This window comes from Vicia villosa, linkage group LG5, assembly GCF_029867415.1.
Source record: "Vicia villosa cultivar HV-30 ecotype Madison, WI linkage group LG5, Vvil1.0, whole genome shotgun sequence".
Classification (NCBI taxonomy): Eukaryota; Viridiplantae; Streptophyta; class Magnoliopsida; order Fabales; family Fabaceae; genus Vicia; species Vicia villosa.
The window spans coordinates 60,107,503-60,179,087 of NC_081184.1; the positions used below are offsets into that span (position 1 = coordinate 60,107,503).

General features: G+C 37.4%; 5 protein-coding genes across 17 annotated transcripts; 1 reads left to right on the forward strand and 4 right to left on the reverse strand.

The window, feature by feature from the left end:
- Window positions 1–31,488: 31,488 nt before the first annotated feature.
- LOC131604718 (uncharacterized) lies at window positions 31,489–34,250 on the reverse strand. Its single transcript, XM_058877141.1, has 4 exons — window positions 34,156–34,250; window positions 33,701–33,851; window positions 33,182–33,592; window positions 31,489–31,857 (listed from the first exon to the last, which is right to left on the reverse strand). Exons 1-4 carry the CDS (start codon window positions 34,248–34,250, stop codon window positions 31,489–31,491), a joined length of 1,026 nt encoding a protein of 341 aa, XP_058733124.1.
- Window positions 34,251–37,943: 3,693 nt separating this feature from the next.
- On the reverse strand, window positions 37,944–41,788 carry LOC131606664 (DNA repair protein RAD5A-like). 13 transcript variants are annotated; one of them, XR_009284952.1, is made up of 10 exons: window positions 41,193–41,788; window positions 41,001–41,085; window positions 40,815–40,935; window positions 40,701–40,731; window positions 40,452–40,542; window positions 39,756–40,374; window positions 39,469–39,639; window positions 39,012–39,070; window positions 38,832–38,931; window positions 37,944–38,412 (listed from the first exon to the last, which is right to left on the reverse strand). XR_009284952.1 is itself a non-coding variant. In XM_058878840.1 (3 exons), exons 1-3 carry the CDS (start codon window positions 39,050–39,052, stop codon window positions 38,314–38,316), a joined length of 240 nt encoding a protein of 79 aa, XP_058734823.1. In that variant the 5' UTR covers window positions 39,053–39,459; the 3' UTR covers window positions 37,944–38,313. The 13 variants fall into 13 exon arrangements, 1 of the variants encoding a protein (XP_058734823.1); XR_009284947.1 differs by having other exon boundaries at window positions 39,756–39,893; window positions 40,173–40,374; window positions 40,452–40,731; XR_009284946.1 differs by having other exon boundaries at window positions 39,756–39,893; window positions 40,002–40,374; window positions 40,452–40,731.
- A 12,616-nt stretch (window positions 41,789–54,404) lies between these two features.
- Window positions 54,405–57,300, forward strand: LOC131601691 (lanC-like protein GCL2). The gene is made up of 6 exons (XM_058873557.1): window positions 54,405–54,685; window positions 54,772–54,950; window positions 55,048–55,159; window positions 55,707–55,823; window positions 55,940–56,254; window positions 56,650–57,300. The coding sequence occupies exons 1-6, from the start codon at window positions 54,500–54,502 to the stop codon at window positions 56,986–56,988; spliced, it is 1,248 nt and encodes a 415-aa protein (XP_058729540.1). The 5' UTR covers window positions 54,405–54,499; the 3' UTR covers window positions 56,989–57,300.
- A 5,462-nt stretch (window positions 57,301–62,762) lies between these two features.
- On the reverse strand, window positions 62,763–63,592 carry LOC131604719 (uncharacterized). The gene is made up of 2 exons (XM_058877142.1): window positions 63,305–63,592; window positions 62,763–63,200 (listed from the first exon to the last, which is right to left on the reverse strand). The coding sequence occupies exons 1-2, from the start codon at window positions 63,590–63,592 to the stop codon at window positions 62,763–62,765; spliced, it is 726 nt and encodes a 241-aa protein (XP_058733125.1).
- Window positions 63,593–65,135: 1,543 nt separating this feature from the next.
- On the reverse strand, window positions 65,136–67,529 carry LOC131601692 (probable polyol transporter 4). The gene is made up of 2 exons (XM_058873558.1): window positions 67,008–67,529; window positions 65,136–66,865 (listed from the first exon to the last, which is right to left on the reverse strand). The coding sequence occupies exons 1-2, from the start codon at window positions 67,219–67,221 to the stop codon at window positions 65,487–65,489; spliced, it is 1,593 nt and encodes a 530-aa protein (XP_058729541.1). The 5' UTR covers window positions 67,222–67,529; the 3' UTR covers window positions 65,136–65,486.
- Window positions 67,530–71,585: the final 4,056 nt, after the last annotated feature.

The following is a 71,585-nucleotide window of genomic DNA, read 5'->3' on the forward strand; positions in this document are numbered from 1 at the left end:
CCCAGACGTGGGCCCTCTATCCATCCACGGAAGCCAATAGAGAAGAGAGAGAGAGAGTCAAAATTAAAAGATGGAGATGAGAGTTAATTGGAGAGAGAGAGAGAGCAAAACGTAATCTGCTCAGCAACAAAACCGTGTTCTCCCTTTAACCACACATCATCTTCTCAAACTCAAACAACTCTCTCCCCTCTTATTCGGTACTGTTCCTAATTCCGGAATCAAGAAACGGCGGTGTCAAAGATGCTTGTGGTCTTGACGAATAGACGCGATATCGGCCGGTGATTCGCGGTGGTGGTCACGTGGAGGACCGGCGATTCGGAGGGAAGGGGCTGCAGCGTCTGTGTGTGAAATCGACGGCGGATGTGGCCGTGTAAGTTCGATGCGGCAGCCGGCGCCGGCTGGTCGGAGGAGGTGTTATTCACGTCTAGCTGTAACTCTTGCTGCTCCTGTCGGTGATTCTTGCTGCTCCTGTCGGTGATTCGGATGGTAACAGCTTCAGCGGTTGCAATTTCAGATCTAAAGCTTCTTCTCCTCTCTTTTCCCTTTTTTTTAATCCAAGAACTTTTCTTTGAATCTGTTATTAGAACCTGCATCATAAGTTTACGATTGATTATTAGTGTAAGCAAGCGTACTATGGACTTATTCCTGGAATGTTGTTGTTGCCTCTAATTGTGAATCGGCGATGCGCGTTACAGCGGCACTACGCGTTTGGGAGAAGGTTCTGATTCCGTATTCAACTTTCCTATTCTTTTTGTACTTTTAATCAAGGAATTTCTAACTGAAATTCTTCACCATGGTTAGTCTGGTTTTATTCCACTGTTACCGTAACAAAACAAACAACAAAAGAGGATCTAAAATATATGTAATGCAATGAATGTTGTGATCGCAGGAATACACTAGATTTTCCCGTGACTGCCTTTTTCCGAGTGTGTGATCTTAATATGGTAGTGAAATTACTGAAAACAAAGGCGAGTGTGTTAGTGGCAGAGTATAGTGTCGGTGGTAATGGATTTGTATGTACAAAAGTGTGTATGTAGTTTTTCACGTGAAGAGTAAATAAGATTATGGGTGAAAAATTGTTGGTTTTGTACGTGGAGAAAGAAATAAGGGTTAGAATTAGTATTACAGTGGATAGCAAAATCCGCCCCCTTTTGCTATCAAGAACGAGATACTTATCTACAGTCTAAAAAGTGGCAAAAGTTAGTGAAAATATGTACATGAGAGATGTGAAAAATCAGGGTTAGTTGTCAGCAGTAAAATATGTACGTGAGGGTTAGTGTATGAAATTGTATTGGCCTCCTCCTCCTGACAAAAAAAAAAAGCACCCTATTTATCTTAGTCAAATTAGGGTTTTCTAATCTAATGGGCCTATTGCCCAACTAATTAACTTAATAAAAATAATAAAAGGATAAAAATCCTAATAATACTAATATTAAAATTAATAGTAATGATTCTAATTATATTAATATTAAATAATAATATTAGTTAGTTAATAGAATTGTAATGGATAATAACAGTCAATAAAATTACCATAATAACCCAAAAACAAAAAATGTTAGTAAAGCAATTATATTCAAAAACAATAGAACCCTTGTGGTAATTGGGCCCAATTGTTTAGATCCCAAAACACTTGTTAATTACGCCCTTGTTTTAACTCAACCTGATTTATAAGAGAGCGAGTTTGACAATAGAAATGTCAAACCCTATGGCTCTTAATTCTGAACCTTGATGGGTTAACGGACGTAGATTCGATCGGGCAAATTTTGGGGTATGACAGCTGCCCCTGTTCAATCTTCTTAAACCTGAAGAGTTAGATAGGCACGTCTGCCTATCGTGATCTAAAAGGTGGAAGATGATTGAACACTGAAATGCCCTGAAATTTGCCTTTGTTGGGAAAGAATTCCGCAGGAAATGGGCTTAAAGATGCCATCCAAGGTAAATGTCGTTTTCCAGAGTGTGGAGCAAACGCTTTTGAAAGGAATCACTGTGTCTTGGTTGTAGCACGGCCTATAAAGGCAACCTGAATTTTATGCAATGATATGATGCATGCAATGTATGATGCGGTGAGCTTCTCAAAATAAATGAGAGCGATGTATGTATATGCATTATGTATGAATGAGATATGTTAGTTATATGATGCATGATTGTTAGTTATGTTAGTTGAAAAATGTTAGAAATTCTGAAAAGAATATGTGTGTTATTGCTGATGTTTTGGAGAAGATCACTGCCGAGGGACTAACGTGATAAACCCAGTTGAGGAATCATTTGAAAAACCTTGTGTGCCTGAAAAAGCTCCTAGAAAGGATGGAATACGTCTTGAAGAAGACTTCCTAGAAAGTTCCTGAAAAGGAATAGCGAGGACCTTCTGTTGGTTGTGTAATTGGCTTGCTATGGCCAGCAAGCCTCCGCAGTTTGTGAACCCCTACTTACTATAGTTCTAGTAAGTCTTCGTAGTTTGTGAACCCCTTACTTACTATAGTTCTAGTAAGTTTTTCGCAGTTTGTGGACCCCTACTTACCATAGTTCTGGTAAGTTTTCGCAGTTTGTGAACCCCTACTTACTATAGTGCTAGTAAGCTTTCGCAGTTTGTGGACCCCTACTTACTATAGTTTTAGTAAGTTTTTTCGCAGTTTGTGGACCCCTATAGGATTGCTTGCTATAGTTCTAGCAAGTTCACCTGCACCAACAGGGTTATCTGCAAGTGTTGTTGCAGAATTTACCTGTGTAGAATTTTATTTCTGTAAATGCGTATGCATCATGTTTATGCGTTATGCACATGCCCCTGTCGTTTGTATAATGCGTATGTGTGAATGCTTACACGTGTAGATGTTGTATGTATACTGATGAATGTATGCAATGATGATGCAATCCCATGATTTTATCTCCTCAAACCCATTGAACTTGTTTATTCCATGCTTGCACTTATACTCTGACTATGCTTATGCTGGCTTTGTAATGTTTATGTATGCTTATACTTATGCGTATGTTTGGTTGACGTAATGAGTAAGAAAGGTCTTTTTGGAATGGAAGTGAATGTTTGTCTTAAAGAAGACTATCTGAAATGATTTATCGAAATGGTAGCAATTTGTCTTAGAGAAAACCAACTGTAAAGGCTCTTAGAGTAGATAGGAATTTGTCTTAAAGAAGATCACCTGAAAAAGTTCTTAGCAAGGAATGAAGAATGTCTTTAAAGACGACTACCTAAAAAGGTTGAAAGATGTCTTGAAGAAGACTACCTGAAGAGGTTCCTGAGAGGGATGATGGATTGTTTTTGAAAAAGACTACTTGAAAAGGTACTTAGGACAAGAATGTCTCGAAGAAGACTACCTAAACAGGTGCTTAGAAGAAAAATGTCTTGAAGAAGACTACCTCAAAAGGTACTTGGAAAAAGAAATGTCTAAAAAAGACTACCTGAAAAGGTGCTTAGAAACAGAATGTCTTGAAGAAGACTACCTCAAAAGGTACTTGGAAAAAGAAATGTCTTAAAAAGACTACCTGAAAAGGTGCTTAGGAAAAGAATGTCTTGAAGAAGACTACCTCAAGAGGTACTTAGAAAGGTAATGTCCTGATAATTTGTCTTGCATAAGACAGCTTGAGGAAAACTCCTAGAAAGGATCGTGAGATTCGTCTTAAAGAAGACCACATAAAGAGTTACGGTGTAATGTATCAACCAATGTATGTAATGCGTGATTTCCCAATACCTGTTTTGTTTGAGCTCGGAAGATCGTAGTTAGGAGAAAGATTTGTTCGATGTTGTAAAGTGCGAGAACGCCTTTTTCCTTTTGTTGTGTGTCTTGCGGATTTGATATCCATTGCCCCAGTATTTTCATGGAGAAAGATGCTTATGAAGGAAGTGCCCCAGGGAATAGCCTTGTCATATGCTTCAATGTTTAGATTGAAGGGTGTGCCCCTGATCTCCAGGTCATGGAAGGTTATTCATAGTGTTCTATCCTTTGAATTTGAATTCTTCCCATGTCTGACATGCCCCTGTTTGAGATTGCTTTGAGATGTGCCCCAAGTCGATTGAACCTTAGGAAGACTGCCCCTAGTTAATAGGATGTTCGATTGTATGCCCCTGTGCTCCTTGAAATTTTTGCCCCTGCTTAGGAGAACCCCCTAGATGTGGTTCCCCCGACTCCAGGGTCTTTATTAGAAATGATCACCTTTGATTAACCCATTTCGAGATTTCCTCGATGCTAAGTGTATACTCGTAGATGGTGTTGTACTTTTTGAGAAGTAGCTCCAATGGAATGCGTATGCAAGTTTTGAAATCGAAGTCCGTTATGAATTAGGACTGGATGGTTTTGAAAAGAATGCTTGAAGAAGCATAGTGATTAGAAGTAGTTTTAACAAACATAGGAGTCAGTATAACAAATTCCTGCTTAATATGCTTTCGTAGTTAACCTTGCCTCAATTAGGACTTTTAAATGTTGTAACTTGGCCTGGTTCATGTTTTAAGAAACAATGGATATAAGGCTCAAAATTTTATTTATCCCACCCCTTTCTCCTTGATGTTCTCCAGATCCTAAAAATTCGCCTAATCCAATGGATGTGCTTTGTTTGCAAGAGAATCGTTTCAGTTTCGATGTTGAGCAGAAGCCTTAGTAGAGATCCAAACTTTGATGACATATGTTGTAAAGATCCAAGCATTGATGTGAAGCTTTGATGGTTTAGCAGTCACAAGATTATCCTTTGTATTTCGCCTTTGTTTTTATCCCTTATTTTTGCATGGGCTAATTCTTTTGAATTTAACCCATCGGGATGCCCTAAATTTTGCCTAAGTCATTTTTTCTCTTTCGTGGAATTTTTCATTTTGACTTAGCGGGCGCTTTTCTCCTTTTTGCTTTTGAATACTCTTTTTGAGATTAATCTTTGGATATTGAATGTTGTGACTGCTATGTTGATTTTGATTTGCAAGCTTCACCTGTGATACTTCCTCGATCTTGAATGGTGTAATGAGGAAGAGGATTGTTGTAAATGTTACCTCCATTGCTTCCTCAATCTTGGATGAATGCGAGGAAGAAGATAGGCTTGAACCTTATGCTTGGATTGACTGATTCTCTTGGCAACCAAAATACATCATTGAATTAGTTGACATCTACCCTGCCCCTGGTTAAAATCAAGAATCTTTTGAAAAGTAGAAACAAACTCCAACTCCTGGCTCGAGGGGGTAACGAGGGATTAACATCCTTATATCTCCACTGTTTGGGAATGGAAACAATGCCTGTACATCCTCGGCTTGGTTTTACCTTGAAAGCATACGTTTAGCTGGACTTAGTCATTTGTATTCGTCATTCTCCCTCAAGTTTGTTAATAACCCTAAAAATAGGAGTGTGTGACTGGAAAGTCATAGTAGTGAGTGAATGAAATGAATGAATTGATTCCAAAACCTGCATGGTCATCCCATTAGAATTGCTAATCCGAAGGTACAGCTTTTATCCTGAGCGACACTTAGCGATTGTAGAGTTGAAATTGTGAGCACGGTAAACACCTATTGATCCTAGGGATAATCTCCTTTGTAGATCCACTGATCTTGTTTTACTCCTTAGCTCTTTAGAATTGTAGAAGTAAAAGGGTAACCTCGAATTCTTCTTTGGACATGTCAAACCTGTAGAGAGTAAACCGTCAGCGGTGGGTTTTCGTCGTATCGGAACTTCATGAGCTTCCTTTGACTGAACCTCTTTTGCTTTTCCCAAGGATAGTATCACCTATAACCCTTTTTCCTTTGGTATGGGGTTGACATATGTCGCATTCCCTCCATCGGAGTCATGCACCTTTGCTCAGGGTATTGCCCCAATTGGACTGACCCTTACCCCAGGTTATCGTAGAGCGTCCTTGAAAGTTTGATATGTTCTAAGATGAACCCCTTTATAACTAGATACATCTTGAGTGTATCTATGAGGGAACTCTTTGTTGAACTAATCCTTGCTCGATGACAACCTTCATTGTATTCATAATCTTGTTATGACAAGGCATGGACATGCCGCTGGCATGGCGAAAGGCATCTTTTTTTCTTTAGCAAGACTAAGATCTTTTATTCTCCTTGCTCCGTAGTCTACGATCCTTTGATTTTTTGGGAGTTTCGGGAAACCGGCTAGCACGGTTGGTATGGATGCGGGCGAAGATAGAAATGCAAATGAGAATGTATGAATGCATGAAAATGCCAATGCACGCGTAAGCGAGAGACTCCTTGTATTGTAACTCCGTGTATGCAGACGTGTAACATATGATCCTAGGGATGGCCTTAGAGGCGACATTAGACCCTCTTGGAATCTTTGCAGGATAAATGTTATGATACGCTAAAGGAAATCCCTTGGATTCGAGAGTATGCAGCAGATAGCGGCTAGTGACCGTTCAAGATGGTCACTAAATCTCATGGCCATCGAGAAGCCAATTGACGTGTACCAATGAATTTGTCCCTCGTGGGAAGGTTCTCTATGCGGAACACAACCTATCTAAGGACGATATGGACGAAGAGAAATCCCTACAGGCTAGGGATGTGATGTGTAAATGGAGATCCAAACCCTACAAGTTAGAGGGTGCGCGGGAATAAGCATGGAGTGACCGTTCAGGACAGTCACTAGATTTCATAGCCATCGAGAGGCCAATCGAACGCATGCTAATGAAGTTGTCCTTCGGGGAAGGACGCGTCGTCGTGAAAACGCACGAGTGTGAAAGAAAATCCCTATAGGCTAGGGAGTACGTAGGAGTAAGCACGGGGTGACCGTTCAAGACAGTCACTGAATCGCATGGCCATCGAGAGGCCAATTGACGTGCGTTAATGGAAATGTCCTTCGTGGGAAGGACGCGTAGTTGTAAGAATACAAGGATATAAAAATAAAATCCCCACAGGCTAGGGGATACATAGATGGTGATGTCCTTCGTGGGAAAGACATGGTCTTTAGAAATTAGAGTCCCTACAGGCTAGGGACTACGTAGAGATACCTGCAAAATTGAAACGCATAGATATTTGCAAACATATAATGAGCACAGAAGCACAAAAGTCCTAAGTTCATAGGTCCGACGTAGCGGCTCTTGGGAGCCAACCTTTTTATAGGGGGTTCTAGAAGGTCTCATGGGGTCGTTCGTAGCCTCCGAGACTTTTTGTCTCTTCGGATTTTAGAACAACTCATTTTATCCATGAGGTTCGAATTTTTGGGGTAGGTTCTCGGAGAGATCAGCCAAGTATCAAGTCCTGCCCTCAACAAAGTCAAGCCTCGTTTTGGACATTTCCGAATACTCAACCCACTCCGAGTGGAGTTATCAATGAGACTCGTAGGCGATTCATACTCCCCTATTGATCTCAAAGTTAACTCTCACACTTAGGGTTTAACACAACATAAAAAAAACACCAGCAAATATAATAGAAATAAATATTCATTTAAATAAATATTTAATTAAATTGCAGTAATGAAATTGAAAAGGAAAATAAATAAATAAATAAAATTTAAATATTTGAAACTAACCTTGAATCCGGCCGCTTGCAATTTAAAAAAAAATACAATACGTAGCAAATATTTAAATAAACAGATTTTTTTTTTATAAACAGGTATTTATTCAATTGATGTAAAAGATGAAATTATGAATAAATAAATAAAGTAAAAACATTAAATATTTAAATATAAATAAACCCTAATTTTTGGCAAATTAGCCAAACCCTAAAAAGTTGTCAAACCTAAACCCTGCCAAAACCTAAAACTATAGGAGCATAGTATTCACCATTTAAGATATCCCCAGCAGAGTCGCCAGCTGTAGCAACCTGCCTAAAAAATTTCAGCTTTCGAGTCGCCACCTATTCTGAAGGGAGAATAGGAAACCCTACGCAGATAAGAGATTGAGGGTAAGTTATTATAATCAGGTTGAGGGAAGGTGTTAGGCACCCTCAGCCCTTTCCTAAAGGCTAATGTTCAAAGATTAGGGTTGCATGGCAGGATTTGTAAAGAAATGTGGCAAATAGAATTTTAATGACATGATTGAGATTTTGAAGAGGGGGACTCGCCTTGTTGCCAAGTGCCTACGTACCTCCTTAGGGAGGATCAGAGTCTACGTAGTTCGGGCACAGGACTGTACGCCTTAGAATTTGATTTGAATGTGTCATACCCCAAAATTTGCCCATGTTATTTTTCACACATAAAATCAGAACAAAAGACAAAGCTCCAAAACACACTCTCCTATACAAAAGCTCTGAACTAGGGTTTGATTAATTCGATGGAAAATCATTGAATCAATGGCTCAAGGTGGTTCCATAGGGTCACTAACATCCCAAAGTATCTCCATATAAAGTTTCAAGTCAAACAGAGCAAATTTAGTCCCTCAAATCCCGATTAGGTCAACAGTCGACTCTCAAGGGCAAAACAGTCATTTCAAGTCAATATATAGTCAAAACTCAAGATATTTGGTCAACAACATCCTCATAACCCTAAAATCATCATTTGATCAAGGGTTGATCATGATGATGCAAGGAAAAATCAGAGAAGTCAAAAGTCAAAAGTTACTATTTTGGGCATGAACTGAAAAAGTCAACCAAACTTTGAAAATTCACCAAATATTCATACTTCATCAGAAAAATTCCCACCAAAGCTCATTTTGAAGAGAATTCATTCCTCTATCCAATGGTCCAAGAATCAGAGCCCATAGGTTAATGGTTTAAGAGGTGTGGCTTCATACATTATAAGTCCTTTTCAAAAGTCAACAAAAAGACTTTTTTTTCAAAAGGTCATAAAATGAGAATGGAAAATGATTTTGATATAGGACCAAAGATATTGGTTAGAGAACTCTCTAAGGTTTCCAAAAAGTCCAAGAACACTTCCATACCTCAAGAATTGAGAGAAATACACCTCGTCAAAGTTGGACTATTTTTGAAAAAAAATGTGAAAAGGAAAGGTTCAAAATCCAAAATTTTCCAAATGGGCCTATGATTTCTTCACTCAATCTCCATTACAAGCCCATGCACGCCCCCCAAATCATACTTTCATATTTTATATTATTTTTTATTAATTATTTTGTGATTTTAATCCTCTAAAATCATGAATTAATTATGAAAAATAAAAAAAATACAAAAGATATGATTTATGCCTATGCTTCAATCATCATCAATCACACAAATATCCAATAATCAATACCAAATTCGTGCAAATCAAATTAGTGAGGGAAATATTGGATTTAGACCAAATTTGGAAACTAGAAAAATCAAATTCCAATCAAAATTCCAATCAAAGATTCATTGAGATTTCATCCAATTTTATAACCCTAATTCAGTCTCCTATATATATACAAACAAGTCAGATGCAAAGGGCACGCAGTTGCAGCCTCTAAGAACCCTAAATTTCTCTTAAAAATTCAAAGGAAACTCAAACTCGGATTTCAAGTTGCAGGCCAATTCAGGTGTTGAAATTGATCGAGACTTGTTCCTTGATCATCACTGAAGGATTCCCAATCGTTTTCGAGTCACAAAGCACCCAGAATCGACTCCAATTACTCACGGTTTGCACCATTTAAAAATTGTTCGATTAGCATGTTGCATGCATCATTTGCAGTTTTAATTCATATATTTGCGCTTTATGTTGTGTGATGATCGATTCTGGATATTTATACATGTTATTATGCTGTTTGGAACGATATGCCATTGTTAGGGTTTCTTGGTTTCGTTTAGGGTTTCTGTAAACAGGTACTTTCAAGGAAAATTAAGGGTGCAGTTGAATTCACGAGGCTTGGACGAATTCAATGGTGGCCTCGCGAAGAATTTCCATGTTTGTTTGCTCGTACTCGTAAAAACGCAGGTGTAGAAGACGAGGCTTTTTACAGCTATCATGAAAAAAACGCTGTAAAAGGATGATTGCAGGAATTTAGTGAAGAAGACGACTACGTGTCGTCACCTGGTTGGCCGGTTCGAACGTTTTTTGGCGCGCGCGTATGGGATAGTGCAGGCGGATCACATGTTTCTCACTCTCACACGTATGATGCTGCCTTGTTTTATCAACCATCAGATCCGGCTGGCAAAAGATCTAACGCTTCTGGACATGAGGGTGCATCATGGACTTTCAGCGCGCGCAACACGGAATCATAGCTAAGTTTTTTTGCAAATTTTTTTATTTTTAATTATATAACTTGCTTTTTTTTTATTTATCTATATACATATATGTGTATATTTATATTTTCTTTTTCTTATTAATAATAGACTACTTGTTTTCTTTTATTCTAAATTTTTATAATGATATTATTTATTATGTTATATATTTTCTAATATTTATTTAATCACCTTATTTATTTATTTTAATTCACATTTAATTATTCATTTAAAACCCTAAAAAATCATAGTTGTTTTGTTTTAATTCCAAAAAAAATTCATAAAAATTAGTTTTACACTCGATTTTATTTTCTTATCCAGATTTAATTAATTAGGTCGCAAGACCAATAATTAATTAAATCGTTTATTTAAATTCGTACCCTAATCAGGGTTTACGAAGATCAGTTCCTACACTGATTTTATTTTCTTTTCTGTGCATTATCAGGGTTAGCAACATGGTTCGTCCCGAGCGTGCGCCTTCAACAAATCTCGAAGTTAAGTAATTTAATTCTAATTCAATTTAAATTATATTTAGATTATTTTACTTTTAGGGTTTGCTTCGCTTTCATTCCTTTCCTGCCTTGTTTCTTTCAGGGTTAACCCCGAAGCTTCCCGCCAACCATATCAGATCAAATCCGAAGCTAAGTGTCTATTTACTTTATTTATTTTTAAATTTCATTATTCTTTATTTTTAGGGTTATAATGTTTGCCTCCGAACCGATAATGCACTCACCCTATTTCTGTTTGCCATTTTTTCGCCTTTTCAGGTTTGCCAAATGTCAAAGCCTCGCATAGTCGGTAACCCTAAATTTTGCCCCTCGTTTTTATTTTATTATTACTTGTGTCAAACCCCATTGGGGATCCGCTGGTTTCATTGTCCCCTTCCCTTTTATTGCTTTATATTACTGCGTGGTTAGTAAAATAGGGAGTGCAACCCTAAATTAATTAGAATAACTAAACACAAGATAATATAATCTGAATTGAATCACATGATTGGTGCACACACGCACGCTTTTGGGTAACCCTCTCTGTTGCCTGTTGCCTGTTGCCTGTTGCCTGTTGCCTTCGTTTTTTCTGCAGAATAAGCCATGTCCCTCGAATTCGAGGATACCTCAGTCGTGTTGCCTCGATAAAAAGGTCATGACCCTAATGATGCTGCCTTCGATACACAAAAGACCTCGACCCTCGGATGTTGCCTACGGAAAAGGCTGAGGTATCTTCTGGCTGCCTACGAAAAGGCTTATTCTGATCCTTGCCTTAGACTACCTGCCCTTTTATGGCATGGGACAGTCTTATGGCAAAGGATATTTCGATGACCCTTAAACCTCCAAATGAAAGGCTTCCTGCCCTCTTATGGCAAGGATAGACCCTTTCGCTCTGAAAGGCTGAAAGAACAGATTTCTCAAATATAAGGTAAATTGCTCTTAAATTGCTTTGCCTTGCTCTAAATGTTTTCAAATATTCTTTCTCAAAATTCTTCAATATGGCTACGCTCATTTACGAGCTAAAGTCCATATCCTCTTCTTCTACCTTTCTGAAACAAAAAGAGCAAAGCAAGTTAAGAGCCCATGGATAACCATGGATGCAAAGGGTGCCTTACACCTTCCCTTTGCATAATTACCCCCCGAACCCTATTTTTTTATTTAAAAGGTTTTTCCTGTTCTTTTAGCCTTTCTAATTAATTTGGATAAAATAAAAGTCGGTGGCGACTCTTGCTTTACCGCGACATTTCATTAAAAAGTCAGTTCACCGTATTACAGAACTGGCGACTCTGCTGGGGATTTTCGATAAAAGAGGGGTTACCTTAAAAGTTTAGGATTCATTTTAAATGTTTTCTATTGTTTGCTTTGTTTGTTTTATTTTTCAGGGGCGTTTTGGGAATTAACTGAAGGACGAATCCTATTCCCGGATTCAAGTACATCTAAGATAGGAAGTGGCATAGTCATGGAGACCTCCCTTGTGTATGCTTGGGATTGGTCAATATGAGAGTTCACGCTTGAGTTAGGCCTCTATGGGTGTTTACATGCTTCTCTTGTATGAGGGAGGTTCGTGTGGATACCTGTGGGTGAGTCGGAGCTCAAGGACCGTTAGTTACCTTTAACCCATCCTGGCTTTTAGGAACGTAGTGGGGGGACTACTCTTGATGTATGTTGAGAGCATAGTCGCTACCCGATACTACAGCTCAGATAGGCTCTTTCTCAAAGTATCATTGCATGGTATGTATGTATCGTGTTCGAGGGTGCTTTAGGAGGGTCGACAATTCTGAGTCACTTGGTAGAACCCGTTGCTGAAATTCCCTTATCCGTAGAAATACCCTTGGGAAGGACACTTGATCAAACTCCACGCAAGCCTTAATCCAAAAATTGTGTGATTTGTGTGGATTTACCTGTGTATGTGCATCATGCATACATGCATCATTCATACATGGCATGACTAACCCATTTCAAGGAATTGGAGGTTTTTTTAACCGTATGTTGTTTTGTAGGTTGTTTGAATATGGAAACAAAAGGCCGTAAACCGTTCTTCCTCAATTTCAAGAAAGTGCCAACACAATTGAAGATTTTCTGCGACAACATCTCTGGTTCTCTCAAATTCAGTGATTCTCTCAATACACTCATAAGTTTGGTACGAACTAATGTGGATGAAGTTCTTCTCAACACCATGGTTCAATTCTATGATCCGTTACTACATTGCTTCACTTATAGAGATTTTCAGTTAGTACCATCCTTGGAAGAGTTCTCCTACTTGCTTGGACTCCCTGTGCTTAATAAAATTCCTTATACTGGTAAAGAAGAAGAGCCTAAGTTGGAAGTCATTGCTGCTGCCCTGCACTTGCCAAGATCAGAAATTGAGAAGGTTTGGATTAGTAAGAAAGAGTATTCTGGATTACCCCTTGATTTCCTCTACGAAAAAGCGGAGATTCTTGCTAAAGCTTCAAGTATGGATGCCTTGGAAGCTGTGTTGTCTCTCTTAATTTATGGACAAGTTTTGTTTTTCCATTATGACAAAATTGTTGATGTGGCTGCTATCAATATATTCCTTAGCAAGAATCCGGTTCCTACTTTACTTGGTGACTTGCTACATTCTATTCATTTCCGAGCATCAAAAAGGAAAGGTTGTGTCCTAGGATGTGCTTCTCTATTGCATAAGTGGTTTATTTCGCACTTACCTCTCTCCGTAAGAAAGAATGAAGAAGGATTAACTTGGGCTCAAAGAATTATGAAGCTTTCTTTCGACGACATCCTATGGTACCAAAAGAAGTTTGAGGGAACCTTGCTATTTGATAGTTGTGGAGATTTCCCTAATATACCTCTTCTTGGTGTTCGTGGAGGAATAACTTATAATCCCATTCTAGCTCGACATCAGTTTGGCTTTGCCTTGAAGGATAAACCGCGTTCTTTGTATCTCAGTGCAGAATATTTCCATTATGATTCCGACAAAGAGAAGAAGAGAGACCTTTTCATCAAAGCTTGGATGAAAGTAAAGAAAGTTGGCGCAAAGGATATAGGAAGGAGAAATTATATGCCATGGGATCCATATTTCCAATGGGTTTATGATCGAGTTATGGAATTTGGGATGCCTTATCCATCTGATACACCCATAGTTCCAAGGGTAGCTCCTCCTGCTGCTCCAATTGCATTTGAGCCATACATTCCTGCTCCAAATGAAGACCTGGTTGCGACTGTTAACCGACTGAAAAGGGAAAGGGAAGACTTTGAGAGACGCTTACTAAAAGTGGAAGCTGAAAAAGAGGTGTTAATACAAGATGCCAAAGAGAAAGAGACTTTACTTGATTACTTTTCCCGCAAATGGAAGATTGAAGATTTTGTTTCTCCAGATCAGATTAATTCATGGGAAAACGAAATTTCTAGGCTTGTTCAAGAAAGAGAGGAAATGATCAAGGCACACAAGGAAGAAGTCCGAGTCCTAAAGAGGAGGCGTCGTCAGGAAGACAAAAATCCTGGAATTTAGTGTCTTTATTTATTATTAATTTCTTTATTTTAATGTAACTTTTGGGGTTATGACCTTACAATTTAATTAATAAATAATGTTTTTTTCTTTCTTTGTTTCAACACGAGTTAAAATTCTTTCAATTCCTTGAAAACATTGCATATGCATAATCATATCATTCATAAACATCGCATCACAGGTTTCATAAAGACAAATGCCTCATCTTTATGCTGTTTATTTCAGTAAGAAAGATGGATCTCGAACAATCTGTCAAAGCTCTCCAAACTCAGAATGCTGAATTTCAAGCTCTGATTCTGAACCTGGCCAATGGACAAAATGAACTGAAAGCCCTTCTGACTAAGAAGGAAAAGAAGACTCAGAAGCCCAAAGGAGTGATCAATCTGGGAAGAAGGTTCAAAGGTCGTCCCAGGAAGGCCGAGGATGCTGAAATCCCTAAGAATGAGGAAGATGAAGAGAGAGATGATCTCAGCGTCAAGAACAATCAGGGAAGCCATGTAGGTTCTGATGGGGAAGAAGAAGAAGAAGAAGAGTATCCTGAGGACGAGGATGAATCTGACGAGAGGTATAGGCAGTTAGAAGAGCGTCTGAGAAGCATGGAAATTCAGAAGGTACCTGGGTTGGATTTTGAAGAACTGGGACTCGTTCCTGGAGTCGTTATTCCGCAGAAATTCAAGACGCCCGCTTTTGCTAAGTATGATGGAATATCTTGTCCTAAGATGCATCTGAGGTCTTATGTGAGAAAGATTCAGCCTCACACTGCTGATAAGAGGCTCTGGATCCATTTCTTTCAAGAAAGTCTATCTGGAACTCAACTCGAATGGTATTATAAGCTGGAAAGTGCTAGTATCCGCACTTGGGAAGATTTGGTTGTGGCTTTCTACAAGCAATACCAATATAACTCTGACCTTGCACCGACTCGCATGCAACTTCAAAGCATGTCCATGGGTCCTAAAGAAAGTTTCAAGGAGTATGCTCAAAAATGGAGAGATTTGGCTGGAAGAGTCCAACCCTCTTTGAATGATAGGGAGTTGGTAGACATGTTCATGGGCACGCTAACTGGGCCGTTCTATAGTCACCTGCTGGGTAGTTCTTCTTCTGGGTTTACTGAACTCATTTTAACTGGAGAACGTGTGGAAAATGGTATTCGAAGTGGGAAGATTCAAGTGGGTTCTGCCTCTGGCACTACGAGGAAGCCATATCAAGGAAGAAATGAGTCTAATGCTATCCATAGTCAAAAGAGCCGTGGTAAGGAGGATCAGAATCAATCTGTTGGTGCCGTCCTTATCTCCGCACCAATATCTCAACAAGCTCCTAGACAAGACTACCAACGCAAGACTGATAAACCAAGGAGAAAATATACCCCGATCAACATGCCTTTGTCTCAAGTCCTACAACATCTACTGAAGGCAAAACTGATCACACTGAGAGACCCTCCGAAGTTTACCAACACTGCTAGTCCAACTTATGATCCTAAGGCTACGTGTGCTTACCATTCCAACGCCCCTGGACACAATGAGAATAATTGCTGGGCCTTGAAAAACAAAGTCCAAGACTTGCTAGAGGCTGGAGAAATTGAGTTTGACGCGCCTGAGACTCCTAATGTCATCACTGCTCCGATGCCAAAACACGACCACGCTGTTAATGCCATCATGGATACCATCCATGTCTATGATGTGAGAGATCTGTCGACTCCTCTCCCCGATATCAAGAGAAAGTTGTTGCGAGCTGGTTTATTTCCAGGTTGCGACCCTGACTGTTATTACTGTGCACTCATACCCGAGGGTTGTGAGAACCTGAAAAGAGGCATCCAAGGCTGGATGGACCGTGGCACTATCAGATTTGAGAAGACTCCCACTGTCGAAGAGTTGTGTGAGGGCTTCTCCCGTGGTTTGAAGTTCGAAGATGTATCTGTGATCTCTAAAGTACCACTAAAGATCCCTACCAAGGCTCCTCTCAAGATTTCTGCTGAACCCCGTGTGGCTCCGATTGTTATCACCCAACCTGGTCCAATACCATATTCTTCCGACAAGGCTATCCCTTGGAGTTATGGCGCTGAGGTTTTTGTTCAAGGAGTCAAGCAAGAGCTTGAATATGATAAGGTTTCTGAAGATGTCAACCCTGGTATAGGAAACATTGCTGGAACTAGTAAGGTGACGAGAAGTGGAAGGGTGTTTTCTCCAGAGATCTCCCCAAATGTTACTTCGCCTACCGTTACTATCACCCCGAATACTGACGCACATGGTAAAGGACTGCTGCCTGAACCTGAAACTGTCACTAGAAATGCGCCTTCCGAAGAAACAAATGAGTTCCTGAAATACATCCGCAAGAGTGATTATGATATTGTTGAACAAATGGGGCATACTCCTTCCAAAATCTCTATGCTGTCGCTCCTAAGTTGTTCAAAGACCCATGCCAAGGCTATGATGAAATTTCTAGAGGCTGCCCATGTGCCACAAGAGATTTCTGTCACTCAACTCGAGAACTGTATTGCGAACTTGACAACTGATAACTACCTTGGGTTTTCTGATGCTGATCTAAGTCCTAGTGGAAGGAATCATAACAAGGCACTGCATATCTCCATCGAATGTGGTGGTACTACCCTGGCTCATGTACTAGTTGATGATGGCTCGTCTCTGAATGTGTTACCCAAGGTGGTGTTGGACAGACTCAAGGTCGATGGAATTGAGCTGAAATCTAGTAATGTGATAGTCAAGGCTTATGATGGCACTATGAGTACTGTGTATGGCGAAGTAGAGCTCCCCATCAGAGTAGGCGCCCAAACTTTTAGTACTGTGTTCTATGTGATGGATATTCGCCCCGCCTATTCCTGTCTACTTGGGCGTCCCTGGATACATAAAGCAAATGCCGTGACTTCAACTCTCCATCAGAAGTTGAGATACCCAATGGAAGGCAAGATTGTCACTGTGCATGGTGAAGATGAATATTTGGTAAGTTTCGTAGATGAGACCAAGTATCTTGAGTTCACTGGAGAGGCATTTGAATCACCCCGCATAGCACATGAATGGAAGCTTGAACCAGTTCCAGAAACTAAATATGTCTACACTCCTCCTAAAATTCCTGGAGATGTTCCTACGATGGCTTCCCTGAAAGACGCTAGGGCTGTGGTAGAAGAAGGTGGCTGCACCATCTGGGGGCAATTACCTGACATTCCATATAAATCCAACAAATGGGGTTTAGGCTGCACTGCTAAGGATCAGAAGGGAACACCACCTCCTCGTACAGAAGACTTGAAACATCACTTCGTCAGCAAGGGAGTTAATGCCATTGAAGAAGACGAAGATAATCACAACCTGGACAAATGGATCTCCCCTACATCAGACAAAGGGCTGAACAACTGGAAGACCGAGGACATTGTTTCTATCTCCTATAGTCAGGAGTAATTGCCGTTCTTAGTTTATTTCCTGCTTTTCTTTTATTTCCAGTTTAATTCTTGTATTTCAATAAAGACAATAAAACGCTAAAGCCATGTGTCCCGCCCGAGGCACAATGGTCCATTTGTTAGGGCTTGTCATTTCATAAGCATATTTTCATTCAATAAAGCATTGGACGTTTCGTATTCAAATTGTGTGTTTGCTTTTATTTTTTCTTTTATTATTTCTTTTATTTTTTATAGCTATGCGTTCTCACACACACCCACATAATGCACTGCAGATCCACATCCACGCTGGATCCTGTTGATAACGATTCTGCTATTGCTAAATATGACTTTGAAAATCCGATCTATCAAGCTGAGGATGAAGGTGAGGAAGGTTGTGAAGTGCCTAGAGAACTTGCCCGTTTATTAGAGCAAGAAGAAAAGACTATACAACCGCACGAAGAGCCAATTGAAGTTGTGAACATAGGTACCGATGAAGAAAAGAAAGAAATCAAGATAGGGGCTGAATTAGAGGATGCTGTCAAGCAAAGGTTGATTCAGATGTTACGAGACAATGTTGAGATCTTCGCTTGGTCATACGAAGACATGCCTGGGCTCGATACTGATATTGTGGTTCATCGTTTACCTATCAAAGAGAATAGTCCTCCAGTTAAACAGAAGTTACGAAGAAGCAGACCAGACATGGCTCAGAAAATCAAAGAAGAGGTCGAAAAACAATTCAATGCTGGGTTCCTGAAAGTAGTGAGTTATCCGCCATGGATCGCCAATATAGTGCCCGTACCGAAGAAAGATGGAAAAGTCAGAATGTGTGTAGACTATAGAGATTTGAATCGAGCAAGTCCTAAAGATGATTTCCCATTACCACATATTGACATCCTGGTTGATAGTACTGCACAATGCAAGGTTTTTTCTTTTATGGATGGTTTCTCAGGTTACAATCAGATTAAGATGGCACCCGAAGACATGGAAAAGACGACTTTCACTACGCCTTGGGGCACTTTCTGTTACAAAGTCATGCCATTTGGGTTGAAGAATGCTGGGGCAACCTACCAACGTGCAATGGTAGCCTTATTCCACGACATGATCCACAAAGAAATAGAGGTCTATGTTGATGATATGATTGCAAAGTCCAATACTGAAGAAGAACATCTGGTCCATTTACAGAAGTTGTTTGATAGGTTGAAGAAGTACAAGTTGAGATTGAATCCAAACAAGTGCACCTTTGGCGTAAGGTCTGGTAAGCTGCTGGGTTTTGTTGTTAGTAGCAAAGGTATCGAAGTTGATCCTGCAAAAGTGAAAGCCATACAAGAAATGCCCGCTCCACGAAACGAGAAAGAAGTTAGAGGATTCCTGGGTCGACTAAATTACATTGCTAGATTTATCTCCCATCTGACCGCTACTTGTGAGCCAATCTTCAAATTACTAAAGAAAGATCAAGTAGTGAAATGGAACGACCAATGTCAAGAAGCCTTTGACAAAATAAAGAAGTACCTGCAAGAACCTCCGATCATGATACCACCTGCAGAAGGAAGACCTCTAATTATGTACTTAACAGTGTTAGAGAACTCAATGGGGTGCGTACTGGGGCAACATGACGAGTCTGGTCGAAAAGAGCATGCAATATACTACCTTAGCAAAAAGTTTACCGACTGTGAAACAAGATACTCACTGCTCGAGAAAACTTGCTGTGCTCTGGCTTGGGCTGCTCGCCGACTAAGACAGTATATGTTGAACCATACCACCTTGTTGATTTCCCGAATGGATCCCATCAAGTATGTATTCGAGAAACCTGCTCTCTCTGGACGAATAGCAAGATGGCAAATGATACTAACAGAGTATGACATCCAATACACAACACAGAAGGCAATCAAAGGTAGTGTGGTAGCAGATCATTTGGCGCAACAAGCGGTAGATGACTACCAATCGATGAATTTTGAATTTCCAGATGAAGATGTGATGCTTGTTACTGACTATAAGCAACCTGGCCCGGATGAAGGACCTGAACCAGGATCCCGATGGACTATGGTTTTCGATGGAGCTTCGAATGCACTTGGTAATGGCATTGGCGCTATAATTGTCTCTCCTGCTGGTGGACACACCCCATTCACCGCAAGATTATGTTTCGACTGCACCAACAATATGGCTGAGTATGAAGCGTGTATCTTGGGGCTCAGAGCTGCTATCGATTTAAGGATCAAATTCTTGGAAGTGTATGGGGATTCAGCCCTAGTAATCAGTCAAATCAGAGGGGAGTGGGATACAAAACATCCTAATCTCATACCCTATAAGGAGTTTGTACTATCTCTAATTCCATATTTTGAAGAGATTACCTTCGAACATATTCCCCGAGAAGAGAATCAGCTGGCCGATGCGTTAGCTACTATGTCATCTATGTTCAAAGTCAATTGGGACAATGAGGCTCCTATAGTTATCATTGAAAGACACGACGAACCCGCATATTGTTATGAGATAGTTGACGACGAGGCTGAAGAGAAACCATGGTTTTACGAAGTAAAAAGGTACCTCGAGACTCAAGAATACCCTGAAGGGGCATCCATTAATGACAAGAAGTTCTTAAGAAGATTCGCATCCAAATTCTTTCTGAGCAATGGGACTTTATACAAGCGCAACCATGATTCAACCCTGCTTCGTTGTGTGAACAAGAAAGAAGCTGAAAAGATCATGGAAGACATGCATGATGGTACTTTTGGGACCCACTCTAGTGGACATACTATGGCCAAGAAGATTCTAAGAGCAGGTTACTACTGGTCTACTATGGAAACTGACTGTCACCACCATTCAAGAACTTGTCACAAGTGCCAGATATACGCCGACAAAGTACACGTGCCTCCCGTTCCTCTAAATGTACTAACTGCTCCCTGGCCTTTTGCAATGTGGGGCATTGATATGATTGGAGAAATTAAGCCCACTGCTTCCAATGGACACCGTTTCATTTTAGTAGCCATCGATTATTTCACTAAATGGGTAGAAGCTGCTTCATTTGCCTCCGTAACCAAAAATGTGGTGGCTCGATTCATTAAACACAATCTCATCTGTCGGTATGGCATTCCCGAAAGAATCATCACTGATAATGGTACCAATCTGAACAACAAGATGATTACTGAGCTCTGCACACAATTCAACATCAAACATCACAATTCTTCGCCTTATAGACCAAAAATGAATGGCGCTGTGGAGGCCGCCAACAAAAATATTAAGAAGATTGTGCAGAAAATGACTGTAACTTACAAGGATTGGCATGAAATGTTACCATTTGCTCTTCATGGTTACCGTACCTCCGCACGTACATCAACTGGGGCAACCCCGTTCTCATTAGTCTATGGTATGGAAGCTGTATTACCAATTGAAGTTCAGATACCGTCATTAAGGATCATGAAAGAAGCAGAGCTAGATGAAGATGAATGGATCCAGACTCGACTAGATCAGGTAAACTTGATTGACGAAAAGAGGCTCGCGGCTGTTTGTCATGGACAACTGTATCAGAAACGTATGATCAAGGCGTTTAACAAAAGAGTCAAACAACAAGTTTATCGAGTTGGTGACTTGGTCATAAAGAGAATCATTCTGCCACAAGGTGATCCTAGGGGCAAGTGGACTCCCACCTATGAAGGACCATTCGTCATCAAGAAAATCTTCTCTGGAGGAGCAATGATACTCACTACTATGGATGGAGAGGACTTCCCGCAACCTGTGAACGCAGACATAGTCAAAAAATACTACGCATAAATATGACCCGCTAGGTCGACGCGCCTAGGCAAAAGTAAGGGCATCCCGGCAAACCAAAAGGGTTTGGGCAAAAATTAGGGATATATATATAAAAAATATGTACACCCGTCAAGTTGAAAACCCGAAAGGGCGACTTGGGCAAAAAAGGGTATCCTGCTAGACTGAAAACCTAAAAGGGCGGTCTAGGCAAAAGTTAAGGATTAAGCGTACGACTATGTCTCGTTCCTATCATTCATCAATCAGATACATCTACAACAACAAGTTCAAAGGGTTCAGATCAACTCAATCACTTTTCTCCGACAAGCATGGGATGAGATGCTCGAAGACATAATAGCAATAGCAGAGTGGAAACTCAATAGGATTATTTTTACATAGCTACTTTTTCTTTTGTTTTTCTATCTTTTCAAAAACACACAATATGTTTCATCTTGCCTATTTATGGCTTTTCGCAATACAATTTACTTCTCTCTTTCAAATTTCTTCTTCTTTTCGAATACGCAAACGTCCAATGATAATTTTGAATGAACATATGCATATGAACATGATTATCATCCACTTTCTTTTTCCAATAGAAATAGGTAGTAATAGTCTATTAGTAGGAAAGGCAAAGAGACAATGTCCGAGGTAATCAAAAGTCCTCCCGCAAATCAATTGACATATCCCCACAGAACAAGCACTAAGAAGATATCTTCCCACAATAAAGGCATGGCTCCCCAACACGGTTTACATCCCTATTTTCTCTGTATCCCAATCAGGGAACATCAAATTACTGATCATCCCCAAGCAGAAACCGTAAATCCCCAGCTGAACATCTTCAAAGATACAGAGATTTATTTTCTCAATCAAGACAACATGAATCATATTCGCATATCACATGTCATAAACATATTCATACAATTGCATACACGTTCATACATAATACATAAAACAGCGCGACAATTGCATACATAACATACGAGGTCCTCATTTATTTTGAGAATCCCGTCACACAAACACATTGCATGCATCATGTCATGACATAAGAAAACTAACCTCTACTTTTCAGGATATTACTATCTGTTTACAAAAGAGTTAAGTCGACACCTTTGACGGTTCCTTAACAATCTATTCTCAAGTATTAAGTCGACACCTTGGACGGTTCCTTAATACATCAAGAGTTAAGTCGACGCCTTTGACGGTTCCTTAACAACACAATTCAGATATAAGTCGACACCTTTGACGGTTCCTTATACAATCTATCTGCATATCTGAGTCGATACCTTTGACGGTGCCTCAATAATATGCTTCAAAGTTAAGTCGACACCTTTGACGGTTCCTTAACAACACACTTCAGATATAAGTCGACACCTTTGACGGTTCCTTATACAACCTACCAGCATATTTGAGTCGATACCTTTGACGGTGCCTCAACAATATGCTTCAAATTTGAGTCGACACCTTTGACGGTGCCTCAACAATATGCTTCAAATTTGAGTCGATACCTTTGACGGTGCCTCAACAATATGCTTCAAATTTGAGTCAGTATAACAAATTCCTGCTTAATATGCTTTCGTAGTCCGTTATGAATTAGGACTGGATGGTTTTGAAAAGAATGCTTGAAGAAGCATAGTGATTAGAAGTAGTTTTAACAAACATAGGAGTCAGTATAACAAATTCCTGCTTAATATGCTTTCGTAGTTAACCTTGCCTCAATTAGGACTTTTAAATGTTGTAACTTGGCCTGGTTCATGTTTTAAGAAACAATGGATATAAGGCTCAAAATTTTATTTATCCCACCCCTTTCTCCTTGATGTTCTCCAGATCCTAAAAATTCGCCTAATCCAATGGATGTGCTTTGTTTGCAAGAGAATCGTTTCAGTTTCGATGTTGAGCAGAAGCCTTAGTAGAGATCCAAACTTTGATGACATATGTTGTAAAGATCCAAGCATTGATGTGAAGCTTTGATGGTTTAGCAGTCACAAGATTATCCTTTGTATTTCGCCTTTGTTTTTATCCCTTATTTTTGCATGGGCTAATTCTTTTGAATTTAACCCATCGGGATGCCCTAAATTTTGCCTAAGTCATTTTTTCTCTTTCGTGGAATTTTTCATTTTGACTTAGCGGGCGCTTTTCTCCTTTTTGCTTTTGAATACTCTTTTTGAGATTAATCTTTGGATATTGAATGTTGTGACTGCTATGTTGATTTTGATTTGCAAGCTTCACCTGTGATACTTCCTCGATCTTGAATGGTGTAATGAGGAAGAGGATTGTTGTAAATGTTACCTCCATTGCTTCCTCAATCTTGGATGAATGCGAGGAAGAAGATAGGCTTGAACCTTATGCTTGGATTGACTGATTCTCTTGGCAACCAAAATACATCATTGAATTAGTTGACATCTACCCTGCCCCTGGTTAAAATCAAGAATCTTTTGAAAAGTAGAAACAAACTCCAACTCCTGGCTCGAGGGGGTAACGAGGGATTAACATCCTTATATCTCCACTGTTTGGGAATGGAAACAATGCCTGTACATCCTCGGCTTGGTTTTACCTTGAAAGCATACGTTTAGCTGGACTTAGTCATTTGTATTCGTCATTCTCCCTCAAGTTTGTTAATAACCCTAAAAATAGGAGTGTGTGACTGGAAAGTCATAGTAGTGAGTGAATGAAATGAATGAATTGATTCCAAAACCTGCATGGTCATCCCATTAGAATTGCTAATCCGAAGGTACAGCTTTTATCCTGAGCGACACTTAGCGATTGTAGAGTTGAAATTGTGAGCACGGTAAACACCTATTGATCCTAGGGATAATCTCCTTTGTAGATCCACTGATCTTGTTTTACTCCTTAGCTCTTTAGAATTGTAGAAGTAAAAGGGTAACCTCGAATTCTTCTTTGGACATGTCAAACCTGTAGAGAGTAAACCGTCAGCGGTGGGTTTTCGTCGTATCGGAACTTCATGAGCTTCCTTTGACTGAACCTCTTTTGCTTTTCCCAAGGATAGTATCACCTATAACCCTTTTTCCTTTGGTATGGGGTTGACATATGTCGCATTCCCTCCATCGGAGTCATGCACCTTTGCTCAGGGTATTGCCCCAATTGGACTGACCCTTACCCCAGGTTATCGTAGAGCGTCCTTGAAAGTTTGATATGTTCTAAGATGAACCCCTTTATAACTAGATACATCTTGAGTGTATCTATGAGGGAACTCTTTGTTGAACTAATCCTTGCTCGATGACAACCTTCATTGTATTCATAATCTTGTTATGACAAGGCATGGACATGCCGCTGGCATGGCGAAAGGCATCTTTTTTTCTTTAGCAAGACTAAGATCTTTTATTCTCCTTGCTCCGTAGTCTACGATCCTTTGATTTTTTGGGAGTTTCGGGAAACCGGCTAGCACGGTTGGTATGGATGCGGGCGAAGATAGAAATGCAAATGAGAATGTATGAATGCATGAAAATGCCAATGCACGCGTAAGCGAGAGACTCCTTGTATTGTAACTCCGTGTATGCAGACGTGTAACATATGATCCTAGGGATGGCCTTAGAGGCGACATTAGACCCTCTTGGAATCTTTGCAGGATAAATGTTATGATACGCTAAAGGAAATCCCTTGGATTCGAGAGTATGCAGCAGATAGCGGCTAGTGACCGTTCAAGATGGTCACTAAATCTCATGGCCATCGAGAAGCCAATTGACGTGTACCAATGAATTTGTCCCTCGTGGGAAGGTTCTCTATGCGGAACACAACCTATCTAAGGACGATATGGACGAAGAGAAATCCCTACAGGCTAGGGATGTGATGTGTAAATGGAGATCCAAACCCTACAAGTTAGAGGGTGCGCGGGAATAAGCATGGAGTGACCGTTCAGGACAGTCACTAGATTTCATAGCCATCGAGAGGCCAATCGAACGCATGCTAATGAAGTTGTCCTTCGGGGAAGGACGCGTCGTCGTGAAAACGCACGAGTGTGAAAGAAAATCCCTATAGGCTAGGGAGTACGTAGGAGTAAGCACGGGGTGACCGTTCAAGACAGTCACTGAATCGCATGGCCATCGAGAGGCCAATTGACGTGCGTTAATGGAAATGTCCTTCGTGGGAAGGACGCGTAGTTGTAAGAATACAAGGATATAAAAATAAAATCCCCACAGGCTAGGGGATACATAGATGGTGATGTCCTTCGTGGGAAAGACATGGTCTTTAGAAATTAGAGTCCCTACAGGCTAGGGACTACGTAGAGATACCTGCAAAATTAAAACGCATAGATATTTGCAAACATATAATGAGCACAGAAGCACAAAAGTCCTAAGTTCATAGGTCCGACGTAGCGGCTCTTGGGAGCCAACCTTTTTATAGGGGGTTCTAGAAGGTCTCATGGGGTCGTTCGTAGCCTCCGAGACTTTTTGTCTCTTCGGATTTTAGAACAACTCATTTTATCCATGAGGTTCGAATTTTTGGGGTAGGTTCTCGGAGAGATCAGCCAAGTATCAAGTCCTGCCCTCAACAAAGTCAAGCCTCGTTTTGGACATTTCCGAATACTCAACCCACTCCGAGTGGAGTTATCAATGAGACTCGTAGGCGATTCATACTCCCCTATTGATCTCAAAGTTAACTCTCACACTTAGGGTTTAACACAACATAAAAAAAACACCAGCAAATATAATAGAAATAAATATTCATTTAAATAAATATTTAATTAAATTGCAGTAATGAAATTGAAAAGGAAAATAAATAAATAAATAAAATTTAAATATTTGAAACTAACCTTGAATCCGGCCGCTTGCAATTTAAAAAAAAATACAATACGTAGCAAATATTTAAATAAACAGATTTTTTTTTTATAAACAGGTATTTATTCAATTGATGTAAAAGATGAAATTATGAATAAATAAATAAAGTAAAAACTTTAAATATTTAAATATAAATAAACCCTAATTTTTGGCAAATTAGCCAAACCCTAAAAAGTTGTCAAACCTAAACCCTGCCAAAACCTAAAACTATAGGAGCATAGTATTCACCATTTAAGATATCCCCAGCAGAGTCGCCAGCTGTAGCAACCTGCCTAAAAAATTTCAGCTTTCGAGTCGCCACCTATTCTGAAGGGAGAATAGGAAACCCTACGCAGATAAGAGATTGAGGGTAAGTTATTATAATCAGGCTGAGGGAAGGTGTTAGGCACCCTCAGCCCTTTCCTAAAGGCTAATGTTCAAAGATTAGGGTTGCATGGCAGGATTTGTAAAGAAATGTGGCAAATAGAATTTTAATGACATGATTGAGATTTTGAAGAGGGGGACTCGCCTTGTTGCCAAGTGCCTACGTACCTCCTTAGGGAGGATCAGAGTCTACGTAGTTCGGGCACAGGACTGTACGCCTTAGAATTTGATTTGAATGTGTCATACCCCAAAATTTGCCCATGTTATTTTTCACACATAAAATCAGAACAAAAGACAAAGCTCCAAAACACACTCTCCTATACAAAAGCTCTGAACTAGGGTTTGATTAATTCGATGGAAAATCATTGAATCAATGGCTCAAGGTGGTTCCATAGGGTCACTAACATCCCAAAGTATCTCCATATAAAGTTTCAAGTCAAACAGAGCAAATTTAGTCCCTCAAATCCCGATTAGGTCAACAGTCGACTCTCAAGGGCAAAACAGTCATTTCAAGTCAATATATAGTCAAAACTCAAGATATTTGGTCAACAACATCCTCATAACCCTAAAATCATCATTTGATCAAGGGTTGATCATGATGATGCAAGGAAAAATCAGAGAAGTCAAAAGTCAAAAGTTACTATTTTGGGCATGAACTGAAAAAGTCAACCAAACTTTGAAAATTCACCAAATATTCATACTTCATCAGAAAAATTCCCACCAAAGCTCATTTTGAAGAGAATTCATTCCTCTATCCAATGGTCCAAGAATCAGAGCCCATAGGTCAATGGTTTAAGAGGTGTGGCTTCATACATTATAAGTCCTTTTCAAAAGTCAACAAAAAGACTTTTTTTTCAAAAGGTCATAAAATGAGAATGGAAAATGATTTTGATATAGGACCAAAGATATTGGTTAGAGAACTCTCTAAGGTTTCCAAAAAGTCCAAGAACACTTCCATACCTCAAGAATTGAGAGAAATACACCTCGTCAAAGTTGGACTATTTTTGAAAAAAAATGTGAAAAGGAAAGGTTCAAAATCCAAAATTTTCCAAATGGGCCTATGATTTCTTCACTCAATCTCCATTACAAGCCCATGCACGCCCCCCAAATCATACTTTCATATTTTATATTATTTTTTATTAATTATTTTGTGATTTTAATCCTCTAAAATCATGAATTAATTATGAAAAATAAAAAAAATACAAAAGATATGATTTATGCCTATGCTTCAATCATCATCAATCACACAAATATCCAATAATCAATACCAAATTCGTGCAAATCAAATTAGTGAGGGAAATATTGGATTTAGACCAAATTTGGAAACTAGAAAAATCAAATTCCAATCAAAATTCCAATCAAAGATTCATTGAGATTTCATCCAATTTTATAACCCTAATTCAGTCTCCTATATATATACAAACAAGTCAGATGCAAAGGGCACGCAGTTGCAGCCTCTAAGAACCCTAAATTTCTCTTAAAAATTCAAAGGAAACTCAAACTCGGATTTCAAGTTGCAGGCCAATTCAGGTGTTGAAATTGATCGAGACTTGTTCCTTGATCATCACTGAAGGATTCCCAATCGTTTTCGAGTCACAAAGCACCCAGAATCGACTCCAATTACTCACGGTTTGCACCATTTAAAAATTGTTCGATTAGCATGTTGCATGCATCATTTGCAGTTTTAATTCATATATTTGCGCTTTATGTTGTGTGATGATCGATTCTGGATATTTATACATGTTATTATGCTGTTTGGAACGATATGCCATTGTTAGGGTTTCTTGGTTTCGTTTAGGGTTTCTGTAAACAGGTACTTTCAAGGAAAATTAAGGGTGCAGTTGAATTCACGAGGCTTGGACGAATTCAATGGTGGCCTCGCGAAGAATTTCCATGTTTGTTTGCTCGTACTCGTAAAAACGCAGGTGTAGAAGACGAGGCTTTTTACAGCTATCATGAAAAAAACGCTGTAAAAGGATGATTGCAGGAATTTAGTGAAGAAGACGACTACGTGTCGTCACCTGGTTGGCCGGTTCGAACGTTTTTTGGCGCGCGCGTATGGGATAGTGCAGGCGGATCACATGTTTCTCACTCTCACACGTATGATGCTGCCTTGTCTTATCAACCATCAGATCCGGCTGGCAAAAGATCTAACGCTTCTGGACATGAGGGTGCATCATGGACTTTCAGCGCGCGCAACACGGAATCATAGCTAAGTTTTTTTGCAAATTTTTTTATTTTTAATTATATAACTTGCTTTTTTTTTATTTATCTATATACATATATGTGTATATTTATATTTTCTTTTTCTTATTAATAATAGACTACTTGTTTTCTTTTATTCTAAATTTTTATAATGATATTATTTATTATGTTATATATTTTCTAATATTTATTTAATCACCTTATTTATTTATTTTAATTCACATTTAATTATTCATTTAAAACCCTAAAAAATCATAGTTGTTTTGTTTTAATTCCAAAAAAAATTCATAAAAATTAGTTTTACACTCGATTTTATTTTCTTATCCAGATTTAATTAATTAGGTCGCAAGACCAATAATTAATTAAATCGTTTATTTAAATTCGTACCCTAATCAGGGTTTACGAAGATCAGTTCCTACACTGATTTTATTTTCTTTTCTGTGCATTATCAGGGTTAGCAACATGGTTCGTCCCGAGCGTGCGCCTTCAACAAATCTCGAAGTTAAGTAATTTAATTCTAATTCAATTTAAATTATATTTAGATTATTTTACTTTTAGGGTTTGCTTCGCTTTCATTCCTTTCCTGCCTTGTTTCTTTCAGGGTTAACCCCGAAGCTTCCCGCCAACCATATCAGATCAAATCCGAAGCTAAGTGTCTATTTACTTTATTTATTTTTAAATTTCATTATTCTTTATTTTTAGGGTTATAATGTTTGCCTCCGAACCGATAATGCACTCACCCTATTTCTGTTTGCCATTTTTTCGCCTTTTCAGGTTTGCCAAATGTCAAAGCCTCGCATAGTCGGTAACCCTAAATTTTGCCCCTCGTTTTTATTTTATTATTACTTGTGTCAAACCCCATTGGGGATCCGCTGGTTTCATTGTCCCCTTCCCTTTTATTGCTTTATATTACTGCGTGGTTAGTAAAATAGGGAGTGCAACCCTAAATTAATTAGAATAACTAAACACAAGATAATATAATCTGAATTGAATCACATGATTGGTGCACACACGCACGCTTTTGGGTAACCCTCTCTGTTGCCTGTTGCCTGTTGCCTGTTGCCTGTTGCCTTCGTTTTTTCTGCAGAATAAGCCATGTCCCTCGAATTCGAGGATACCTCAGTCGTGTTGCCTCGATAAAAAGGTCATGACCCTAATGATGCTGCCTTCGATACACAAAAGACCTCGACCCTCGGATGTTGCCTACGGAAAAGGCTGAGGTATCTTCTGGCTGCCTACGAAAAGGCTTATTCTGATCCTTGCCTTAGACTACCTGCCCTTCTATGGCATGGGACAGTCTTATGGCAAAGGATATTTCGATGACCCTTAAACCTCCAAATGAAAGGCTTCCTGCCCTCTTATGGCAAGGATAGACCCTTTCGCTCTGAAAGGCTGAAAGAACAGATTTCTCAAATATAAGGTAAATTGCTCTTAAATTGCTTTGCCTTGCTCTAAATGTTTTCAAATATTCTTTCTCAAAATTCTTCAATATGGCTACGCTCATTTACGAGCTAAAGTCCATATCCTCTTCTTCTACCTTTCTGAAACAAAAAGAGCAAAGCAAGTTAAGAGCCCATGGATAACCATGGATGCAAAGGGTGCCTTACACCTTCCCTTTGCATAATTACCCCCCGAACCCTATTTTTTTATTTAAAAGGTTTTTCCTGTTCTTTTAGCCTTTCTAATTAATTTGGATAAAATAAAAGTCGGTGGCGACTCTTGCTTTACCGCGACATTTCATTAAAAAGTCAGTTCACCGTATTACAGAATGGTTTGAAGTTGATTTGAAATTATTTTTGAAATGCGAAGTTCGAAGGTATTTTGAGTTACCTTATCGTAGTTGTGAACATCGCAGTGTTGAAACACTGTAGTATCGTGGTTTAGTGTATTTTGAATGTTTTAGGATTTGGGCGTACAACCCTGATTTAATATGGCACTATTAACCGCAACGATCAATAGATTCGATTGCCATAGTTAACATATTAGTAAAGGATTGCTGGCAATTCTAATCGATTGATTCGATTATCACTTTTAGCAAATTGATGTATTTTAATTATTAATTTATTGATTTATCGTTACCCCTCATAACCGAGAGTTTCGATTACAAATAATAACGAATTGATAAGGGGAAATATGCTAATCATCATAACCAATAAGATGGTTAAAACCATTTAGCAAAATAAATTTATTTGAATTTTAATTTATAGGATTTGATTAATTAAATTAATCGATTATTAACCATCGCGACCAATAGATTTAGTCGGAACGAATAATAAATTAAATCCTAATATCTTTGATACTTTGGGCAAATGGGATGGAGCAAACCCTAATATCTTAATGTATTTAGTATTCTAAACCTAAAATAAATTTCTAATCCTAATTAAATTAAATATAAACATAATTAATTAAACCTAAGAAATTAAAATTAACCATTTAATTATATACATAATATAAATTAAAATTAACCATTTTAATTATATACATAATATAAAAACAGTTAAATAAAACCTGGAAAAAGATCTTGTGTAGCTCCTTTGTGAGGGTGCATGGTGACCTCGTATCCATGAGGCGCATGGGATAAGAAGCTTGTCATTTGTAAAAAATTTGTAGAAACCTGGGGATCAAACCGGTTCCCTCATGATTCTGTATCTCCTTCTTTGTCATACAAGCTGCGCTGATTAATCATACACATAACACACCACAATTAATAAATATTAGCATGTGTACTGAGTGGTTAGAGTCAACTACAAACCCTGACGTGGGCCCTCTATCCATCCACGGAAGCCAATAGAGAAGAGAGAGAGAGAGTCAAATTTAAAAGATGGAGATGAGAGTTAACTGGAGAGAGAGAGAGAGCAAAACGTAATCTGCTCAGCAACAAAACCGTGTTCTCCCTTTAACCACACATCATCTTCTCAAACTCAAACAACTCTCTCCCCTCTTATTCGGTACTGTTCCTAATTCCTGAATCAAGAAACGGCGGTGTCAAAGATGCTTGTGGTCTTGACGAATAGACGCGATATCGGCCGGTGATTCGCGGTGGTGGTCACGTGGAGGACCGGCGATTCGGAGGGAAGGGGCTGCAGCGTCTGTGTGTGAAATCGACGGCGGATGTGGCCGTGTAAGTTCGATGCGGCAGCCGGCGCCGGCTGGTCGGAGGAGGTGTTAATCACGTCTAGCTGTAACTCTTGCTGCTCCTGTCGGTGATTCTTGCTGCTCCTGTCGGTGATTCGGATGGTAACAGCTTCAGCGGTTGCAATTTCAGATCTAAAGCTTCTTCTCCTCTCTTTTCCCTTTTTTTTAATCCAAGAACTTTTCTTTGAATCTGTTATTAGAACCTGCATCATAAGTTTACGATTGATTATTAGTGTAAGCAAGCGTACTATGGACTTATTCCTGGAATGTTGTTGTTGCCTCTAATTGTGAATCGGCGATGCGCGTTACAGCGGCACTACGCGTTTGGGAGAAGGTTCTGATTCCGTATTCAACTTTCCTATTCTTTTTGTACTTTTAATCAAGGAATTTCTAACTGAAATTCTTCACCATGGTTAGTCTGGTTTTATTCCACTGTTACCGTAACAAAACAAACAACAAAAGAGGATCTAAAATATATGTAATGCAATGAATGTTGTGATCGCAGGAATACACTAGATTTTCCCGTGACTGCCTTTTTCCGAGTGTGTGATCTTAATATGGTAGTGAAATTACTGAAAACAAAGGCGAGTGTGTTAGTGGCAGAGTATAGTGTCGGTGGTAATGGATTTGTATGTACAAAAGTGTGTATGTAGTTTTTCACGTGAAGAGTAAATAAGATTATGGGTGAAAAATTGTTGGTTTTGTACGTGGAGAAAGAAATAAGGGTTAGAATTAGTATTACAGTGGATAGCAAAATCCGCCCCCTTTTGCTATCAAGAACGAGATACTTATCTACAGTCTAAAAAGTGGCAAAAGTTAGTGAAAATATGTACATGAGAGATGTGAAAAATCAGGGTTAGTTGTCAGCAGTAAAATATGTACGTGAGGGTTAGTGTATGAAATTGTATTGGCCTCCTCCTCCTAACAAAAAAAAAAGCACCCTATTTATCTTAGTCAAATTAGGGTTTTCTAATCTAATGGGCCTATTGCCCAACTAATTAACTTAATAAAAATAATAAAAGGATAAAAATCCTAATAATACTAATATTAAAATTAATAGTAATGATTCTAATTATATTAATATTAAATAATAATATTAGTTAGTTAATAGAATTGTAATGGATAATAACAGTCAATAAAATTACCATAATAACCCAAAAACAAAAAATGTTAGTAAAGCAATTATATTCAAAAACAATAGAACCCTTGTGGTAATTGGGCCCAATTGTTTAGATCCCAAAACACTTGTTAATTACGCCCTTGTTTTAACTCAACCTGATTTATAAGAGAGCGAGTTTGACAATAGAAATGTCAAACCCTATGGCTCTTAATTCTGAACCTTGATGGGTTAACGGACGTAGATTCGATCGGGCAAATTTTGGGGTATGACATTGTTATCTGACAAATCATTTCTAATAATGCATGACAGTTGACACACGTTTGGTTTAAATTAATTGTCGCACCCTTGGTTGTATGTTTTTATTCTAATTATTTTAATAATTGTTGTGGGGTTTAGAAGGGTGTTACAGCCTGAGCCTCCTCAGGAACCATGTGATGCTCCCAGTTTGGAAAGAACTCATCTAACTTCCGACGGGTCATGGCGATAAGAGCGGAGACAGTAGGGTCGTGAGGTATCGTTTGTGTGTAGCCAAACTGACGCATGACACACTCCAAAAGATAACGCACAATAATGGTCGAGCTGGCGGCCAACCATCTAGAGTATAGTGTTATCTCATCAAATGGAACCGTCTCACGGTGATCAGCATAACAATCATATCTGACGTCCTCGACAGCCATGCGATCAAGTCCGCGCCTGTAAGGATCCGACACCTGGTTCCCTCTGAGGGGGCTGAATGCACTAGCACGCAGCATGAACTCAGTGTAGGTAGGCACCTCTCCCCAACCAATAATGTCTGGGATGTGTTGTGGTATCCAAGCCTGAAAAAAAACACAGTTATTTTAATGTACAATCACAAATATATAATAAGTAGAAGGGTATAAGATTGTTACCACCAAAAGGGTAGAGATGCCTGCCACTGTCCTTACCTTCCACATGCATCCCTCTCCGAGTCTGTAGTAGTTGTACGCCAGTACAACCACTCCCCAGTTGTACTCTCGTATACGTGTTGTATCCGATAAGTACATGAGGTAGATGATGTTGTGTACGTCGAGCTCATGTCCACAAAGAGCTGAGTACCTATCAAATATAGGACGTAACATCTCAACATCTACTCTCTATGTATATCCTCCTCTACCTCGTCACGAGAAGCCTCATGTGCCGCACTCAGCGCCTCATCATATCTCTGCTGCAAGAAGGAAAACCTCACTTACGCCCCGCGGATCCTCTCCACCTCATCAAGCATATCAACAGGATCAGCCCCAGCTCCTCAATCAGCATCTTCATCGATTCCTCCTTCGTCAGCCTACCTTGATCAAGGAGAGTACCCTGATAGGTAGATGCAGGAGGCATGCCACATCATTAAGTGTGATGGTAATCTCACCATGAGGAAGATGAAATAAGGAAGTCTCCGGATGCCATCTCTCTGCAAATACCATTAGCATCTTGTTGTGTATCGTCACCTAGCCGACCTGACATAGGTCCCTCAGGCCAGAAGCTGATAGTACATCCTGGAACCACGGCTTGTTAGGGAGCGCGACACTGGCAATCTTCTGGGCATGGTTATAGAACCTCTGGGGATCCCTCTCCTAAAATTTTTAAAAAATAAAAATGGTTATTAATAATCAAAGTCAGAAACTAAAGAAAATAAATTAATACGTAATTACCAAAGAAAACATACATCTCCCTCCTAGATACGCATAGCTGCATGATCTGCATACTCAGTCAATAAGGATGGGTCTACAAGGCACCCAGGTACCAAACAGGTTCCGGCACCGACTGATCCTCGTGAAGCTCCGGTGGCACATATAGAAGTAGAAGAAGGGCCCCGACGACGTTTGCACGGGGGGGGGGGGGGGCATCTATGAGGAGCCCTCAGCATCAACATCATCATGAGGCCTCTGTGGTGTAGTAGTAGATGGGGAAGGAAAGTCAAGTAGAACGGATGGACAAGGTCCGTCTAGAGCGGGTGTAACGACTGGAAAAGGTCCGACTGGAGCGGGTGTAATGGTTGGAGAAGGCCCGACTAGAGTGGGTGTATTAGATGGAGAAGGCCCGGCTGGAGCGGGTGTATCAGGTGCATCTGCTGCAACGACAACTTCATCTGTGACCTGAGATACTACACGCATCCGTTCACGCCGCACGAATGCATGCTGTGCAGTCCTCCCATGTATATCCCTATCTGGACCGTGGGCCATAATGTATGCATTGTGATACAAATAACCTCAAGTTAGATATTGTGTTTATAAACAAACAAGAAAAGAAAAACAAAAAATTACTCTTCCGTAGATGCATCTACGGAATGCCCTAACGTTCATCTCTTCCGTAGATGCATATACGGAAGGTACTGAAACTTAGAGACTAAACAATGGCGTAAGTCCACTACTCAATCACTCAAAAACTAGATTTTTGTGGCTTGATCATACGTTTTAAACATCAACTAACACCTACATTGTATCTAAACTATATTTCTAAAGCTATCCAATCATTTCTACACCTAAATATCGGATTCTAATTCGATTTTACAAATATTTTAAAAGTCGAAAACTTACTGATCAAATAGAGTTTTGAACTTGATGGAACATGTTGAAACTTGATGTTGACAATGTCGATCGAACTCGGGAGAAAGAAATTAGAAGTTTGATATTTGGGGTTGAGAGAGTTTCAGAGTTTAAAATGTGAAGACTGAGGGAGAGGAAGAGTTTGACGCGAGTTATAACGTCAAATGCTTCTGTAGATGCATCTACGGAAGCTTCCGTATATGCATCCACAGAACAAAACAACATTAAACAAAAAAAAATGATGCTTTCGGAGATACATCTACGGAAGCTGGAGGGCATTTTTGCCAATTCCGTGGTACGTGAGAGATGCATGGTGTGGGCTAAGAAATTCACTAAATGACTTATGAGAAAAAAAGGATTTTGAGTTTTGGGTGATGATTAGGGGTGGCAAGACGGGCCCGGCCCGCGGGGAAAGCCTGTTTTGCCCGTACTTTTTCGCGGGGCGGGACAAAGTTTTAGTCCCGCTCCCTCTAATGTGCCTGCCCCGTCCCGTTCCGTATTTTTCCGGGCATGAGTTTTTTCATACAATTTTACTATTTTTAGGCATAAAATGTTCAATGCCCGCGGGCTTTTCCTGCTCTCACTTTTTTATGGGGCAGGAACAAGGTTTTAGACCCGCACGATCAAACATACCCGCCCCGCCCCCGTTTTTTGCGGGGCGGGCCTAAACGGGGTGGGCATGCCTGTTTGTCACCCCTAGCGGAGTGGAGAAATCGAGTTTTTTTGGAAAAACGAAAAGTCGAGTTTTTTTTCGGAAAAATGAAAAGTAGACTTTTTTTCAGAAAATGAAAAATCAAGCATTTTTCTGAAAAACGAAAAAATCGAGTTTTTTTTCGGAAAAACAAAAATTCGAGTTTTTTTTAAAGAACGAAAAAATATTTTAGAATATTTAAATTTTTGGCAAAATACTCTTTTTGGTCCCTTATGTTAACCTCGGGGTTCATTTTGGTCCCTTAACTTCAAAAATTGTCATATCGGTCCCTTAACTCTTCAAAAGGTGTCATTTTAGTCCTTTTTGTCATATTAGCGACTGATTTAGCGACCGATTTTTGAATTTTTCCATCGCTAATGTGACAAAAAGGACTAAAATGACACCTTTTGAAGAGTTAAGGAACCAATACGACACTTTTCGGAGCTAAGGGATCAAAATGAACCCCGAGGTTAACATAAGGGACCAAAAAGGATATTTTACCTAAAAATTTTATGAAATTTAAAAAATATTTTAGAATATTTAAATTATTATTTTTTTATCAAATTTAAAAAACTAAAGAATTTTTTAGTTTTTTTTGGATGGATATCCATCCATTAGAAATATGTTAAAGGATGGATTATATTCTTTATTGGATAGATTGAATTAAATTTTTATTAAGAGAGTTTAATGGATTGATAATGGATTAATGGAATGATTTGGTCCATCCATTAACCATCCGACGAAAAAGGAAATACCCAATATTATTAAAAGAAATAAACCAACTTTTGTGTGTATTCAAGAAACTAAGATGGAGGTAGTTGATAGAAATGTGTGTTATTCAATGTGGGGTGTAAATGACTTCGACTTTGCTAGTAAATCGTCTAAAGGGAGATCGGGAGGTACATTAACTATCTGGGACAGCAGTAAGTTCACAACTCAGAAGGTGTCTATTTTTAACCATGTTGTGTGGGTGGAAGGGTTGTGGGGAGAAGAGAAGAGAAAACTAAATATCGTCAATGTTTATGCACCATGTAACGGAAGAAGAAGAAGACGTGATCTATGGGCTAAGCTGAATGCAAGAATAGCGGAGAAGAATGGTGAATGTGTGTTAGGCGATTTTAACGCGATTAGGGTAGTGGAGGAAAGAAGAGGTGCAACTGTAACTAACAGAAGTGAGGATGTAGCGGGATTTGATAATTTCATTTCAGAATCGGACCTCATCGACTTGCCCCTACACAACAAGAAGTTCACTTAGTCTAGATTTGGGGGAACAGTCATGAGTCGCATCGATAGACTTTTGATTTTGGAAGAATGGGGTAGAAGGTGGCCTAATTTTTCTCAATGGGCGCTACAGAAAAAAAGGCCTCCTACCACACCCAGAAAACCGAGGCTTTATGCAAAATAACCGTGGCGTAACGCTGAGGCCACGGTTTGGCCACGGAAATCCAACTGTGGAGTATACGGCCGTGGCCAAAAGTAAAGTCCACGGTTTTTTGGTATAGACCACGCCTTTTTTACAACCGTGGCATTTTTAGGCCACAATTTAGGTAGCTTGATTAAGGTCGCGGTTTGTATTTGCCATGACTTAAAAACTGTGGCTATATGGTAAAGCCACGGTTTCAATTTAACGTTTACGATACAATTTTGGTTCAAGATATAGCCACGGTTTGATTATGACCACAGATTTAAAACCGTGGTTATGTTCTATGCATTCTAAACCATTAATCTTGCCACGGTTTATTTCTGTATATATATACATATATATATATATATATATATATATATATATATATATATATATATATATATATATATATATATATATATACATGTCATTATTTAAAGAAAGCTAAAGTTCTCTATATAAGAATCATTCCCTGTGTCAAAATTATATTAAATCATCAAATTAAGATGCTTTGCAATATTCTTTCATAAATTTCCTACAACCACCCTTTCAATTCAAACCACTCCTAAACCATAACACATTAGTGTCTTATCTATATACATTACATGCATATCATAATCTATATACATTATATGCATATCTCACAAAAACAAGTGATTGTAATAATGTATATCTCACTATCACAAGTAAACATATCGTTTACATTTAATGCAAAGGAGTATTAGAAATGAAACAAGATAACAACCGAAAAAAGTGAGTTCCAAACTACCTCCCATTTTCTTGGATTTGAATGAGTGTTCAACTACGCGGTGAACTATAGCATCACACTCCCAAACAAGTTTCAAGCCAGACAATGGATCAGCTACATTTATTAGAAAGACCTAATTAATCTAAATGCCTTAAACATAAGGGTTGATGCTTGAAACATGATATATATTGCATCTCATACAGATTTGAACATCCACAAACCATAAAACATTGTTGCTGCATGCAGAAAATAACATATATCAATATATCAAGCACAGTGCTAGAAATTTATATATATATATATATATATATATATATATATATATATATATATATATATATATATATATATATATATATATATATATATATATATCTAAAGTTATAGAACATAGTTAATAAGATACACATCAGTCCCCCATAGCATGGCACCTTTGACCTACAAACAATAATAATAATCTTGACTGTCATAATCACTTTCTCCTTCATGTCTACCTGTTTTGGAGAGGTCGTAACTATCCATTGTGTATCTAATCATATTACTGTTCCTATTTTATAATTATCATGAATGAAATTAGGGACTAAACTAATATTTGAGAGGTGAAAAAGGTTGCTACTCAAATATTTACAGATAGCAAGCTATGGACACAACTTACTTTAGATCTCAGGAAGAGAGCATCGTAGAAGTCCCGTCCAGATTCTGACTGTTCACACTCAATCAATTGAATATCAGTTGGAGGCAGGACAAGTATAGGCCTGAAAAAACATAGATCATTATAAATAAAGTTATTCATGCATATTGAAAGAGACAATTCACGTGAAGTGAGAATGCCTACCTTCCTTCTTTATCCTTTGTGTCCTTGGTTCTTCTTAACATCACTGTCCTCAAAATTCCCTTGACCAATGATCAAATTTACAATAGCTACAAGTTAGCCCAATATTTTACATACCACTGCCAGATGCACCATGGTTCAACACCCAAGAAAGACAAGAGACTAAACAAATCTTCCAAACTATTATGGAATAGAGAGCATCAGAATTTCAGAAAGGGAGTTGTAGACTACGAAATCTTTTGCTTAATAACTATAAGCTCACTACAGTAATAAACTAATTAGTACTGAAATGCTGATAAAAGATACATTTTCAGATTGTATGGACTCTAAAACCTTATTCAACATAAAAGTTTGAGGATGATGGACCTCCTAAAAAGACAGTGACCATATATTTTTCAACATGCAATGAATACAAACCAATATTCTATATTATGCAACAACTCCTTTTAGTCGCACTTACATTATCACCTATTTTCGGTTGGGGACGGAATTTGATTGGTGCAACGAAAATGTTTTCCAGAAAGAACATTAAGTGACTGACTTTCTTTCCAAAACCTTGATTTTGAACGTCACTGATCTACGAGCACAGCTTAGATTCATTCTCCCACAAAAACTGTAGAATTTCCATAACCTATAATTTGAATAGAGAATCAAAAGATTTGCTCTATATATACACTTCAACTTGAAAGTTGAAACACAAAAGGAGTTATTATAAATACAGTAAGCCAATATTTACAAGAAACTAACCATGGAGGGTAGTAAAGATCCAGAAAGTGAAGTTTTCTCAATAAGCTTATTAGATAATATTCTACTTCTTTCACTTGCAAAAGATGCACCGCTTTCTTTAATATCATTTTCTCTGGCTTGAGAATCCGATAGAGCTTCCTAGAACCATCAACCAAATAGCAAATATGGAGAAATAACATGAAAAAGAAGAAAAATTACCAATTTCTGAAAAATAGAATCCATCAAGGAGAGAAACAAATAATTTACTATGTGAAACCATCCGAAGAATGGTTCAGTGATTTTTGGACTGAACTTTCCACAATTTTGACACTTGTTGTAATCCTCTTGTAGAAATGTTGTTAGAATTAATACAGGCTTAGTAAATAAACTGCATAATAATCATTAATGAAGATTAGAGCCCGTGAAGTGAAGTTGAACCTGGGTAGTGTCTTGCACACCACAGTTTGTAATCCTAAATGAGTGAACTGCCCAGTTTAGATAGAAAGCCTCCTCAAATTTCCTTAGAGGCAAACCTTCTCTTAAAGCAGCCTCGTCGATTTGGATGACAGTAATGCTAGCTTTCTCAAGATCCTCAACCTCATCCTTTATAGCCAACGCAATTTGGTAGCAAGTCTCAAATCTAATAACAAATAGTCAATGTTAAATGAAACTGATATACTACAAAATGATCATCATTTATAAGGTGCTTTTGCATACCAAGGTTGGTCATCTCTAACAAAGGACCAGTTCAGAATTGTAACAGGGCCAGTAAGCATTCCCTTCATAGGTCGTTTTGTCAAACTTTGAGCTGTCGAAGACCAGAAAACAGTCATTGGCTTGGGATGACTCACATCACCATAGATAATTGCTTGTTTGACATAGTGGGATCCATAGGATTGACCCCACCCGTTGGCACTGAAAGCAAAGCCAGATAATTTGACTGGAAATGAAACACAGTAAAATCACCATGCATGGTTGTTAACAGCAAGTTGTACCCCTGTCAAGGAAACCACCAGTGTTCAACCAAACATGTGGTGACAATAAACGGTGTAAAACTCAATCACGAATGAAACCATGTACCTTAGAGTTTGTTGATAGTCAAGATCTTTGCAAGTAAATGAGCAGTTCCTCTAGAAAAAGAGTAGTCCAAACTCCATAGATTCAAATGTCTCAAAAGTCTCCTTGTCATCTCCTATGAAACCTGCATTGACAACACGGTTCAGGACTAAGGAAATGATAAATTGGCATCAATTGAGATGAGCTCACATCTATGTTCTAGTATTCATAAGCCTATTGACAAAGTATCAGCCAAAAAGTTACATCATCTCTGTGTGTTATTTCTTGGTTTACCCTGCAACAATGTTGAAATCGTTAGAAGAAGAAACAGATGAAGACGATTTGGATTTGGGCATAAAAAAACGAGTAACGTCGTAGAAAGACAAGATTGGAGAAGCATACCTGAAAGGCGGAGCATCTGGTTTTCTTTTTCTCTTCGTCGTTGTTGAAATTGCATTTGTTAATCTCTGATAGGTAACTGCCGAACTCATTCTTTACTTCACCGCTTTGCTTAGTTCTTGTCACCAACACGAAGCTTATGCTATGGTGAATCGAACCCCCAAGGAATTGAGCTCAATTTGTGACGGTGAATGTTCAATTCTGTCCGTAAAGAACCTAGGGTTTTGTGTTAAGAATCAAAATCGCGGTTGAAATGGAGGAATGATGTACTTCGGATGTGATTGGTGTTCCGAGACCTTTGATTCAAGCGAAGGCGATGATGGTGGTGGTTATCTAGCGGCGCCGGAAGTTACGAAGACGAGAAGAAGACGACGAAGCTGGCTTATATTCATGGTTGTGAGACTGAATGAAGAAGATGGTTGAATGAGTCTAACCACCGTTCAGAAATGGAGATATGAGAGAATGAGAGACGAGGGTTGAGTCGATCGAATGAGGAGGCGTGAGAGTTTTGGTGGTTGTTGAGTTTTGGCGGTTGATAGAAAGAAGAAGAAAGGGGTTGATGAGGTTTGGAAAGAAATTAGGTTTAGGAAAAAAATGGTTTGAGCGGCTTATCAAATTTTGTTTTCCGCCATTCATTATTTTATTTTTATTTTAGAGGGAAACTTTTTGGTTTGGGCGGCTTATTTGGTTTTTTTTTTTGTAATCGTGGTAGTTGAAGAAAATACCACAGATTCACACTCCAGATTTAATATTTCAAAACATATTTTCACGGTTTAAAAATTCAGGCCAAAGCATATATGTAGCCACAGTTTTTGAGCTGTGGAACAATTTGGCGTGGCCGTAGACCATTTTTCTTGTAGTGGGGCTTTAGATAAGGGGTTGTTTGATCATTGTCCTATAATGTTGTGCAATATGGTGCAAGATTGGGGACGGAAGCCGTTACGAATGTTAGAATGTTGGAAGCAATTGGAAGGGTATCACAGTTTTGTTAAAGAACAATGGTTAAGTTTGAAAGTAGAATGATGGGGCATGTTTGTTCTAAAGGAAAAACTAAAGATGATGAAGGATAAATTAAAAGAATGGCACTCATTGCATTCTCAAAATATGGAAGGGAGAATCAAAGAGGGAAAAGGAGAACTCAAAAAGTTGGAGTTAAAAAGTGAATCAGTTTCTTTATCTCTAACAGAGGAGATCCGAATATGTGAAGTGACGGCAGATCTACACAAATTAGCGAGTCTCAGTTGCAGCATCCAATGTCAAAGGTCAAGGAATAGGTGGTTGAAAGAAGGAGATGCAAATTCAAAATATTTTCATGGGTGCATAAACAAGAGAAGGAAAGAAAACGAGATTCGGGTTCTAGAAGTGGAAGGAAGAATGGTGAAAGAAGCAGAGGGGATAAAACAAGCAATTTATGATCACTTCAAATCTGTGTTTGAGGGTCGGGGTGAGTATCCGTCCAGAAAACATCGAATTCATAAGAATAAAGCAATCTGATAATGTTAGCTTAATTAGTGAAATCTTAGAAGAGGAAGCGTGGCATGCGGTTTGGGAATGTGAAAGTTCTAAAAGTCCTGGCCTGAATGGAGTCAATTTTGGATTTATAAAGGATTTTTGGGATTTGGTCAAAAGCGGTTTTATGAGGATGCTGGAAGAATTTCATGCAAATGGTTAGAGGAGCAAACTGTTCCTTTATGGTTCTGATACCTAAGAGGAAACAACCATCAAATATATTCGACTACATGCCTATATCTCTTGTCGGATGCATCTATAAGGTAATCTCCAAGATCTTGGCGAATAGATTGAAAAAGGTGATCAACAATATCATTTATGAGACGCAATCAGCATTTATTACCGGTAGACAGATTCTGGACGGGATTCTAGTGGCGAACGAAATTGTTGATGAGGCAAGGAGTCAAAAAGAAGGAAGTGGTGCTATTCAATGTGGATTTTGAAAAGGCGTATGATTGTGTAGATTGGAATTTCTTAATGAACGTTATGGAAAAAATGGGATTTCCTCTAAAGTTGCGTATGTGGATCTTGGAGTGCTTAAGATCTTCGTCAATCTCGGTACTAGTAAATGGAAGCCCAACAAGTGAGTTTAAGATGGGTCGTGGCCTTAAACAAGGAGACCCGCTCTCCCCGTTTCTATTCCTTATTGTGGTTGAAGCTTTTAATGTGATGATGAAAAAAGCAGTACTGTTGGGGAAATTTAAAGGATACAGATTTAACGAAGGGATAAAGAGATTTTCACATTTGCAATATGCAGATGATACATTGATAATTTGTGAGAAATCATGGGCGAATATTCGTACCATTAAGGGGCTAATTATTTTATTCGAGTCGATATCCGGGTTGAAAGTTAATTTCCTAAATAGTTCAATCGTGGGTGTCAATATCCCTCAAAGGTGGCTAATAGAGGCTGCAAATGTCTTGAATTGTGGCATCAGTTCTCTCCCTTTTTTGTACCTCGGGTTACCTATAGGAGCAAATTCAAAGCGGATGGATACTTGGTCTAATATGATAAATACGGTGAAATCAAGGTTGTCTAATTGGAAGAGTAAACATCTTTCCATTGGAGGTCGAATTGTAATTCTAAAGTTAGTTTTATATGCGATTCCGGTCTACTTTCTCTCATACTTCAAGGCTCCGACAATTATAATTCGTAAATTAGAATCTATCTGTAAACAATTTTTATGGGGGGGAGCGAGGAAGGGAAGAAGATAAACTGGGTCAAGTGGGATAAGGTTTGCAGGCCAATTGAAGAAGGGGGGCTGGGTATTAGAAGGCTAGGGAGTTTTAACTTGGCTCTTTTGGGAAAACAGAAGTGGAAGATTAAAGTAGAAAAAAGAGGCATATGGTTCTCGGCTTTAGTTAATAGATACGGGTTGAGTGTGGATGAGATGAGTTTAGGGGCAAGAGATAGTTCAAATTGGTGGAGAGATGTGTGTTCTTTGGATGTAGGAATATTGGAAGAGTCTTTAGATTATTATGTGAAAGATGTCTATAAGAGGCTGTCTCCTGAATGCCCTGACGAGTTAAGAAATCCGTGGTCGAAGATTTGGAATAAAGCGATTCCCACAAAAGTATCATGCTTGGTTTGGAGGTTGGTTCAGAACAAAATTGCAACAGTAGATAATTTAGTTAAGAGGGGTTTACATGCGCAGGGGGAGGATAGGTGTGCATGAGGATGTGGAATTGACACTACAAGAAAAACAGCAAATTACGACGGTTCATTTTAGAGGTTACGACGGTTAGAACCGTCACAATGTGCAGATTACGACGGTTGTCATTCTGTCCTAAAAACGTGTGTCGCGAGGCTTCTTTGCGACGGTTGTAAAAACCGTTATACCAACTGTCGTTCTATGTTACGACGATTTGGGAACTGTCGTTGCATGCTAATTGCGACGGTTTCCAACAGTCGCGAAATGTCGTTGGTTTTTTGTTTTTAATTTTAATTGTGACGGTTTCAAACTGTCGTGTGTGTAACATTATGACTGTTCAAACCGTCGTAATTTTGATATAAATTTTTTAATATATTTTTCATGGTAACGGTTTAAAGCGCCATTAATTATTAAAATTTTACTTTTAATAACAGTTTAAACCGTTATTAATTTTAATCTATAGTATTTTTTAAATATTTTTTATTTTAATTATAATCTACTGAAATATTTTTAAATTCAGTATTATTTTTTTCTTTAAATTATTTCTATTTATGTTATTATTATTTTGTAATATTTTTTATTTGATTTTCTATCACTTTTAAACGTAGTAAAATTAATTTCAATACAAAAACATGTAATATCAAATAAACATCTGTGATATCAAAAAAATGTGAATTCCATAATCATGTCATGTAATACAAAAAACCGAAAAACATATCAAATCCTAATCTTATAATAATAAGATTCATAGTGCCAAAAATACTTAGGAAATTTTCTAATCTAATTAATTCATAACAACATCTAATTTGTCCTTCTTGATGATCCATTATCTGCAATTCGGTAGCTAGACTCAGAAGAACGTCTTCCATCAGCGGGTGATTCCAATCCCTAAAAGAAAAAAGTATTAAAATAATACTATTTAAAATAATACTCATGAACTTTAATTTTAAATGCATCAAAATAATATACCTGTCTTCCACTAGAACTTTGCATTTGCCTTAAGCGTTCAATTTCCTCTATCATAGCATTGTCCCTTTGCTTTAAGAATGCAACTGCCTCCATCAATTCATCAATTTTTGAATTCTTTTCTTTAAGTGCATTAATTTCTTCTTGCATTTCCTTTATTTTTTCATTTTCTTCCAAAGAAGTCGCCGATCTCGTAGATCTATTAATTTGAGATGACGTAACTCCAAGTCCCATACTACGAACATATCCAGGATGTTCTTTTCCAAATACTTTCTGAAATGCCTCATTTTCAGACACTGAATCCTTAATTGCAGCTTGTAATTTTTCCTGCACATGCAAAAGAGAAAATTGAGCTACTCTTTTGATTTATTACAAAAATAAAGACTTTGTTATAGCTCGAAAAAAAATTCGTAAAAACCATATGAATGTTATTTCACATGTTAATTACTCTCACTTTCACTTCACTATAGAACACATAATTAATAACATCATTGTCAAAGACTATAAAAGTGTAAATGAAACTACAGGATTCAACAGTATTGGTACTACTATAAAAGTGTAGATGAAACTACAATATTCAGCAAAGATAACAAGAACTTCAATGTGCTGCACTTAAATAGAAAATAAGAACTTCAATGTGTTGCACTTAAGATTATAATACTACTATTTTTTTAAGCAAAGATAACAGAACTTCAATGTGCTGCACTTAAATAGAAAAGGAAAAGAGAACAACCCAGCGGTTTGCCAAATAAAATAGAGTGCTGCAATTAAGATTATAATACTACTAATTAGGATAGTGTATAAATGCAACCAAATTACCATAAACGATTGCAGTTGGAACATAGAGCATTTGGACATAGAAATTAATGTCGGACTTTGGATGTGTCCTTAGAAACAACAATTATGAGATGTTAACACTATGCGGTGGTAAGGGCAGAAGTCAAATGCTGCTAATTTAGAACAAGATTTATTATTGTTATAAGTTTCATAAGCTATGAAAATGTTGCATGTATAAATAACAAAAGTATAACAGAGAAAAGACAAGCTGCAAAAGTTCCAACTGCTCTATGTTCTATGTTCCAAGCTGCAAAAGTATAACAAAATAAAGACAAGCTTGTAACGCTGTCCAAATGCTCTATGTTCCACTTTACAGCTGTATAATTTTTTCCTCTGTATCTATTTCTTTTTCATTTTTTTCAAATGTGCATCATCTAAAGAAACACAAGCCACACCTTTCTTCTTCATTTGTTCTCTTGTAATATATTATAAATCACAATTCTACTTCAACTATCAATCTCAAAAACACTTCTAAAATAGGGACCTTTGTTCTCTAATATTTTCTATATATACAAACATGAATCCGTACTTTGTTGAACCCGTCACCCGCAAAATCCGCGAGCACTAACAGGCGGAAGTGGGTTACCATATTCAAACCGCGATTGCACTTGGTTGTTGTTTTTCCGACCCGGACCGATGTCCACCCCTAACGACTACGATCCCGATGTAAAAATTGATTTAGCATGCTATCAAAATTTCATTTTCTACTAATAGAACACAACAAAATTGGCTAAGCATAAACTATTTGTATCATGAGACAAAGTAGATACAAAAAAAGGTTTGATTTAATCAGTTTTCAGACAGGTTCTCCCCACCTCTAAGAGATGCCAAAAGGTTTGATTTTTTCTCAAACCTTAAGGAGACTAACAAATATTTTTTTAAAATTAACTTGGACTTACATTATTGTGGTATGCATCTTCATTGACAAAAGACCCGTCCGATTTTTTATGTGAAACTGCATACATTTCTCCTCTGCTATATGATCGCCCATCTCTCAATTCCTATAAATAAGAACAAATGTTAATTATTTGTACTTCAGGCATACAATTAAGAATATATAGATTTAGACATACCAACTCATGTTGCTTCCTTGCAAGTGACTTAGATCCGAGTGTATGCAGAATCTTCAATTTTCCTCTATTTTGGGCATTTTTTGTTGCTATTCTCTACATTAGTAACAAATAAAAACACACGTTATAGATAAGGATAAAATAGAATGCGTTAGTTATATATTAAAAATACAATCATTTAGTAAAACACTAATATTACCTGTGTTTTTTCTTTCCGCCTATATAGAACAAAAAGGGTCCAATCGTTTTCCGTAATGCCATGGAATTTAGGATAATGTTTAAGATTTTCCTCCAAAGTGAGATCCCATTTATAAAATTTGTGAAACAAGTGATGTCGACCATCCTTCCAATCAGGTTATGATGAATGAACTTCTTACTATTGCCACTCCAATCAACCTCCATCATCTAATCAACAGTTAAATCCTACAACTAGTTCATGTTTTCCACCTTAACCTAACTACTCAAATCAATGAAACACTGTTGAATTCGTAAAACCCTAAACAAACATTAACCTAACGTCAACAAACCAATTTATTCTCCCAATTTGTTCGTAAAACCCTACTTCACCCAAACCAAAATAAATTGATAAATTCGTAAAACATAAACTAACCTTTCTGATTCAGAAGCAGCAGAGCAAGCCGTCTCACTTTTTGATTCAAAAACCAATTTTCACTGCGTTTTCTTTTCAATGTATATTACCCCAAATAAACGGCGCGCAAGAAAATTTGGGGGACGACGGGTGGAAAACCGTCTCAGCTTCAGTACAAGGGCGGTAAGGTATCCACCGTTGCAAAATTTATAAAGAATTACAAGGGTTTAAAGGGGACGACGGTTGAAACTTCTGTCATAGCCTATTGTTTAGGACGGTTAATGTACCAACGGTCGTGACTCTTGGTGTATTTGGAGGGTTTATGGGGGACGACTGTGTGTAACCGTCGCAACCTTTTTATTATTTTTTAAAAAACAAACAACGGTTGTCCAAAACCGCCTTGACAACTGTCGCAATTTGATAAGTGGGATGGTTATCATGAAACCGTCGAGACCTATGTGTCGTAAAACTCAAATTTTCTTGTAGTGTGAGGAGTCTGTGTCTCATCTTTTCTTCAAGTATAATTGTTTTGCATGTGTATGGAGTAGCATGTGCACGTGGTTAGGTGTCTCAACAGCGCTGCACAAAGATGGTTAGCAACACATGATGCAATTCAAAAATCTACTCGGCGGTGGAAGGCTGACATCCTTGAAGATTTGTGTGTTATGTTGTGCGTGCATTTGGTGCATTTGGAAATCGAGGAACCATAAAATCTTTCGAAACGTTGAGATTCAAATTGGAAAAGTGATAGAGGAAGCAAAGATAAGCGCATGGAAATGGCTGATGATTAAATCCATGTTGATCAAGGATGATTTTGCTTTGTGGTGTTTAAACCCTAAAGCCTGTTTCTGTGGTGTGGTTGCCTGAGTTTTTGTGGTTTCTGCAGTGTTTGGTTGACTGGAGCGCCGTCTGCAGCTTGTGCTGAAGAGAGTATCTCAATTTAGTTTCCTTTTGCTGGGGTCTGTTGCTGGTAGCTTTCCCTTTTTTGGCTATCTGGCTGCTGTGTTTGCATCATCTGAGCCTCGTTTTGGTGTCTCATGAGCTTAACGTTTTGTGTTTGAGATTTATGTTTTAATAGGTGGAGGTATCCTGTCCTGCACTTTGCAGTTTCATGTTTTCCTTTTATCTTGGGTTACTGTGTATTCTGCTTAGGTGTTTCTCTGTAGTTTTTGGCTCTGGTTTTAGTTTGGGCAGTTTTGATGTGCAAGGGTTTTGTTATGTGGATTATGGTGGTTTGTAGCACTTCTTGTGCGCTATCTCTTTATTAATTGATACTAGTAGAAGACTCGTGCGTCCGCACGGGTCATTCTAATCTTAAGATGAATAATATATTACAAACGCATAAAAAGTAGTTTAAAAATTTGAATGAATGAGAAATATTAATTTAAGATTCACAAAATATAATATAGATGCAATGAATTTATATATAATAGGTATGTAATATTTAAAAAGAAATATTTATCAAATCACCAACATGATAAATTTAATATGTCTAATAACTATAAATATTTACAAGTATGACTAATAACTATAAATATTTATAAATTTTACTAATAATTATAAATATTTATAATATTGTATTGTTTAAATAAAAAATGTATTGTGGTGATAGTGTCCCGTGAAAATAGTGAGTTTATGCTAATTATAAATATTTATAATATTTTGTTGATTAAAATAAAAAAGGTATCGTAGTGATAGTGTCCCGTGAAATCTTCTTAGATAAATAATTTTTAATTTTAATTGATATATAATTTATTTAAAATGCCTACTCAGAATATGTATGATGTTTGTATTACTTAACATAAAATACACTCAAATACACTCAAATTGCATCCCCATTGAATAAATTCGTTTCTATCTTAGATTATTTGATAAGATTTTATTTTTATTAATGTATATTTGTTATTGTAAGATCAATAATAACTATAAATATTTAATATCATTAATAAAAATTTTAATATCATTAATAATTATAAATATGAGTAACAAATTCAAAAATTTACAAAAAATTTCTTGAATACTGTCTAATATATTGATATCATAATAATTTCTTGAATACTGTCTAAAATTTATGGATCGGCCATTATTTTCAAAATAAATTCATAACAGCAAGCCACATGTAACAATTACTCACATATTAACAGAGGTTTTTTTTACTGATGAATGTCACATTTTGTTTTCTTTAGTATAAAGTGTAATTGTGCTTATCTGTCATCTATTACCAAAAAGAAAATTGTCCAAAAAGTAAACATGAAAATTCACCATTTGATTGGATTTGAATATTGATAATACATTTATTCAGCGCTCTTAGGGGTGGGAATAGGCTAGGCTAGGCTAGGCTTTATAAGGCCTGGGCCTGGCCTACGATAAACTTACAAGGTCTGAGCCTGGCCTATGGCCTACTATAGGCTCATTTTTTCAGCCTGGCATGGCCTCTTTAAAAGCCTGGTCTGGCCTTAAAGCCTATTTAAAAGCCTCTTTTTTATTAATGTTTTCAATTCATTCATATTACTTAAGAAGCCTTATAGGTCGCATATATATGAACATTTAGACCGACCTACTTAGCATTTTTTCTAATATATATACATATATAGACCAATCTATTTAACACTTTTTCTAATACATATGCATATATAGGCCAACCTATTTAAACTAATTTTAATATATGAAAATATAGGCCGGCCTACAAGGCTTTATAGCCTTTTTTAATAGCCTAGGTCTGGCCTATTTTATTAAATAGGCTTTTAAAAAAACCCAAGCCTGGCCTTTTTATCAAATAGGCATGGCCTTAAGAAGGCTAGGCTATAGGCCCCTGTAGGCCGGCCTGACCTATTCCCACCCCTAGCTCTCAGTATGCACTCATAATCATTAAAAATAATAACGTTAGAATGAAAATAGGAATATAATGAAAACGTAATTATTTGACTCACAAATCAATGAATTAAAATATTGCCTAATTAAAACAAAAAAACTTACCTTTAACTGAGTGAGTTTCTCAAGGGATAAAATGCAAAGGATTAAAACCAGTGACAATCTTTATTTTTAAGCTTAGATAGTCCTATCTCTATTAGTCATATATACATGGCTCAATGTAAATAATATTAAATTATAACGTTGAATTCTTACTAAGAGTATGAATATGTTTAAAAATAATAAAATCATAGGTTGTTAAGTTCCATACTAAAATCATAGGCTGCTAATTAATTGATGCCTAGAGCTACCCTTTGAAAGTTGATAGCGTGAGAAAGTGTAACTGCAGGTCCTTGATAGCGTGTATGGAAATTAGTTTATTTGACAGGTCCTTGAGATCCAAGTGTGTATGTTAACTATCAATTTGAAAAAGTCAGTTGAATTTCTGTCATATTTAGTGTTGATTTTATGCTTTTCACATAAGGAGAATGATTTTATGTCAATCAACTCCAAAAAGGCAATTGAATTCCAAAATGACAATTGATTTTATGGCGATCTTATGAATTTGGTAAAACTATATATGTGATGTCCAAGTGATTTTATACAACAAAAGTCATCTAACTATATCAGTGATAAAACTACACTGTGAGTCATGCTTTTCACAATTGGTCTTAAAAACTTCTATGAGTTTATGAAACAGAAAGAGACACACTACAGACAATTACTTGCTTTATTAATATCCATCACTACAAGAATTTGTGGTCATATACTCATACTTGTGTATTTGATTGATTCTTACTTAAGCAGATGCACTACAGAATAAATATTCTCAAAATTTTCAAAATCAAAATCAATGATAATTGGGACACTATAACAAAATTTCCATTAAATTCTACTGGCTCTCATATTCACATATGGTATATAATACCGAGGAGGGATGAATGGGGTGCCACGATGAAGATTGATGCCCTTCATGCAGTCAATTTATGAGACAAACTAATAGCATTGATATGTTGGAGATGTACTGCAGCCAGATGTCCTTTCCAGGTTTCTCCCGCTCCACATGCGACTTCAAAATTCAGAAGTTTCTTCTGCTTCCTGTAGTAATCTTCCAACATCTTTGACTGCAGATGAAATATAGACACAAAAACAAATTAATACAAGTATTAACACATAGTATCTAGTGTATTAGAACCCAAGATAAATAAATGAGCTTGTGGATATGTTCGTCCTGTGATTTATTGGTTGGGGTCCAGGAACTGGTTGTAAAAATATGTTGTTGGCCTAGAGTAAATTTATGAAGTCCTAGTTCCTTTTTCATTATATCCTCTTGCGGACATTTGAAATTCACCATTAAATCAACATGAGAAATGTGATTGAGAATATCCTGCAAAATAGACAGTCAGGTAACAATCCAAATTTAAAAATGTTGCATACAAGCAGTAGACAAATTACTTATGATGACGGGGATGTATATATTGATCCCATCATTAATCCATTTGAATCATTAGCTACTGCAGGTTCTGAATCAACTTCAAGATACTGTCAGGCCTTAGGACATGGCTCTAAACCTCTGGTAGACTCCTCATTTCCTCTACTTCCCATAACTACCAGCAATGGCTAACAAAGGTCCAAACATGAGTTTGAAGGTTCATTAAGCAATACTATGGAAGCACGTTTGCGTCGGCATGGCAACAAAATTATATTTGTTATTAACTATGTTCATTCAAAAAACTGATGGCAGGGGCACATATCCAGTCAAAATTAATTTTATGTCATGAGTATTCCAATCAACACAGTGTAAATCTCCATATCCATAACCAAACGATTAATACAAAAAGTATGATTTATTTACCTTGATCATGTCAGATACCATCGTGCATGTGAGATCAAGAAGGCTTTTGATGTTCAAATAGTTTGCAGCCTACAAAGAAATAAATTTCAAACCATTAAGAAAATATCAACAACCTCATCCAACACAACACTGCAGAAGTAATAAAAATATGAAAGTAAAAGGCAACAACAATCATAGAATGTAGAGTTGCAACAGCAATAGAAAATGGTGAAATAGATTAGTTATCAAAGAAGACCCAGAACAATGATTAGAAAATATATCATAATCAACATTTTGATTTTCTCATCAATAATCCAGTTAGTTTAAAATGCAACATTTCAAACATATAATTATGGACAACTATAAGGAAATCATTCATGTTTTCAATTGACTTATTAGTAGCAAGATGTTTACCTCTATATGCTTATATAGTATAGACAAATACACACAAAACTGATACAAATATTCAAATAAATCATTAGTATAATGCATATAATTGTTAGTGTTATGATTGAAAACAAAATAGTTATTATAATCACTTGAATTGAAAGGAATTGATAATCATGGTCCACAATTACATCACAGATAGAAGAAAGAAAGCTTCATCATCAAATTACAACATTGAATTGGTTTTAAATAAATATTTTGAATTTTTAATCAGATCTAAATTGGTTCTAAAAAATTAATCACATGTTTAAAGATCAGTTATGAAAATTTAAGCTCATTACTTAATTTATGTTTTTATTTATTAAAGAATAAACTTAGGAATATGTTTCAATAACCCTCACCCATAAAACTCCATGTTGAGGCAAACTTGAATATTCCTATTTATTAGAGACCTCAAATCTGCTGTCATGTGCAGCTTGCCATAGAACTCACACAGAACTCTTTATTGAGGTAAACATGAATATACCTGTCAATTAGATTTGAGTACTCCAAATATTAAATTTCCAATACAAAGAAACCCATAAACATCAAATCTTCAGGCTGTATGTGTTGAACCTGCAAATGAAGAAGAAGCTATTAACACAATGAAACCCATAAAAATGCTCAAGAAATTTGAACACAGAATCTATGAGCAATGAACCGAACATGAAAATACAACAAAGATATGGAGAATTGATAAAGAGGAATGAACATGTTTTTGCAACCAACCCATCATTCATTTACCTGTGATTTTCAATATGTACATGTCCTGCAGAATCCAACCTCTGAGTTTGCTTTTTTCCTTCAAATCCATTATCATCTTCTCCATCTTAGCAGCGCAATCGATTACTAGTAAATGCACAAATCTTGAGCAGCGCAAAAAATGAGAAACTGAGACGAGGGGGAAAAGGGCGACGGAAAATTTAAGGTTTGGGAGAAAAAGGGGTAGGAGGGATTTAGGGTTTTGGGGTGAGAGAGAATGCAGAGAAAGAGAGAATGCAGAAAGAGAGAAGGTAGACAAGTGACAAATAGGGAGAAAGAGAGAATAAAGGAATTTTGAAAAAGAAAAGAGGGGGAAACATTAAATATGGGATTTTGAAAATGGGATGTAGTTGCCACTTGGCATAATCCTTGATTTTTATTGGACAACAAATGTGTATTTAGTCGATTACTTAAAAGGGCATTCATTAGTGTAAATGAAAAGTGAGTTAAAGAGTAATATAAGGTGTTTGGTGACATGTCTCATTCTTAGTTAGGTAGTTGATTTTTTTTTACTGATTAAAAAAAATCATCCAATCCATATCTATCTGATCCGTCCATTTTGTCACTCTTACTAGTAATGATGGGTAAAAACAAAACAAAAAAAAAACATTTGCTGTTTGCATGCCACGCAAACACAATTGAGGAGGTGGTTTGAAAGAAAATTGGTACACAAGTCAGACTCAGAATCAAAATGGTAACATCGTCTTTCTTCTTCACTTATCTCTCTTTGCCATTTTCTTTCTACACCCGAAGCCATGTCGGATCGGTTCTTTCCGAATCCCATGCCCGAATTCGTACTCGAAGCTACGCCGGCAACCGAACAAGAGCTACAAGAAGCCGTCACCGTCACACCCGGTGACTCACTCCAGAACCTCCTCGCCATGCCCCATTCTCCACTCTTCGAGCGTCTCAAACGAGCTGCCTTAGACCTCAAAGAAACCGTATCATACTCATCTTCTCTTTCTCATTAAACTCTTTCACACACGTTTCTCATATAACACACAAGGTGTTTGTGTTTATGTGTCAGATAGTGCTGGAAACGTGGGGCTTATCTGGACAGCGTGTTGGTGATTTCACTCTCTATTGTGGCCTTCTTGGCACCGCTTTTCTCCTCTTTAAGTCTCACCAAGTCACTGGCAACACCAGCGATCTTACTCTTTGCGCCCAGATTATCAAGTCTTGCGATGCTGCTTCTGTTCGTTCTAGGTTCTGCGTCTCAATCCACTATCCCTTTTACGTCTTCTGTTTTTCTCTGTGGTGGTTCTATTGTAAAGTTTCTTACTTTTCCATTATTGGGTTGCAGGGACGTCACCTTTATTTGTGGGCGTGCTGGTGTTTGTGCCCTTGGGGCTGTGGCTGCAAAACATACCGGTGATGATGAGTCCTTGAGGTACTACTTGGCTCAGTTCCAAAAGGTATTGCAATTTAACTATATTATCAATTTATGTTGAAAAATACTAAAGAGTAACCTTATGGCACTTGTTGAGGAAACAAATATTGAAATTTTGGGTTAAAGGATGGTGTAGTCAACTTGTTGAAGTTTACATTTTTTCATTTCTAATGCAAAGTTTCTAATTTTTGCATTCTTAACAAGTGTGACTGCAATGGAATCAGATTCATTATTTTGCTATGTAGCTTATTGGAACTTCAGTTGAAAGCACGTCCCATGTTTGATATGTGTCTGACACATCGACACATTTGTACATTCAATACCACTACTCATCACTATCGCGCCTTGGGTTAGTTTTGGTGCTTCGTATCTTTTGTAGTGGTTTATGGGTTGAAATTTAATTACTGGGAGCCCGAAAAATTGATTACTGAAATGAAGGTGTATAAGTGATTATCTGCATCCCAAGCATGCCTGATCATAACTGCAATTTACTAACTAATCATTTCTATTTTGTTGGGGAAACAAATCCCAGCTCTACTTGCTTAACTAAGCTTCGTGGTTGTGGGATGTAGATTAAGCTACCAAAGGATCTTCCTGATGAGTTGTTATACGGGAGGGTTGGTTTTCTATGGGCATGTTTGTTTTTAAACAAGCATCTTGGTCAGGGGACTATTCCTTCCAGTTATACTGTGAGTTTATTCTTCAACGTTTGTTATTTTTTCCTTTGGTAAATTGTTATTATGCATTGGATTGGGACAAAGAATCGATAAATACAACGGGGTTGTGTTTCTAAATATTTCTTTAGGCCACGGTTGTGGATGAGATTATAAAAAATGGAAGGGCTTTGGGTCGAAAAGGAAAATGTCCTTTGATGTTTGAGTGGTACGGAGAGAAGTATTGGGGTGCTGCACATGGATTGGCTGGGATTATGCATGTCCTTATGGATATGGAGTTGAAGCCTGATGAGCTTGAGGATGTTAGAGAAACTCTTAAATACATGATACTTAACCACTTTCCTAGTGGAAACTATCCTGCTAGCGAAGAAGATAAGAGGGATGTTCTCGTGCATTGGTGTCATGGAGCTCCTGGAGTGGCTCTCACACTTGTCAAAGCAGCTAAGGTCAAAACATGTTCAATGTATTCAGTTGATAACATGTTTTTATTATAAATGAAATCTCATGATAATTTGGCAAGTTGCAACATCATTTGTGGTAAAATCACTTTATTGCCTTTGTGGTTTAGGTTGATTAAACACTCATTACCTTTTCATTATTGATGATTTCACATGTTACGAGTACTCTGGAAATTTTTTTTGTCATCCATATGCCAGTATACTATTGAATTTTCCATCTCATTGTTTCTAAATTTGAGAATCTCATACAAATAGGTTTGAGACAATGGTTGTGTCACAATCTTTGATATTATGCAAAACCTTTTTCTAAAACCCAATGTAGGAATCATCTTTGTGTTTTCCCTATCATTTATCACTTGTAACCTTAGGGAAAAAATCCTCAGGTTTTTGGAGATAAAGAATTCTTGGATGCAGCTATGGAAGCCGGAGAGACGGTTTGGAGTCGTGGTTTGCTCAAGCGAGTTGGGATTTGCCATGGTATCAGTGGGAATGCCTATGTCTTTCTGTCACTTTACCAACTTACTGGGAACAACAAGTATTTATACAGAGCCAAAGCTTTTGCATGCTTTTTGCTTGATAGAGCCCACACTCTAATATCTCGAGGAGAAATGCATAGAGGTGATAGACCTTATTCACTGTTTGAAGGAGTGGGAGGCACGTCTTATCTCTTTTTGGACATGGTTGATCCTTCCCAGTCTAAATTTCCTGCTTATGAATTATGAGAATCTGCACTTTTTAGAAAGGATGACTGTTATAATATAACCAAGGTAAATTTGACTGTAGTGTAACAAAAAATGGGGAGAGCCTAAATATACTTTAATTCTATAAGTTTGTGTATGTGAGAATTCAGGATTGAGCTTCAATTTCTTCCTTAATATTTGTGTGTTAATTGAAGGATATGCTTGGTTATACTTCATCCTTTTCCCTATGACATCTTTATGCAAGATTTGTATGCAATGACTGAAATTATTGGCCTATGCCTCATCTTTGAGTGTTAAGAAATTGAGTTTTGAATGAATTGTCTTTGAATTTAATCTTTGGCATTTGGCATAGGACTCTAATAAACTTTTCTAGTTCCTATGACATGCTGTAGCTTGCAGATCTTCAATTTTTACAGGGTAAACATCTCAAGATTAAGAAGCATGAAAGGCGGATTGCTTAATTTATTTGATCCTCATAATAATGTTTTAAAATTATATAGATTGACCGTTATGTTTCAAAATTTGCCTATCATCTCAATTAATTGGCAAAAATTCCATGAGGTCTTTTATCTTATTTTAGTTTAAAGAATTTGTTCTCTATCTTTCTTTTTGTTTAAAAAAATTGGTCTTTTATCTTATTAGATTGACCGTTACTGTAACACACTAGTCATTTTATTTTTTAACGAGGGATTGGTCATTTAGGGGCGTCCTACTTGAAAAGTATATTGATGTAGCTTTAGCTATTGTGGAATTAGTAAGACATTAGTTTTATGATAATCTGAGTTGCTGCCTTCTTTGATCCTTGCCATGTGTATATATAAAAGTCTTAGTAAATCCCTATGATTAAGGTAGCTTAATGACCTTCAATGATATTGTTTCCCCAGTTTAAACGTGGTAATTAATTGTCATATCCACGCCAGCATTGGGTTAGTTGGCCGAGCTGATCTCCTGACTTAGGGCGTATTGAATGTGAAGACTCTTGTCTCTTTATGGCAGGCTCTTCCAACCTCGTTTAAAGTAGCCCATAGCTTGCCCATTCATCGTAGGTAGGGTATTTTTCAGGATATTAGTCAAATTTTATTTGTGGGGCTTATCTCACTAAGCCTGAATGTCACTATGTTAAAATAGATCTACCGATATGCAATCTCCCAAACACGAGGCGTGTAAAGGCGAACTTCTTTGAGTGTAAGACCATGACATTAAATAGATTTCAAGCACGAGGCGTATAGGGGCAAAGTGCTTTGAGTAGAAGACCATGACATTACATAGTCCTCCAAGCACGAGGTGTGTAGGGACAAAATGCTTTTAAGTGATAGATCGATCATTATCCATGGCCAAGTTTGGCAACTGGTTGGTATCCTCGTGATTTAGAGATCTGGACTCTATTGTATCTCTTGTTCTACCTTTAGTAAGTTTCTAAATATCCTTTTTAGTTGTTGTAATGATTACAAAACGGCTTGGGAACAAATACGTCAGTCTAGACTCTTCAGTCTTTTGAACTTCTGAGAATTATAACTCTTAATGTTGCATACTCCATGTCGGCCACTTTACATTTGAGGGGTTTTAGTTGTTAAATAACTTTGCACATTTGACTTTTCAACTCCAATGTTTCAGATTCTTTTCATTTTGTAACGATTTATTCTTCATATGTGGTCTCTACTTTATTCTGCTCGCCACTTCTTCTTGAAGCTTCCTTGAAACCAGGTATTACTTCTTACTCTTAGGCATATTTTATTTCTTGTCCTAGCCATAATATTTATTCATAAGTGTGATTTGTCTAAGAAAGTTATCGAATCCAAAATTGATTTTGAGAAATATAAAGTATGGACTTAATATCATAGGAGTTTGAAACGGGGTAGTGGGCAAGTAGATTAGAGGTTTGTTGAAATGTAAATGTTTGGTAATTACAATATCTTATCTAACTATAGTTCAAACAACACCTTGCCTAGTGATAGTGTCGCTGACTTGGTATCTTCTTCCTCAGGGATGACTAGGTTTATTATGGCGCTTTCAACTTTAAGGAGTCATGTCTTCAGTGAGGAAGTTATGAATACTAATTTGCTATACACAAATGATGATTAGGTTAAGCCTTACCAGGTATTTCTACATCTATCACACACCGACAATGAGGCTGATGTGATTTTAAAGCCATGCGTGAAAGGTGAAAAGGCATGCATGCGGCAACCTTGTGTTGTAGATGGTGAATACTTATACTTCTACACTAGAGTAATTGTTTACTTTAGAGTTTGAATATCATTTGTTATCTTTTAAGTTAACATTTTAAAGGCCATCAATGTTGTCTCCTCCAAACTTCATTCTAACAGTTGAGTCTTTGTTTGAAGATTCAAGATTCTTTGTTGGCCACTCGACAATATGTCCTTTCCCGACACATTATTCTCATTCTATGAGACAAAAGGCATTAATTAGGGAGGATGGTTTTATGTGAGCGTCCTAAGAATGGCTCTCTTTTCCTCTTACTCTTTCAACTAGAAGCACTAAAAAGATAAATTTGACCGTATTTGAGGTAGGAGTCATTGTCTAAAGGTCATGTATGAGAAGGATGATACATATAGGTTTCCACTTTATTGGATAGGCGAGCCTCTTTCGATCACATGCTCTGATCCCAACAAACTTAGCGAGATGGGGAAAGAAGGGTTTGATTTCCTGAAAACATTTAACTTTATGAATGTTAAAAATCTAATGCCATATGAGGGAGACCTTTCGGTGTTAATAGGGTTCCCAAGTAAGGTGGTTTTTATTTATTTATTTTGGTATTAAATATATGCTCCCTCTTATTTCTAATCCTTTACTTTCATTTTTTTTAGAGAGAATGACTCCCCTTACTACTGCGATAAAAAAAGAGATGATGGAAAAGGCGAAAGCTCGAAGGGCAAGGTTGGTTCTCCCAACCATTAAAGTGACCTGAACTATTTTCAAACCCGTGCCCCTAAGAAGGGAAAACTTTTTATGTCGTTCTCGTGTTTATTGTCCAACTACCCATTGCTCCTGTGAATATGATGTCGCCTCTTATCAAGAAAATGAAGGTGGATCTTAGTAAGGTTCAACTAATTTTGATATAACCACGTTTATAGATTTGGAGGTAGGGAGTTTTCTGGAAGGCGGTAACATCAATTTCTTAAAAAGTAGATTTTCGGCGTCTTCGATGAAGAATAATTTCACTTTTGGGAGAAATTTTTTGACATGCTGTCATTGGCGTTCATCTTACAGGATCAAAGACTTAAAGATGTATACTTCTAGAGTATAATTCTGCTTTACACAACTTCTTCAAATGATTTTTCTTTAGAGTTCTAAACTACAAAGCATTGCTTGCAAAACAAGTAAATATGTTATTCTGATTTTTCTTTCTATCTCCTATCTTCCTTGTAGGGTGCCTTTGAGCATGCGTTGTCTTCTTCGTTAGAAGACGATTCTTTATATTTTTCCCCAAGGTTGAATTCTTTCCCTCTTCTTTGTTCAACTGTTGAAGAAGCATCTTCATCTTCTTTGTTGTTCATTGAACATGAGGATGTTGATTGAACTGGAACATGATATGATATAAGTGATGATGTTCCAGTTTAGTCTTTGGATTACATCAGCTTCTATGATTTCCTCTCTCTTGATTTTTTTTGAAGTTCGTGAAGGTTTTTATCTATAGATTTTAGAGTTGGATATTATTCTGATTCTTAATTCTCTAGATAAATGTTGGTAACAATAATTTGTAATAATAAAAAAACTTTGATAAAAAGAATTTTTTTCTCGTCTCACGTGTTCATATCCTCTGGCTTGATACTTGGAGAAACTCCATATATCTTTTTCAAAAAATCCTACATTTCCTCGGCTGTTTTACAAAACAAAATTTATAATTTATCTTTAGTCAAAGAGATTTTTCAAATTTGGTGGTGAGAAGTTGTAGTCTTGACATTTTTACTTTTGACGTGCCTTCATGAGTGGTTCTAAGAATTTTCCAAACATCTTTGGCCACAATATAGGTATTTATTAACAGGAATATATTTTTGTCAACCCCATTGAACAATGCATTCAGTGCTTTAGAGTTTCTAAGAGCAAGTTCATCTTCTTCCTTATACTAGTCCTCTTCTTTATTTTTCAGATGTGTTCCCATCTTTGTCCTTCACCACATGGTGCTCCCAACCTTTGATAACTGCTTTCCAGGTTTTACTATCCATATATTTTAGAAACGCCACCATACGCGCCTTCTAGTAGTCATAGTTGGTCCGATCCAAAATAGGTGGTCTGTTAGTATTTCCTCCTTCTTTTTCCATAGTACCAAAAAATATCTTTACTAGAGCTCACACAAAAACATAACAGGGTGCATGCTTTTATGTCAATTGAAATTCTGGCACTTTGGAAGCAAATGTCGTATACGATGTCATGACTTCCAGAATGTCGAATGCAATGTCACGACATCGTAACACCTGTAACAATTAACAAAATAAAGTATTTAGCATAAAGCAAATAACACGGGTCAATGGTTAACCTAGTTCGGTGCAACGTCACCTACATCTGAGGGCATCTAAGCCAGGAAGAAAATCCACTATAATAGTATAAGTTTGAAGTTCTAAACAACCTCTGGTTTTACAAACTTAGCACCTAATCATTACCCTTTATATTTCTATCTAAGACTCTCCTAGATATGAGACCTCTCTCACTTCCCTTCAATCACACACCAGTGAAAAACAACAATGACAACAAATAGAAGACACACTTCTAATGAAACAACATCCACTATTACTTAAAAGCTTATGAGTGATTCACAATTACTACTCAACTATCAGGGCAGCCCTAGCATCAAAGTAATGCAAGAGTGACTCAAAAATAACAAACTAAACCCTAATGAATATTCTCACACTTGCGTCTTCTACATTTCTTAGGTTTAAAGCCTTTCTTTTTATAGCCATAGAACTCATGGACTTCGTAAAACATTGGGTTGGCAAAAAAATCAAATCTTCTGCACACAATTAAATCAAATATAACGTTTCCCTAAATGTTGACATCCAATCTTGTGAAACAAATCTTTTAGAGAATCAAATCTTCTTACAATTTACTTGGATCGCGGTAAACACACAACAAATCTTCTGAGAATCTGAAACAAATCTTCCGAAAATAGAAACAAGTCATGCTATGATGTCGTACCAACATGTCAAGACATCTTGTCTTACTTGCTGAAAACTTGTTTTAACAAAATGCAGGCAACAAAACAAAATATAATACTTGGTTCTACAACTTGCATCCTTGCTGAATGTACTTTTATGTTGATTTTCTTACACACGTTCTTCATAAATTGTAGCCGGTATGTTGATCAATGGCAGCCATGTTACCATTATATTATTTTGCAATGCATTGAGATCTAAAAAATTGAGATGCTCAAGACAATAATGCCATATCCACTCTTCTCGACTAGCCACTGTAGCAAGACACCTATGCTCCATAACCTTCAGCTCAACCTTGAAAGTTCTATTGACAGCCATTAGAGCCTTAAGGGTTAAAACCCTGTTTTAATCCATAACGCGTAACACTTTGTTCTCCATATGATTATTGTAACCCTTCTCAAGTAATTGGCCAATACTTATAAGGGTACACTTGATTCCGAGAATATACAACATATCCTTTATCAAAGAACGTCTACCCTCCCTTCTCTTGATTGATACATCACTGATCCCTAACACTGCTAGAGTGGTGTCATCAGGGAATTTCTCTTTGTTCTTCATGGCACGATTGATTTTAACAAACCAATCTTTCCTCCTCGTCATATGAGTAGAACATTCAGAGTCCAAATATCATTCCTCGCTACAGTGAACTTCACCTTTCATACTCATCATGGCAGATCCTTCTGCCTCTAACCGGTTACAGCGTATAGGTAATCGGTTACAACATGTTTCTGCAGCGTTTCCAAAAATATTGTTGTTGTTGTTGTCCCGAAGCCTAATGCTGCTGTATTCCCATTCTATGATCATAACTAAGAGAGTATTCTCCTCATTAAATACTTGTCTTGCAATTGCAACCTTGGATTCATTCACATGAGGTTCCTTCTTATTCACATTGCACTCTCTTGAAAAATGACCGAACTTTTGACAAACAAAGCACTGCATCTTGCTTTTATCAATCCTTCTTCTTTCACCTTTAAAGTTTCCTTGACCACCATTCTTGTTGCAGCTACTCTCACCCTTTTCACAAGTCGAATTCTTGGAATTTTGGGATTCTCTTCCACCAAAATTCTAAAAAATGCCTTTACTCTTCAAGGGCCATTTTCATTCCGACTTCTTGTCTTTCTCATTGAAACAATCTTGCAAAACCATCTCCTACTTTTCCTTATCATTACTTCTCTCTCCATCCTTTGCCCATGAGCCTCAAGAGAGCTTTGTAGCTCCTCTTTGCTCATCTTCGCAAGATCCTTCGATTCCTCAATCGCTATGACAACTTTATCAAATCTTGTCGTTGATGAACGCAAAATTTTTGCGACAACATACTGCTTCATGATCATTTCTCCACATGCTTTTACTTGGTTCACCAATAGAGTAATTCTTGTCGTGAAATCGTTGATTGTCTCCTTCTCCTCCATTTGAATTAACTCAAGCTGACGTTTGCGAGTTTGTAACCTCACAACCATCGCCTTGTCAGCCCCTGTGTATGCTTTCTCAATAATTTCTCATGCTTGCTTCGATGATTCACAGTCACCGACTTTCTCGAAATTACTTGTATCAACGCATTGATGGATTAAAAACAATGCCTTGAAAATTTTCTTCTTTTCTTCCTTATGTGTAGCTCGTTATGCATCCATTGCACCTTCGACAAGAGGATTCACACCGTTCTTGATCACTTCAAGAAAATTTTGGTATCCAAACAACCCTTTCATTTGCTTGCACAATTTGTCGTAATTCTTTACATCAAGAATGAGTAGGTTTGTAGGGATTCTCTCATTGGAGACATAACTCATGCTACACACTGGGTATTTGGTGGATCAAATTAGGCTCTTGATGTCAAATGTTAGAACTTGGAATCACAAGGTTGATGAAAATGGAGTAATTGAATGTAGAGAGAGAGAGAGAGATAAAGAATTAAGGGTTAAATGACTTTCACCCCCTACAATAGTAGCGAGATTTGATTTTTCCCCCTATTAAAAAAAAATAGTCTTCGCCCCTTAGAAAAAAAGATTATGTTTTCAGACACCCTCTATTCAACAATGCCCAGTCAGCCAAACATGGAATAGGGGGTGTCTGAAAACAAAATCTTTTTTTCTAAGGGGCGAAGACTAAAATTTTTTTTAATAGGGGGAAAATCTCCACGCCCAGTTAGCCAAACATGGAATAGGGGGTGTCTGAAAACATAATTTTTTTTCTAAGGGGCGAAGACTAAATTTTTTTAATAGAGGGGAAAATCAAAACACGCTACTATTGAGGGTGAAAATGTTTTTTTTCATGAATTGTTGATGAGGTACCCTAATTGGTAAATATATACACTTTTATAATTGATGGGGATACAAGTAACAAAGCTAAAAATAGAAATTAACAAACTGTAACTCGGTTACAAAAAACGTGTAACCGGTTACAATTGTTTTAACAATTAAAAGACATGGCAGTGGTAACCGGTTACAGCAATTAAAAGACATGGCAGTGGTAACCGGTTACAGCAAATACGTAACCGATTACACCCACGACAAAACTTTCTATTTTAGTCCATAAATAAATTTCGTAGTAACCGATTACAACACTTGAATTTATGGATTTTCTCTTTTTAACATTGTCTGCCTGTTAAAACCTCCCTACTTCAGAAGTTCATTTGGCATCCTTGGGAAGAACCTAAAAACTTAGGACTCTTTTAATATTAATGAGAATGCTGACAAAATATGTCTTTCAAGTGTACAATTTTAGGAGTTACCAGCAATACCAAACCAATTTCTGCTGAAGTCAACCTCTAATTTTACAGAAATATATACATAGGAGATGCTTTGACTAAACATATTTTATTGTAATTTACACAAGGAACCCCAACTAATTATTGTACTCTAAAATTTTATTTGGTTGAAGCCAAAGACTAATCCTATTGAAATCTAAAGATGATAAATATTATTATTTGATTTAAGAGCAACAAGAGGTTAATGTTGATAATAATATGACACTAAGCATACATGCTTCTAGGTCTATGGACGACAATTTAGATACTAAAATTGAAAAGAATATGATTTATTAAAGAATTTTCATATGAATTACATCCATCGTGGAGCAATAGGTAAAATTACTAATGATGGTACTATAAGTTGTTTCCAAATATCAGAAAAGGTGGAGACAGGATCATCTCCAACAAAAATCTCCATGCTTATATAATCCTACTATGAACTTAAATGAAACTAAAAGAAACAAAATAATTGTACAACTAGTAAAAGTTTGAGTATACAATAAGAATGCAATTTGCCTTCATTTTTTCTCATGTCCCGTATCAGAATCATGTGTGGAGGATTCATAAAGCCTTGGACATAACAAGTGAAATACGTGTAGGCTAATTAACTAATTTGTTATACCAGTTTTGTTCTGCACAAGTTGTTCAACATCACCTAGCTCCATTTCTTTTACTTGACTCTCATGTTCATTTTGAAACATCATCTCTATCTGCTCCAAAGACTTCCCTTTGGTTTCAGGTACTATTGTGAAAACAAAAACAATGGCAAGGGAAGAAATAGCGGAAAACAGAAAGAATGTTCCAGCGAAAGAAATTTTCCCGGATAAAGATAGGAAAGACATGGCAACAAGGCCACTGCAGACCCTATTAGCCACAGCTCCAAGAGCGGATGCTTGAGCACGCACACGTAAAGGGAAGATTTCAGATGTCAAAACCCAGCACACAGGGCCGAGTCCAATAGAAAAGAATCCAACATTTCCACAAACAAAAAGAATACCCAATCCAATCACTAACGGCCCTTTTTCAAAAAATGAAAGAGTAGCTCCCATACCGAACAAACAAACTGTCATCCCAATTGTGCTTGTAATGAGAAGAGGTTTTCTGCCAACTTTATCAATAAGAACAATGGCCACCAAAATAAAAACAGTCTTTGATATACCTACAGCAACCGTAGCAGCTAGAAGTTTTTTTTTATCTTCAATACCAGTTGCTTGGAAAATTTCTGGACTGTAATAGACAGTCGCATCAATTCCCGAAATCTGTTGAAAACACTGAATTCCAAGACCTGTAATCAGCATCCAGCGAAGCGCAGGAGGCGGAAACAGCAATTCACGCCAAACAGGTTTGTTCTCATATTTACCAGAATTGGCAAAACCAGCAGCCTGTTGTATTTCTGCTAGCCTCTCTTCCACTTCTTTCTCGTCTTCGTTAGTTTTCAACAGGACCGATCTAGCTTCTTCGATTCGGTTCTGCATTACCAACCACCTTGGCGACTCGGGAATAACGAAAAGAGCAAAACCAATAAACACCGAAGGCAAAATTCCAACAGCAAGCATTACTCTCCAACTTATATGCACGGAAAGACCAGAAAACGCATAATTGGATACATAACCAAGCATAATTCCTACATTAATAAAAATCTCTGGAAAAGCAGTAAGAGAGCCTCTAGTGAGATTTGGTGATATCTCAGCAATATATATAGGCGAGATCATAACTCCAAACCCTATTCCAATTCCAGCTAGTAATCTTCCAATCATGAGTACTTGATAGGAAGGGGCAAAAGTCATTGTAATTCCACCTATTTGGAATATAACCGCAGCCAATGCCATTGTCCATTTTCTACCAATAATATCTGATGTTCTTCCACCACCCAAACTACCCAATAGAGAAACAATGCTAAGAATACCAATCAAAAACTCTACCTGTACCTCAGTTATATTTAGATCTTCCTTTATAAATATAACTGCACCACTCATCACACCGACATCTGCAATAGAGTTAGAATCAAAGTCAAAATCATTTGATGGGTTCTCATTTTAGATCTGTTATTATCTTAGATGCTAGGATGCAGATCAAGGTCAACGCAAAAATTGAGAAAGTCAAACAGTTTTCAAAGAGATGAATCATACCGTAACCCAGAAGAACATTGTTGAGAGAAGCAAAGATGGCACATGCGATAACATATTTCCTAGTACTGTTCCTCTTATCTTCCAATTGTTGTTGGTGCAAAGCATCATCGTTATCATCAGGAACCTGGGAATTCATCCTCAAGTACTTGTTCTTTGCTCCCAAGGGGATTCCAGATAAACCCATTTCACCATTCCCGTTTTCCTGGAACATCATCTCTTTAATTTGGAGAAAGACTAGTTTTTTAATTGTTCCGACAAGAATAAGGTTGTTGTTTGTGTTCGGTTGAACTATGGTGTTATAACATATATGAAACTGAAAAACATGGAATGTTGGAATGGGGTTTTAGATCTGAAACAGGAATTGAAACAGAAAGTGAAAGTGAGGGAATGATATGTTGAAATTAAAGAACTTGACTAAGCAACAATAGAGAGGGCCAACACTCCTTTTTCTCACGCAAGCAATGGAAGAAGGAACCAACACAACTTGACTAATTATTTTAATTAATTCTAAATTTAAATACTAGATTTGCCAACTTGTAAGAATTTAACCCCTAATTAGCTAAAAAGGATTTCTAAATAAAATAAAATAAAATTTGATCCTAAACTTTAATTTTGCTTAAATGGCGCTTTCTCGGAAACAAACAAGAGTGTCGGTAACAATTTTCTAATGCGCGTTTAGTATTGAAAAATCAAAATCAAAATCAAATACAAACAAATTTCTCTTTAAAATTATATGTAATAATTCATCAGGTTATAAAATATTTTTTTAAAATATAAATTTTTCGATTTTTCGATTCTTTGAAATGTATCCATAGAGAACAAGCTAGCTTGAATCTTCTGTGTAGGTTTATTTTTGTTTTTTAAATTTACTTCAATTTGGATAATTGACTCTTCAAACTATCTTAAAATAGGTCTTTAAAAGTTAAAGATCAATCACCACTTCGAGAAAAGAACGAATTTAGATCATTTCCATCTATATTTTAATCAAATTTATTCAATCTTACGTGTGGACCATTTAGTTTATCCAATGATAAAATAAGAAAAGCACATATTAAGAAAGAAATATTGAAATGAAATATTTTAAGAAAGGAAAAATACTTTTATGTATAAACTTATTGATTAAAAAATTTCATTTTTTTTCTCAATTCATAACGTATATTCAATGATTTTTTTCTCTAAAAGACAAATTAAAAATACTAATTAATTAAAAATTTGAATTTATATATATATATATATATATATATATATATATATATATATATATATATATATATATATATATATATATATATATATATATATATATATATATATATATATATATATATATATATATACTCCCTCCGTCCCAAAATATAAGAGAAAAAAATGCATTTTTCTTGTCCCAAAATATAAGAGAAAAAATCATCTTTCATTTCTTTCAAGATAAAATTAAATGCAAATTGCATTTAACTTACATTCTCTCTCATCATTTCCATAACTTACAACCAATTAGAATATTTTTATAATTTTCCAAAGCACTTTATTTCAAGAAAATTATAAGTCAAATAAATGTGTTTTTACTTTTCTTAATAAGAGTGATTTTGTTTTTTTCTCTTATAATTTGGGACGGAGGGAGTGTATATATATATATATATATATATATATATATATATATATATATATATATATATATATATATATATATATATATATATATTGTAAAACACGTTTGAAATAATACCTCCCGGAAGCGAATCAAGTGAGGTCGTAACTGAAAGGTTAAACTTTAGGGATTTGAGCAACACGATAGGAATATGCGTGAGCTCAAGATGGAAGAGTGTCTTGTTTATCCCTCAATCGGGAGCCCTATTTATATCTCTAGAATTATGAAGTGCAACTTTTATGAAATGACCCTTGGAGTCCCTCGGTAAAGGAAGCCATCGTAACCTCCGCCGCCTTCTATTTAAGAGATGTAACACCCTGTAACGGCCCAAGCGTATCCCATATCTATAATCGTCATAGCTGACTAGGACAACCGACTACCAAGGTGGAAAATAGAGAATCCCTATGACTTGAGATGCTTGCCGAGTAGAGGATATGATCCGACCAAAGGCATTGTATTCGACCTACTCGACGGTATGTCACGAAACCGACCTCTCTGCAATAGCTACTTATATTTGTACCGACCTCCCACGTCGACTTAAGTATTTTTGGTATGTACATAAGCCCCCCGACCTCGAGACCCGTATGGGTGAAGTGTTATGCCAGAATATACGTTTAGAATTCTTGAGTCGACTTGGGGGTGATCGGTCTTTTTCGATCCAGCGGTCGTCGTGCCTCTAGCGTGTGCTAGTGGGTTTTAAAGGGCCATCAAGTCACGTCTTTCCACCTTACTGCATAATGATAACTTTTACGGGGAACATGCTCTATTGCCATAACTCTGTTTTATAGCTGTTATATAGGGTTTAAGTGCTTAAATGTTATCCCTCCATTCTCACTTTCCATTCTTATCTCCACAAGTAACATTTCCTGAAGATTTTCAAAGAGTTCACCTTCTTCTCCTCATACTTCTCCAGGTAACTCTCTTATCCTTTTCTGCATTTACTTTTTTTTTTGTAAAAATAATGCTTATTAGGGAGTGTGATGATCCGGGGAACGTATCTGTTTCCCGTAATGTTCAAGAGAGGAAAGCTCTCTAGGAGCAATGTATGGAGTCGTGCAAAGGCACTTGAGGCAAAAATGAGTTTGCCCAGATTATTCTAGAGGTTTGTGGAGACCTCTATGAGTCTTTTAGCGATTCTAACTCAGAATTTGATTCATCAAGCTCCATCGAAGTGTTAATGGAAATGGGAGGCTCCTACATAGACTTAGAGGTACTAAGCTACAAGCACTATGTAGTCAGTTTTAGTGACATATAAAAACTTCGTACAAGAAAGAATCTCTCCTCAATTGGGAGCGAAGAAGATGTAATCTTGGAAACAAGTGAGGAGGGCGAGAAAGTTTGTCTCTTCCATCCAAAAGGTGTAGACGAGTTGTGCTTTTACTTCTACCTTGGGGTTCTTGAAGATTTCAAGATCCAAATCCCCTTTTCTGACTTTGAAGCTAGCCTCCTAAACATCCTGAACATAGCCCCAGTCCAACTACGTCCTAATGGATGGGGCTTTATTAAGGTCTTTCAAATTATTTAGGCAAAATACTCTTTTTAGTCCCGTAAGTTAAGCTCGGGGTTCATTTTCGTCCCTTAACTTCAAAAAGTTTCAAATTGGTCCCTTAACTCTTAAAAAGGTGTCATTTTAGTCCTTTTTGTCATATTAGCGAAGGAAAAACTCAAAATTCGTTCGCTAAATCCGTCGCTAATATGTCAAAAAGGACTAAAATGACACCTTTTGAAGAGTTAATGGACCAATATGAAACTTTTTGAAGTTAAGGGACCAAAATGAACCCCGAAGTTAACATACGAAACCAAAAAGAGTATTTTGCCAATTATTAATGAGGTTTTAAACATCGACCCTACACTAGTTTTCTTGTTTTCTCTATTCGAATTGAAAGATGCCGATGAGGGAAGTTGGGTGTCCCATAACGGAACCCCGTGTAAGAGCTTTCTCCGAGCCTATACTTCCAACTACAAGGGCTTTAAGGACCGGTTTATCCGGATCAAGAGTGGAAATAGATGCCCTAGTGTCCTGTATGCCCTGGATGATAGTCGGGGCTTTCCTTTTTATTGGATGAAAAATCCAGTGCCCGTGTTTGGGTTGGAAGTCCAGACTCTTCCCTATTAGACTCTTTTCAACTGAGGAAACCAAGGACATAATGGAAATGTCCGAAGACCAAGAGAAGCTCTTGGCACATTTGGGTAAGGATCTCTGTGACCCCACGCCGTAAGTGTTTTTATCTTTTTTACCTTTTCTTTTGTCCATCTTTGCTTGATTTTGTAGAAAAATGACAACCGCAAATGTCAAAGGAGCAAAGGAAGCTGGTGGCTGAAGCCAGAGTCTGGAGGGCTGCCAGCCAGTCGACCTTGAAATCAGACCCCTCTGGTATTCAGACCCATAACACCAGAAAGAATAAAATGGATACTGACAAGGAGGCCCAGATGATCTCGATGCCTCAGACTAACATCCTCGACCCCTATCAACAACATCCTGCTAAAAAAAAGATCTTGATGGGTGACCCCGTCAGCAGCGTCGATCTGGCCATCCCGGTCCTGATGCAAGAGACTGGCCAAGGTAGCCATCAACCTCATCTCTCTACTCAATTCAAATTCTTGGACAAAAACTTTGATGGGATAAAGTTCCTCTATGACCACCTCAACTCTGACGAAGATGTTGCTAAGGCCAAAAGCATTTGGCCGCCAATGTATGTGCCTACCTGATGAGATGCACTATGATGGCTCAAGCTTTGTTCGAAGTCGGGGATGAATATGATCAGGCTGAACATCGGCTGTCAAAAGAGGTGGCCAAGCTAAAGGATGACCTGAAAGGTCAAACCGAAAAGGCTGAGGAGGCTACCAAGCAGCTGGCCGATGTGACCAAGAAGAAGGAACATGTTGAGGCTACATTGGCTAGCGCCATTCAGGAAGCTGAGAAGCTCAAAGAG

What these genes read in the sequence shown, in the direction of transcription:
- LOC131604718 (XM_058877141.1), bottom strand. Translation starts at nt 34,250, where the DNA reads ATGTCAGGTCGGCTAGGTGACGATACACAACAAGATGCTAATGGTATT. An exon ending in CTTATTTCATCTTCCTCATG is followed by an intron (nt 33,852 to 34,155) that starts GTGAGATTACCA and finishes TATATTTGATAG; the next exon opens with GTACTCAGCTCTTTGTGGAC. An exon ending in GAGAGGGATGCATGTGGAAG is followed by an intron (nt 33,593 to 33,700) that starts GTAAGGACAGTG and finishes GTTTTTTTTCAG; the next exon opens with GCTTGGATACCACAACACAT.
- LOC131606664 (XM_058878840.1), bottom strand. Translation starts at nt 39,052, where the DNA reads ATGTTAAGAAGAACCAAGGACACAAAGGATAAAGAAGGAAG. An exon ending in ACAAAGGATAAAGAAGGAAG is followed by an intron (nt 38,932 to 39,011) that starts GTAGGCATTCTC and finishes ATGTTTTTTCAG; the next exon opens with GCCTATACTTGTCCTGCCTC. An exon ending in CTCTCTTCCTGAGATCTAAA is followed by an intron (nt 38,413 to 38,831) that starts GTAAGTTGTGTC and finishes TTCTGCATGCAG; the next exon opens with CAACAATGTTTTATGGTTTG.
- LOC131601691 (XM_058873557.1), top strand. Translation starts at nt 54,500, where the DNA reads ATGTCGGATCGGTTCTTTCCGAATCCCATGCCCGAATTCGTACTCGAA. An exon ending in CCTTAGACCTCAAAGAAACC is followed by an intron (nt 54,686 to 54,771) that starts GTATCATACTCA and finishes TTTATGTGTCAG; the next exon opens with ATAGTGCTGGAAACGTGGGG. An exon ending in CTATTCCTTCCAGTTATACT is followed by an intron (nt 55,824 to 55,939) that starts GTGAGTTTATTC and finishes ATATTTCTTTAG; the next exon opens with GCCACGGTTGTGGATGAGAT.
- LOC131604719 (XM_058877142.1), bottom strand. Translation starts at nt 63,592, where the DNA reads ATGGTTGTGAGGTTACAAACTCGCAAACGTCAGCTTGAGTTAATTCAA. An exon ending in GGCAAAGGATGGAGAGAGAA is followed by an intron (nt 63,201 to 63,304) that starts GTAATGATAAGG and finishes GGCATTTTTTAG; the next exon opens with AATTTTGGTGGAAGAGAATC.
- LOC131601692 (XM_058873558.1), bottom strand. Translation starts at nt 67,221, where the DNA reads ATGATGTTCCAGGAAAACGGGAATGGTGAAATGGGTTTATCTGGAATC. An exon ending in CAATGTTCTTCTGGGTTACG is followed by an intron (nt 66,866 to 67,007) that starts GTATGATTCATC and finishes ACTCTATTGCAG; the next exon opens with ATGTCGGTGTGATGAGTGGT.